The sequence below is a fragment of the Pristiophorus japonicus genome, chromosome 14 (assembly GCF_044704955.1).
Source record: "Pristiophorus japonicus isolate sPriJap1 chromosome 14, sPriJap1.hap1, whole genome shotgun sequence".
Taxonomy (NCBI): Eukaryota; Metazoa; Chordata; class Chondrichthyes; family Pristiophoridae; genus Pristiophorus; species Pristiophorus japonicus.
In genome coordinates this window covers 32,975,043-33,047,131 of record NC_091990.1, presented here as the reverse complement: position 1 = coordinate 33,047,131, position 72,089 = coordinate 32,975,043, and the positions used below count along the sequence as shown (strand labels likewise).

General features: G+C 44.1%; 1 long non-coding RNA gene across 3 annotated transcripts; it reads left to right on the top strand.

Moving 5' to 3' along the window:
• Nucleotides 1–18,402: 18,402 nt before the first annotated feature.
• On the top strand, nt 18,403–55,880 carry LOC139279844 (uncharacterized). Of its 3 annotated transcripts, XR_011596537.1 has the most exons (7): nt 18,621–18,707; nt 20,071–20,224; nt 28,862–28,946; nt 38,442–38,524; nt 41,893–41,931; nt 44,517–44,639; nt 54,443–55,880. It is a non-coding gene; the product is annotated as an uncharacterized lncRNA (long non-coding RNA). The 3 variants fall into 3 exon arrangements; XR_011596536.1 differs by lacking the exons at nt 18,621–18,707; nt 54,443–55,880 and adding an exon at nt 18,403–18,440 and having other exon boundaries at nt 44,517–44,701; XR_011596535.1 differs by lacking the exon at nt 54,443–55,880 and having other exon boundaries at nt 44,517–44,701.
• The last annotated feature ends 16,209 nt before the right edge of the window (nt 55,881–72,089 follow it).

Genomic DNA, 72,089 nt, shown 5'->3' with positions numbered 1-72,089 from the left:
AGTGCCTCCCCACCCCCTTTTAGCCAGGGGGCACTTGTATAATTTGTATTTTTAGTGCCTCCCCCCAAAAGAAAACAAGGGGGCACGAAAATTTTTGGAGTGTGCCCCCCGCCTTTAATCAGGGGGGCACTTGATTACTGATACAACTCAAAATAGTTGTAGAGCTGTTGAGTTGTGAGTGGCTTAGCCAGTCATGTGATGTTCACAAGACTCAAGAACCCATGAAGCCAATACATTACATATAGCATTTGGAATGACCTCATGACCCTCCAAAGTACTTCACAGCTGATAAAAATATTTTTGAAGTGTAGCCATTGCTGTAATGGTGGAAAACACTCTGCTCAACAACCAGTTCATTCATAATTTTTTTTTAACTGGGATTGAAGAAAGCTGAAGCAACCTGAAATATTAAAGAGGTTCTCACTATATGACATTTACAACAAATAAAACCAGACTATTGAGTGTGAATGTTTGAGCACAGCAAGTTGTTTTCTAATGTTGGCTAAGGGTTAAATGTTGGTCAGGACACCAGAAGAAATCTTCTCTACTTCGAATCATGTCGTGGGATCTTTTATGCTCACCTTAGAGCATAGACCAGTTGGGCCGAATGGCCTGTTTCCATGCTGTAGACTCTACAAGTAACTATGTAGCAGACAGGGCTTCGGTTTAATGTCTCATCTGAAAGATGGCACCTCTGACAGTGTAGCACTCCCTCAGAAATGCCAACCTAGATTTATGTGCTCTAAAGCAGGGCTTGAGCCCACAATCGTCTGACTCAGAGGCGAGAGTGCTACCAACTGAGCCAAGACGAGATCATGCTATGGTGGAAATTATAGAAAATTGGACGTATGGTATAACCGTATTATTACTGTCACATTTGCATGCACCTGCCCAAAAGTGGACACCAGAAAACGGGGCAGGTGCCAAAGTCAGCAGAATTCCAATAGAATGGACGCCCTGCCTATTTTCTGTTCCAAGTTGCCCAATCTATGCCAGTCAAATGGGCAACCGAGAATGTAAAGTTCAGGCTTATAGCTTGAAATAATATTGGACTACTATATGACTAAAGTTGTTGAGGAATTTACGATGGGTGATGCCACATCAGATACCGTAAAACAACGAGGTGATGACAGAGAAAATTATAGTAAGAGGCAACTGGGAAATAATGACTACAATCTGATTACGTTTAAAATGAGGCCAACAATGTAGACAGGAGAAGCACAGTAGAGACTCGGGAAGGTAAGTTGTTGAGAAATGAGGAAGTAACTACAGTGGTCTGTATTGGATCTAGTTGTTATAGGAGAGAGGAATGGAAGAAAATGGAGTACCTTCAAGAATACATTACAGAAAATCAAAAGGAGCAATATACTCGGGATAGAAGTGCAGCAGAGAAAGGGGTGTGATGTGGACAACTGGGGAAGAGATATGAGGGTAAAGGGCAACAAAGGAGCACTTTGCTTTAACATTTTTTTGGGGTGGGGTTGAAGACAAAGGAGCAAAGGATAAGAATGTTAAATTAGATTAAGAAACTGGTCAGGAGAGTGAAGATAGGAAACAAGATTATGAGGAATATAAAATACAATGGGAAAGCCCTTTAGAAACATATTAATTGCAATCAGACACCCAAAGGGTGATGGACTATTGAGTAACCGAACAATGGTATATATACTAACTAGCTTTTTGTGTCCGTATTCACAGTGGAACTAATCAAAGCCTCCTTTCATAACATAGTGGTAGAATTTTTTTGGGTAAGATGAGGAAATGATGGGACTTACAAACAAGGAGGTGGTGAGTAGGCTGAGGACACTAAGAGAGAGCAAGACTCCTGCCCCACATGGTCTGCATGGTAAAGAGAGCAAACAAGATCTTTGGATTGGGGGGGGAGAAATTGTACAAAATGTTCCTCCAGAAGATTAAGTAAATGGTTCAGAGCTCATACCAGGGTAGATTATGCACAGTGTGGGGCAGGGGTGGCTTTGATGGATTGACTGGCCGTTTCTCATTCTATACTCAGTGGCACTAGTCAGTAGGCTTTGTTGATAGTTTTTGGGTGTGATTGTATTTTGCAGCATGTCACTTATTCCTGATGAGTTTGCAGTTCCTCATCTTACATAGAATGACATAGCATTTCCGACACAGAAACTATTAATTTCGTCCAACAACAACAACAACTTGTATTTATATAGCGCCTTTAACGTAGTGAAACATCCCAAGACACTTCACAGGAATATTATAAAATAAAAAATTTGACACCAAGCCGCATAAGTAGAAATTAAAGCGGGTGACCAAAAGTTTGGTCAAAGAGGAAGATTTTAAGGGGCAATTTGAAGGAGGAAATAGTCGGAGAGGTTTAGGCAGGGAGTTCCAGAGCTTGGGGCCTAGGCAACAGAAGGCATGGTCACCAATGGTTAAGTGAATATAATCAGGGATGCTCAAGAGGGAAGAATTTGAGGAGCGCAGACATCGCGGGGGGTTGTAGGGCTGGAGGAGATTACAGAGATAGGGAGGGGCGAGGCCATGGAGAGATTTGAAAACAAGGATGAGAATTTTGAAATTGAGGTGTTGCTTAACCGGGAGCCAATGTAGGTCAGCGAGTACAGTGGTAATGGGTGAGCGGGACCTGGTGCGAGTTAGGACATGGGCAGCTGAGTTTTGGATCACCTCTAGTTTACAATGTGGGAGGCCAGCCAGGAGTGTGTTGGAATAGTCAAGTCAAAGGCATGGATGAGGGCTTCAGCAGCGGATGAGCTGAGGCAAGGGCAGAGATGGATGATGTTATGGAGGTGGAAATAGGCGGTCTTAATTGTGCTGCAGATATGTGGTCGAAAGCACATTTCAGGGTCAAATATGACACCAATGTTGAAAACAGTCTGGTTCAGCCCTAGACAGATGTTGGGGAGAGGGATGGAGTCAGTGGCTAGGGAACAGAGTTTGTGGCAGGGACTGAAAACAATGCCTTCGGTCTTCCCAATAATCAATTGGTGAAAATTTCTGCTCATCTAAAACTAGATGACAGACAAGGAGTCTGACAATGTAGAGACCGTGGAGGGGTTGAGAGATGTGGTTGTGAGGTAGAGCTGGGTGTCATCAGTGTATATATGGAAACTGACGCTGTGTGTTTGGATGATGTCGCCAAGGGGCAACATGTAGATGAGAAATAGGAGGGGGCCAAGGCTAGATCCTTGGGGGACACCAGAGGTAATGATTCGGGGGCGGGAAGAGAAGCCTTTGCAAGTGATTCTCTGGCTACAATTAGATAGATAAGAATGGAACTAGGCGAGTGCAGTCCCACCCAGCTGGACGACGGTGGAGAAGGATAGAGTGGTCAACCGTGTCTATGTTGGTGTTTATGCTCCACACGAGCCTCCTCCCACTCTACTTCATCTCACCCTATCAACATATCCATCTATTCTTTTCTCCCTCATGTGTTTATCTAGCTTCCCCTTAAATGCTTCTATATTATTCGTCTCAATTACTCCATGCGACAGCAAATTCCACATTGTAATCACTCTCTGGATAAAGAAGTTTCTCCTGAATTCATTATAGGATTTATTACTGACTCCCTTATTTTTAATGGACCCTAGTTGTGGGCTCCCCTTCTCTATGTCTATCCTGTAAACCCTCTTCTTGATTTTAAAGACCTCTATTAGGTCACCACTCAGTCTTCTCTCTTCTGAGATTGTTATGTCTATAGTGTACTTATGAATGACTCCACAAGGCAATATGTTGTACTTGAACTGTAGTGACCTTGGTCCTTTATTCCAAACTTCAGAGTGCTCTGCAAGCATGGTGTGCAGCCTTTTATACAGGACCCTGCCACCAGGGCAGGAAACCCCCGGTCTCCAACAGTTGCACCCTCTAGTGGTGCCAGCATGTATGAACCTTATTGATAGTACATCAGGTAAACAAGTCTCCATCTTATACAATCTCATAGTGACTCACATAGAGTACATCCATAGTCAGTATATATAACAGTGGTGTCCAGTTGAGCCTGAATGAACTAGATGTGGTAGATCCATCTGTAAAAATATGAAGGCAAGAATAATCTGAATTCAAGTAAGATTATAAACAAACTGAAGGTGACGTCACAAGACTTGGTTAAAAAAATGATAATTAATCATGGGCGTGTCGAATTTATGAAAGAGAAAATGAGTTTGGTCTGGCAACATTTACACGTGTTTTAACTGAACTACAAATCTGTGTTTATTAATAAAATCTTCCATAGCGCACACACTTCCTGTCCACCGACCTTACTTCCTGTGGTCAACATTACCTATTTTATATCGTTACGTGAACATTTCCAATTCAGGATATGGTAGTGGAGTGATTATGATACTAGACCAGCAACCAGAGGTTGGAGTTCAATGTGACCAGTGGAGAAATTAAATTCAATAAACCTGGTCGTTTGAGGGATGATGCCAGAAAAAACTGACCAAGAAGGCTGACCAAGATTGTTGTAAAAACCCATTTGATTTACGAAGGTCCAGCAGGGTACAGGAAACTGGCACCTCTGACTCCAGTCCCACAGCATGTGGTTAACTGTTGGTGCTCTCTCAAGAGCCTGACAAACCAGCCAGTGGGTTGGGAAATAAATGTGCATTGCCCGCATCTTGGGAATAAATATGTTTTTTGTTGCTATGTCAGTGCTCACGATGTAGGCGCAAGTCAGTCCCTGTGAAGTGAGTTTCTGCAGTTTCTCCCAAATGTCACCATCTTGTATGTAAAAAAAAACTTTATATTCATCAACTGACCATAGGGTAGTATTTTGCAAGAAGTGATGATAGGGGTAGAAATTTAACTCCACCCGAAACGGGGCGCATCTTCAGTTCTTTTGTAGTTTTTCTCCGCCACATGGGTTGGGGTGGAGTGCCATCGATATTCGGCTCTTGGATGCTTTTTTTTTGCTCGGGGCGGCTGCAGCCGCGGCTGAAGGATGGAAGAGCCGTTGCAATGGGACGGCGGCTCCGATCACTCACCAGCGCCGTGCTAATGATGTCAGCAGGTCGCTGATGCATCACAACGTCTCTCCCCTTCAGCTAAAGGGGAGGGCTGCTGTGAGCTCTGCATGTCTTTCAGATAGAGCCACTGGACCACCAGGGAGGGTTTCGGCCGGGCCAGTGGCCTGGCTCCCAAGAGAGGGTGCCAAGCTGCCTGTTGGCGGCCTGGCCGAACCCGGGGGACATTATTATCGGGCCAACCTGGCAGTCGGCCAACAATAAAAAAATAAAATGGTGTCGCCGGTGTTGTGTATCTGTGAAGCATGTACTCCCATGTTCCGCCACCAGGGAGCGCATCCCCTGAAGTCCCAAGGGATCCCAGCATCCCTTGGGGGCACTGTATATAAGCCGGCCCCTAAGGCCTGTTCCTCACTCTGGAGTGTCTTATTAAAGACTGAGGTCACTGTTACTTCAACCTCCCTGTGTGCAGTCTCACCTGTGTTAGGAACACAATAGCCGGCAGTGTCACCTCCCCTTTAAGGGCAGCCGCACCGCCAACCAACAAGGACCAACAAGGAGTGCACCGACACAAAAAGCTGTTGGGGGCATCGGCCGGCGATGCCACCACTCCCACGGGGCAATTTCGGGAAGAGGCCCCTGCCAATCGGTAAGGGGTTGGCGCGTGCACGGCGCAGCAAGAAAACGGGCAGAACGGTCCACTACACCATTCCGCCCCTGATGAAGAGCAATTTGCAAAATGGCGGCCCCTCCGCAGAGAGTCGGCCGCCATTCCGTGCGGCCCTGTGGCTGCCGCTTTCAGGCGGCCAGAAGCCTTATCGGGAGGGGCAATTTCAGCCCCTAGATGTTTGATGTAATGTAATAGACCATGATTTCATAAAATGATAGGAAACATAATAACAGGATCATTGGAATCAGAGGTTCCTGCTACAACAAGTAGCCAGTAATATCCACCCTTTTTTCCACATTAATTGGTTAAACCACTGGTGTCTGACATCATCGATGTTTGTAGTGCTGGTCAATTTTTTTTCTTCTTGCAACACATCAAGGCTCAATCCCTAGATACCTCATCCAATTGGTCTTTCTTCAGTGTGTGTTGGCAGGTTATTCGGCCAAATGAGCTGAACTCTGTGCTTATCTGATGCCCATAAGTGCACTTCCCAGCAGCGGTCATTGAAGAGTGACCAGGCACGTAAACCCTGGCAGATTTCTCTGCCCCTCGCGCAGACCTGATTGTAACACACTCTTGCCGCCACTTTGCCGGAGATCAGCAAACACCAGATCGTGTCTGAGGCTTCACTGCTCACACCAATCAGCGCGCTAACTAGGCCATCAGGGGAGCTTTCAGCATGTTTCATTTTTCAGAAAATTAGGTAGAAAATCCTGAGCAGATTGAGTGGATTTGGAGGAAAAACAAAATGCTTTTCTGCCGAACACTTGACCTTTGTAATTTGCACTGTCTGATTTACTTTATCAACACACTGTTAGCTGCTTTTGCTGCATAGTCTGTTTCACATACCCAGTACTCTAGGGGAAACATTCTAATCTCCAGTCTTGCTTGAGACTTGTTAATTCTGTACTCCTAATAAATTATATATTAGTTTGCACGCAGATTAAATAGGATCAATGGTGTTTTTACTTCTAACTTAATTCTCTTAAATTAACGACGTGTCTGAATTTGGTGATTTTACCAAATTGGGGAGTATTGGTATTTAAAACACGGGGAGCACTGGTGACTGAAATATGTGCTCACAAATGACAGAGCTGCTAAAATAAAAAGAACTTATAGAAGGGGTGTGAGTGATGAGCTGACAGCCTCAGGTAATTCCCTTCCCAGACAATTCCAATCCATTTGCTTCTCATTCACGAGATTTCTTTCTACAGATTTGCCAGGATAAAAAAAACACGCTTGTGTTTCAAATTATTAACTCACTGCTAAAAATTGTGGCATCCTCAGCAGTTTCCAAGGAGAGATGAGGGTATCGATCAGCACAAGCAGTAGCATAGAAGCAGGGAAAATGCAAATTGACAAACGATTACTCACAGGATTTGTCAAACAAACCTCCAGCTAAAATGCGGATTCAACTCTATTGGTGGCTTTTTAAAGGGGAAGTATGTCTGTCAGTCAGTGCTCCTTTTCAAAATATCAAATGGTTAGAATTATGAGTGCGTCTAATGTCCTTGTGTTTTACTGTTCTGTCTATTCTATTGATTTATGAATACTTTTGTTTAAACACAGAGAGCTGATGACATCATTGGAGAACTGGCTTGCAGAGGTTACTGAGACTGACAGTGAGGGGAGGGGGAGGGGCAGCTGAGTTAACACGGACGGTTGAAATGACAGGATTGCTGAAGCACCTCTGGGTTAATTACTGTATCTCGACAGATGTTAACTCATCATCACGCTGTTGGGCTCAGTAGTCAGTTGATTCATAACTCACCAATTCAACGATAATATATTTTTTTAAATCAGGAAACAAAAATGTCAAGGGGGAGAAATTGGTCTGGCTTGCGCCACCCATTAGCGCTTGCAGGGGGCGGTAACGGGGCGCTGGGGGTTACCGACCGGGAGCGGCAAAATCACAGACGCCCGCGAACTTCCCTGGCGGTTTGCGCTGGCGCTGACAATTTACGCCTCGCTCTCTTGCGCCACAGAGATCGCGACATCATCCGGTGCACAGCACCCGTTACCACCCTGGATGTAATATTCATTCCCGCCCCCTGCAGCATCACCGGGCATCAACAATGCCAGCTACAGGAGGTGTTGTCACCGCGGCTGGTCGCTTGGCAGCGGTGGTCCGTTAGGGCAACATTTATTTATCTCTCCATTCTGGTGCCTCCTGCTTTCTTTTGCCCCCACGATGCTCAGCCCTGCACTCTCTTAGAGCGTTTGGGGCTGCTATACGCGTAACTCAGCTGCCGTTGCTCAGCACAGACAGCATGAATATTCATTCAAAGCAGCATTGGCCCTTCCCTTTAAGTGAGGGAAGGAGCCTATACAGACGGCAGCGCTGCACTGAACATTGCTCAGCGCTCTGCCCATACCGCCCCCCTCACACTCCCTTCAGCGCTCTAAGGGAAGTGGCAGTGCTTGATTTAGTGCTCCACTTCCCTCTTGGAGCGCTAAAGCGGAAGTTCTCAGCAGCAGCAAATCTTTTCTGCCCGGCGATACTTTTGCGCTCCCTTATCCAAATGGGGCACTGTGCAATTTCTAGCCCCAAGCTAGAATGATAATTAATGATAATTCTTTGTAACTGTTGTTTTTTTGTAAGGGTTCTGAATGGATAGACTCCCTCTTTAAATACACATCCAGTTTGATATGGTCACAGTGGTTTCTATCGGAATGGGTTTATATGTCGAAGAACTCCTGCATTATTGATGAATTTGGTTCAGTGGTAGACAGAGATGGAAATAAAGCTGCTAAGGCCACATCTTGCTTTGGATCAAACGTTTCCCATTCACTATGAAAAGATGCTTCTCTGGGAGCATCCCTTCCTGTTTTGTTGAGTTTTGACATGTTTACGATTGACCTAGGAATGACTTATAATGTGGCCATACCAGTCTTTACACCCTCCCCATCTGATTGTTGATTGTTAGCGATGTTTTTTTCTGCTGATGTATTCCAACCTTCCCAATGATGGTAGAGCTCTCTCTATTAGCTGCACTCTCTGGCTTATAGCCACAGATAGGACAAACATGGAATTACATCCCTATCCTCAGATTGGCCAGCGCCCATTGAATCCAGGACTTGGAAGCAGTGAGTGACAGGACTGAGTACACTGGATGAATTGAAATGCAAACATAGGAATTCCTTTCCTGATTATTTTCAAGGACTACAAAGTCACAGCAAAAATACTTGCAAATTTAGAAAGAAATTCCCAAAACGCCATCAGGGCCTGACTGGAACTTTAATCACAGGCCTGTGCAGTGAAGCCATAGTGGCCAACCGAGCGGGAAGAGAAGCCGGGGCCAGAAGTGCCCCCAAAAAGTAACTGATTTTCCTTTTATTTTTACTCTCTGGGCCCACAAGGGGAGATTAGGCCTCCCCTGCCCCAGCATTCCCCCTCCTCCAACCAGCGAGGCCTTCCCAGAACCCCCTCCCAACCATGTAACTGAGTGCCGGGAGTCGGCCTCCTGCTGCCGGACTTTCTGCTCTCATCCGCCTGCCAGCAGCCCCCTCCTTCCAATTTTGGGGCAGGGGAGACTGACTGGGCCCATGCTGATGGGGCGGGGAGTTAAAATCTCACCAGCCTCACGCTGCAGAGATCCGAACGGTTTGCCGTCCACCTTGACCACCGCCCACATAGTTCCCGGCATGCGTTAAAATCAGAGCACTGTTCAAAGAAGAGCGAAGGAGTTCTTCAAGTGTCCCTGCCAATGTTTATCCCTTAAAACAATACCAGCAAAACAGATTAGTTGGTTATTTATCTCACTGCTGTTTGTGGGGCTTTGATGTATGCAAAATGGCTGCAGCGATTACATGGCTGTGAGCAGGGCAGGGATTATGGCCCCCCGCCCTGCGAGAGAACAGATCCACAGGTCGGAAGATAAAAGAGCTGGAGCGGCATACCACTTCAACCTCCGGTGCGAGCTGCTCCAAGTGTGCACCGATTTTGAGATAGGCGACTGGATGACGTCATCAAAACCCTGGTCGCGGTTTTGGAGCGTGAGCAGGAATATCAGTAGGGCCCAGGTACAGAGGAGTGGGAAGGCCGGGGCAGATGAGCGGCGAGAGATCGTGGCAGAGGTGCAACAGATGAGGGCACAGGGCCTAGAAGAGCCGAGGGCCCAGGGGCAGCACAGGCCAGCCCACACTGCGATATGTGTGTGCGCTGGGTCCATGCAGCAGAGCAGGTCTCCAGTCGTCTTGGTTAATCCTTGCCACTGGACCAAGACCGAGCTCTGCCAAGCCCGTGTGGTGGCTGGTGTGCAACGGTCACCACACGTTAAAAAAATCCACGCACAGGCATCTTCCACCCCCTCGGTTGGAGTTCAGGACTGGAACATCGGGTCCTTCATCGAAACACCTGTGAACTCGTGGAAACAAGTCATCCTCGCTCGAGGGACTGCCTATGATGATGATGAGTCTGCATGTCAAAATAATCTATTGCCTGTGAAGTGCATTAGCATATTAAGACATAAATGTATGTTCTTTTTTCTTTACTGCAATTATATCAAAGGTTATTTGGGACACTACATATAAGCACAGGATAAAGAAATTCTGTCCTACTGGGGACAAAAGGTTATGAATAAGAGCAATAAAAAACAAAAAAAAGGGACACCGATTGGAGTTAGGAATTATCGTCTAATATTTATTTTCAAAAGAAACTTCTTTACCCAGAGAGTGGTGAGAATGTGGAACTCGCTACCATAGGGAGCAGTTGAAGCGAATAGTATAAATGCATTTAAGGACAGGGAGTAGGGAATAGAGGGTAATGCTGATAGATTTAGATGAGGAAAGACGGGAGGAGGCTCGAGTGGAGCATAAACACCGGCATGGACTGGTTGGGCCGAATGGCCTGTTTCTGCACTGTATATCCTGTATAATCCTATGTAATCCTATGTACTTTAAAAAGTGCAAATCTACAGGCTCTGGGAAACCTCCTGTCGTGGCTTTGCAATCTCTACAGTGCTGATTCTATATTATTCTTGATCTCATTTGGTAAGTAGGTACTTGAGAGTGACAGCTCTGATTCTGGTTCGTGTCACCTTTGACTCTGTGCTTGCATTGTTCAGCAGTCACTTTGCCAGTGTACACGTTTCATTCCTGGATTGATGGGTATATTTAGCTTTGAATAGCATCTTCATTACCTTATATAGCAGGGTCCAATTGAATTTCACACTCTCATTATTAATAGCCAGGGAGAACTTCATTCAACGCTGCCAAAAATAGCAGGCAAATACTGAAGCAGAGAGAGTGAGTTTAACCCACTCACAGACTCAAGCCAATCTTTGTTTTGAACAGCCTCCTCCTTCATGAAAATACCTCTCTTGCTCCTTTGTAGAATAAATGACATTTCCTTTCTGAAGCTAACATTACATTGTGTAAACTACCCTGGAAACTGCTCCGATTTGTCACGATTTTATTAGAATTTTAGGGAATATGAGCACAAACTTGGAACTGAAATCGGACTGTGTCCGAAATTGATCAGTTCAATCAGGTTGCGTCAAAATCCAGTTTGAGGTCTCAAGAGGAACGCAGTATTCAGTGTTTTGTGAGGAAACAGGTGCGAGGTCAGTGCACCACAAACCAATATGAGATTGATTAACGAAATTATAAAGATCTAATGTGAATATCCAATGGCAGTTCACCCAACATCTTACACAGGATTACATAGGATATACAGCACAGAAACAGACCATTCGGTCCAACCAGTCCATGCTCCACTCGAGATCAGCATAACCCTCTAATCCCTTCTCCCTCATATGCTTATCTAGCCTCCCATTAAATGCATCTATACTATTCACTACAACCACTCCCTGTGATAGCAAGTTCCACATTCTCACCACTCTCTGGGTAAAGATGTTTCTTCTGAATTCCCTCTAGTACTATCAAGGAGCTGTTCTGTCTTGTGTTGGGACTTTTTTGTCGATTTAAAAATATAGAAGAACACAGAAGCCACAAAACATATCCATGACTCAGGTCCTGGCTGCTGTAATGGTGGCAGCAGCCAATTACTGCCTGCGTTATTCTATAAGAGAGATAGGGACAGAAAGTAACCCCCGACCAGTTTCAGGGTGCAAAGTCCCATGCTCGGTCTACGTCTCCATTAGCAGCATCGCCGTTTTGGTAAGAGTGGCTTTGGAGGCGTTCCTGGCAGCCACCTAAAGCAGCCGTTGGGCCCTTTACATATGTAAATGAAGGGCTAAATGCCTGCTTTAGGTCTCCTGGCAGAAATTGGTTGGTGACCAGCCGGGCAGGTGGTGGACCTGGTCTGCTTTTGATTCTTCAGCAACCCCTGCAGCTACCAACAAAATGAAAATCATTTTTCAGAAAGGAAATCTATCAGTCATCATTGCGATGGAATGAGGAGGAGCAGGAGTGTTCCACTGACTTCACAACACTCGCGATCGGATCCCGTCCATTGCCATTCCACCCCTCCCTCCCCAGAATGTGCCTACGAGCCTCTGCCCGCAGGGCAAGTGGCTTGATGTTCCTGTCGTCACAGGGGTGAGCTGCCTGTTGAGGCACGACAAGCGTCAGCATCTCGCCTAAATTAGTGAACTGAGGCCTGAGGCCCAATTTTGGGCTGGTCTTGGGCCTTCTGCTTGGGGTATGTGGGTGTGCACCAATTCTGGGCCTGCAGATGGGCACAGATGAATTTCTACCCTATAATCTCTTCCCATTTAAAAATCAGTCTTATTATTTCCCACGCTCATTCCGTGTCCATGATGGCACAAGACAACCTGCTCAGTCACTGCTCTTCCTGAGAGTGAGTTTTTCTTTGATATTTCTCTTTTTCCTCAGGAGCACACTTGTCATTTATGCCTCACTGTGACAGCATGGTGGAAAACTGACCAACAGTCCATCCTACATCCCAGCATTCAGTGCCGCAGCATGTTTAAAAAACTGTGTTTAACTGGTGACGTAGGAGGATTTTGCCAGAAGTAAAATTATTTTAATTATAAAATCACTGCTCTCATTTCTATAACAATATGCATTGTTGTGTCATCGGATAGGACCTAACACATGACTGTGTGAATGTGTAGAAAGAAAGACTTACATTTATGTAGCGCCTTTCATGACCTCAGGACTTCCCAAAGCATTTTATAGCCATTGACGTACTGTATAAGTGTCGTTACTGATGCAACGTAGGAAATGCAGCAAGGCCCCAAAAACAGCAGTGTGATAGTGACCAGATGCTTTAGTGATGTTGGTTGAGGGATAAATATTGGCCAGGACGTTGGGGAGAATTCCCCCGCTCTTCTTCAAAATAGTGTGGTGGGATCTTTTATGTCCACCTGAGAGAGCAGACTGGGCTTCAGTTTAACGTCTCATCCGAAAGACGGCACCTCCGACCGTGCAGCACTCCCACAGCACTGCACTACTGTGTCTGCCTAGATTTTGTGCTCAAGTCTCTGGAGTGGGACAAACACACAACATTCTTGTAATGTATTCAACTGTCATTGTAACCCATGTATAAACTGACCTAAGTTGTACACCGTGAGAACGTATACAATTAGGTGGTGAACTTGTGGGAGACACTCCTAACCTGGACTTTCAGGTATAAAAGGGGAAGCTCCACCCACCTTCATCACTTCAGTGCTGGCTAATAAATGTTACTGGTCACAGAGTGACCTTCTCTCAAGTATGGGCCTCGTGTGCATCTGTACTGTATAGTAAGGACATATTATTGGCGACGAGAAACTGGGATTTAAACCACACGAGCATGGCCACTAGCAGCACAGACGAGAGGTACTGTGTTGGTAATGATTGGGATGATTTTATTGAGAGACTACAGCAAAGTTTCATCACTAAGGAATGGTTGGGACAGGATGCGGCCGACAAACGCAGGGCTCATCTCCTGACGGTTTGTGGATCCAGGACCTACTCCCTGATGAAGGACCTTCTAGTGCCAGAGAAGCCGACGGACAAGACTTTTGAAGAGCTCAGTAAGTTGATCGGGGAACACTTTAAACCGGCGAGCAGCATGCGCCTGGCGAGACACCGGTTTTACACGCACTGGTGGCGAGAAGGTCAAAGCGTTCCAGACTTCGTGGCAGACCTCCGGCGACTGGCGAGCCTATGTAAGTTCCCAGATGCATGCAGAGCGGAGATGCTGTGAGACTTTTTTATTGAGGGCATCGGGCACGCTGGGGTTTTCAGGAAAGTGATTAAGACCAAAGACTTGACCTTGGAAATGGCGGCTTTGATGGCCCAGACATTTACCTCAGGGAAGGAAGAGACCAGAATGATGTTTGACAAAAATCGTGGTTTAAATGCAGCAAATGGACAGGGAGTCAACATTGTTAACGCGGCACACAGTTCTCCAGGCAGACAGGGGCAATCAGACATGCCCGAGCATGTAGTCGAACCCAAAGGGGGAATTCAACAGAGACGATGGCTAGCTGAACGGCGATTCATGCCATCGCAAGGGACAATGAGGCCAGTAATGGGGCCATCAACACCTGTCAATGGTGCGCTTAAGGACAGTTACAGAGACAGTCAGAGACGATCGACTGGTAATGGAACTTTTGTTTCCAACAACGGCTCATGTTGGAGGTGTGGAGACAAACGCCCAGCTAGAGCTTGCAGGTATCAGCAATATACCTGCAGAAACTGCAACGTCAGCGGTCACTTGGCACGTATGTGCAGGAAACCTGCAGCCAGGTTGATGTACGAGGAGGACGGGCCCGATGTAAGCCCTACGAGGCCAAATGGACACTGGGGGAAATCGCTGGAAGCTGAAGTTCAGCGAGATCATGTGGAGCACACATACAGTTCATACACCAGGACGCCACCGATAATGATGAAAGTGCTCCTCAATGGCATCCCAGTATCAATGGAGCTAGACACGGGAGGCCAGCCAGTCCCTGATGAGTATCAAACAGTTCGAAAAGTTGTGGGTGTCCAAGGCCAGGAGGTCAAAATGATTGGCAATTGACGCACAGCTACAGACATATATAAAGGAGACCATTCTGGTGCTAGGCAGCGCCACGGTAGTCGTGATCCACAAAGATTCGGAGAACAGGATGCCACTCTGGATTGTCCAGGGGGACGGTCCCGCACTGCTGGGGAGGAGTTGGCTTGCTGTCATGAACTGGAAATGGGGCGATGTCAATGCAATTTCTTCTGTGGAACGAATATCATGCTCACAGGTCCTGGACAAATTTGACTCACTATTTCAACGCGGCAATGGCACTTTCATGGGGACCAAGGTAGTGATTCACATAAACCCGGACGCCAGGCCAGTACACCACAAGACCAGAGCGGTGCCGTACGTGATGCGGCAAAAGATAGAAGGCGAATTGGACTGCCTGCTGAGGGAAGGCATCATCTCGCCAGTCGAATTCAGTGACTGGGCGAGCCCGATTGTGCCGGTGCTCAAGGCGGATGGGTCGGTCAGGATATGTAGTGATTACAAGGCCACCATCAATCGGGTGTCACTCCAAGACCAGTACCCGCTACTGAGAGCGGAGGACCTCTTTGTGACGCTATCCAGTGGCAAACTTTTTTCAAAATTGGACCTGTCCTCGGCTTACATGACCCAGGAGCTGGCGAGTGAGTCAAAGAAGCTGACCACCATCATGACACACAAGGGGTTGTTTGAGTACAACAGATGTCCGTTTGGGATTCGCTCGGCCGCCGCGATCTTTGAATGAAATATGGAAAGTCTCCTCAATTCGATTCCAAGGACAGTGGTTTTTCAAGACGACATCCTCATCACGGGTTGTGATACTGAAGAACACCTCCGCAACCTGGAGGAGGTGCTACACAGACTGGACCGGGTAGGTCTGTGACTGAAAAAGGCGAAGTGCGTCTTCCTAGCTGCAGAGGTAGAATTCCTGGGGATGAGGGTAGCAGCAGACGGAATCAGACCTACTGCGTCCAAAACAGAAGCAATCCAGAGAGTACCCAGAACCCGTAACACGATGGAGCTGCGTTCGTTCCTGGGGCTCCTGAACTATTTTGGTAACTTTCTTCCCAAATTGAGCACTCTGTTAGAGCCGCTACACATGCTCCTACGCAAAGGTTGCGAATGGGTCTGGGGGGACAGCCAGGAAAGGGCTTTTGATGGAGCACGAAATTTGTTATGCTCCAACAATCTGGTAACGCTATATGACCCATGTAAGAAACTTGTTTTAACGTGCGATGCGTCGTCCTATGTGGTCGGGTGTGTGTTGCAACATGTTAATGCCAAGGGTCAGTTACAGCCGGTAGCTTATGCCTCCAGAAGTCTGTCCCAGGCAGAACGGGGCTACTGAATGGTAGAAAAGGAAGCACTTGCATGTGTATATGCTGGAAAAAAAATGCACCAGTACCTGTTTAGTGGGAAATTTGAGCTGGAGACAGATCACAAACCCCTAACGTCCCTTTTGGCCGACAACAAGGCCATAAATGCTAATGCATCAGCCCGCATACAGAGGTGGGCACTCATGTTAGCCGCCTATGACTATACAATTCGGCACATGCCGGGCACTGAAAACTGCGCCAATGCACTCAGCAGGCTCCCACTAGCCACCACCGAGGGGGCAACCGAGCATGCTGCTGAGATGGTCATGGATGTTGAAGCTTTCGAAAGCGTAGGCTCACCCGTGACAGTCCGTCAGATTAAAGTCTGGACAAATAGAAACCCGCTATTGTCTCTAGTCAAGAAATGTGTCCTGAATGGGAACTGGACAGCCACGTACAGGGCATGCCCTGAGGAATTCAAACCATTTCACAGGCGCAAGGATGAACTCTCGATTCAGGCCGATTGCTTACTATGGGGAAACCGAATAGTCATGCCCCAGATGGGCAGAGAGGTGTTCATCAGAGAACTCCACAAGGAGCACCTGGGCATTGTCATGATGAAGGCACTTGCCAGGTCACACGTTTGGTAGCCAGGGATAGATGCAAACCTGGAACTTTGTGCTCGCAGGTGCAACACGTGTGCCCAGCTGGGCAATGCGCCCAGGGAAGCCCCCCTTAGCCCCTGGTCCTGGCCCGCCAAGCCATGGTCACGCATCCATGTGGACTACGCAGATCCTTTCATGGGAAAAATGTTTTTGGTTGTAGTGGACGCCTACTCCAAATGGATCGAGTGTGACATTCTCAATTCAAGCACATCCTCTGCCACGGTAGAAAGTCTACGGGCAATGTTCACCGCCCATGGTCTACCGGACGTCTTGGTCAGCGACAATGGCCCGTGCTTTACAAGCATTGAATTCCAGGACTTCATGGTATCAACCAAGTCAGAACGGCACCGTTCAAGCCGGCCTCAAATGGTCAGGTGGAACAAGCAGTGCAGATAATCAAACAGGGGATGCTCAGAATCCAAGGGGGTTCCCTACAAAGTCGCTTATCATGCCTCCAGTTGGCCAATAGGTCCCGACCACACTCACTCACAGGGGTCCCATCCATAGAGCTGCTAATGAAAAGGACGTTCAAAATCAGGTTATCCCTTATACACCCCACCATGAAAGAAATTGTTGAGAGCAGGCGCCAGTCACAATGTGGCTACATGATGGGAATGCAAAGGTGCGATATATTGATGTCAATGACCCTGTCTTTGTCCTGAACTATGCTGCAGGGCCTAAATGGCTCGCAGGCACTGTGATTGCCAAAGAGGGGAATAGGATTCTGGTAATTAAACTTACCAATGGACAAATCTGCTGCAAACACGTGGATCAAACAAAAAGGAGGTTCAGCAACCCGATAGAAGAAGCAGAGGAAGAAAACAATGTAGAGTTCACTCCACCACAGGTGACCGAACACCGGAACCAAGTGGAGGAGAGCCCAGTCAACTGTGGGCAGTCCGGACAGACCTGAGGCACCGCAAACAGCAGACACTCAGGCCAGCGCCCAACAACCGGAGCCCCAACTCAGGCGCTCTACAAGGGAACGTAAACCACCAGAGAGACTTAACCTGTGATCCCAATAAGACTTTGGGGGGGCGGGGGGGAAGTGATGTCATGTATTCAACTATCATTGTAACCCATGTACAAACTGACTTAAGTGGTACACCGTGAGAACATTAACCACTAGGTGGCGAACTTGTGGGAGACACTCCTAACCTGGACTTTCAGGTATAAAAGGGGAAGCTCCACCCACCATCATCACTTCAGTGCTGGTTAATAAAGGTTACAGGTCACAGAGTGACCTTCTCTTAAGTATGGGCCTCGTATGCATTTATACTGTATAGTAAGGACATATTACTTCTGACTCAGAGGTGAGAATTCTAACACTGAACCACAGCTGACTATACATGTGTGTGTATGTCTACACACGTGTTTGTATATATGCACGTGAGTCTGTATACGTGGATATATACATGTATGTGTGCTGGTTCTCATAAGAGCACATATTAACGCTTTAATAAACTGATTTTAACATTCTACTTTGAATTCATTCCATGAAATCCCCAAATTGCCAGGTTATTTGTGTAATACTACAAGTCCATTGATACACTGTGGACCCAGGTTATCAGTGCAGTACACAAATTACAGTATTACACAAATAAATGGATCTTATGCCTTCTTTTCCCCCTCTATAATAACGAGTAGAAGTTCATCACAGAGGAATTTGTAATGCCGTTCACGTCGACAAAGTTCGCGAACTGTAGAGAATTCAGCAGTGCTGGGGTTAATGGAGCGAGGGCCTGGAGAAGAGGATAAACAGGTTGCTGCTGGCAGCTAGAGGAGATGCTCGTGTCCTTACTGGTGCATTGAATCCGAGTTAGTAAAATTGCTTTTTGTCATTGGTTAAAAGTGAATGAAGATCTGTTGTTTTTTTTCCAATTATGCAACAGCCCCAGAAACATTCTCCGGACAAAACTGAATAAGGTAATATCAGCTTCGTGGAGGAGTTCAACTTTCCTTCTTCTGTTCTGTGTTTAACACTGTGACTGTACACTGCACAGTTTAGTCAGTTGCAGTTAAAGTTGCTTTTATAAATTCTGGCACTTGCATGTAGACGGTAGCAGTGGTAGATGATTGCTTAACTTGGGATTGCTTTAAAAAAAAAAGGATCGTGTCGTTGAACTGTGCAGCTGCAGGTTCCAGCCCGAGCATCGCTGCTGTATCTGTTCCACCAGCCACACGACAACCAAAGTAAGTTAAAAAGAGCTGACGGTCTTCATAAATGATTTGACACATATTGAAAAGAGAGCGCAGTTGAGTTGGAGGGTGCTGTGGGAAGAAAGCCAATGAAGGGTTTAGATGTTCTAAAATAGCAGAGTGAGCGGCTTACGAGTGTTGACTGAACTCCAAGATTGTGGACCAGCCTGTAACTCTCACCAAAACAACTGCTACCCCTCCTTAGAGTACAACGGTAAGGCTTTGACACTAATCATGGATAGTGAAAGTGCTGTAACAGTTACCTCAGCTGAATTGCCTGCCACCATCTTACACGAGAACTTTTTTGGAGATGGCGGTGGTTGTGTCACGTGACAAGATGACAATAGTTAAGTTAAAGATTATCATGGCAAGTTAGAGTGCATGGCAAGCAAAGGCCAGTAGTCATCATCATCATAAGCTGCCCCTTGGAATCGAGGAAGACTTGCTTCCACTTCTGAAGTGAGTTCTTTGGTGGCTGAATAGTCCAATACGAGAGTCACAGACTCTGTCACAGGTGGGACAGATAGTCATTGAGGGGAGGGGTGGGTGGCACTGGTTTGCCGCACGCTCTTTCCGCTGCCTGCGCTTGATTTCTGCATGCTCTCAGCGGTGAGACTCGAGGTGCTCAGCTCCCTCTCAGATGCACTTCCTCCACTTAGGGCGGTCTTGAGCCAGGGACTCCCAGGTGTCAGTGGGGATGTTGCACTTTATCAGGGAGGCTTTGGGGGTGTCCTTGTAGCATTTCCGCTGCCCACCTTTGGCTCGTTTGCCGTGAAGGAGCTCCGAGTAGAGCACTTGCTTTGGGAGTCTTGTGTCTGGAATGCGGACTATGTGCCTGCCCAGCGGAGCTGATCGAGTGTGGTCAGTGCTTCAATGCTGGGGATGTTAGTCTGAATGAGGACGCTGATGTTGGTGCGCCTATCTTCCCAGGGGATTTGTAGGATCTTGCAGAGACATCGTTGGTGATATTTCTCCAGCAGCTTGAGGTGTCTACTGTATATGGTCCATGTCTCTGAACCATACAGGAGGGCATATCACTACAGCCCTGTAGACCATGAGCTTGGTAGTAGAGGGACATTAGCTGCTGTTGAGATACTGGGGAATTCGACAGTCACTATCCATTACATAAATGAGCCCCCCAATTATAGACTATTTGACCATTCATCGCACTACTCTTTGTGGGATCATGCTGTGCACAAACAGCTGCTGTGTTTGCCCCAGTGTTGCATTTCAAAATAATTAGTATGTGAGGTGATTTGAGGTATTTCTGAGAGGAGCGATAAGGTGCTATATTTGTGCAAGTCTCTTTTAATATAGAATTTCCAATAAGTCACTATCCATTACTTTGCAATTTCAGACACTATTCGGAAATGATACAGTCTTTGGAGTTGTTGGAAGTCAAGGAGCTGAACCACGTGAATGAGCTGATTTGGAGAAGAATTTCGCTTCTCGCGAACAAGTAATTGTGAAATTGGGCCTCCAAGTTCTTTCAAGTGCGAGCTACTATGCAGGTACGTTTGGGAAGATATCATTACTGGGGAAAAGTAAGAATTGCACTATTTGCAAAGTTTAATCCAGGTAAAAAGAACAGTATCAACCGCCTGGCGCACTGTTCCTGTTTAGCACCCATTTAAGCACCAGGTAGACTTTACTATAAAAACCTGCATAACTTGAGAAAAGGATTTGCATATAACCCCAAAATGGAAAAATTGGAGACATACCTGGAAAGTTAGTACACAGTGTGACTTCAATACCAGATTAACTCTGATATCATGAAAGAAACTTTAATTTTCTCAAATCTTCTTGCAAATGCATGGGGCACCCAGGTAGGAGGTTCACTACATTAAAGTAGAGCACACAGAGATTTTGTGTGGCCTGTAAGGCTAGGGACTTCCCATATTCCATCAGAGTTCATCAATGGAAAACTTACTGCAAGGCACAAGCTAGGCTGTAAAGCCCTGAATACAGATATCAAGGAAGAATAGATGAGAGGAGTGTAAGCAAATCTACCGTGAGAGGCAATGGAAGAGGGTGGTTGCTAATAGAAGATGTGATTTAATTTTAGTTATTAGAAGATAGACATGGCTCTGCAGCATTTAGGGCAACTTAGTTTGAGGGATGTAACATGGGAAAGGAGTGCATGTCAACATTTTCATTAGGGTGTATTTTCTTCTGTTTGACATAGAGAGACACTACCTCACTACTTGTTCTAGGAGAGGAGGGAAGGACGTTGTTGAGTTTAATAAAGCTTTATATTAGCATTGTGTTGCAATCATATTTACCTTTATGTGTATTGCAAACTGTTTATTTTCTCTGGAAACCAATAAAGAATCAAATAGTGAGTTCAGTGAAGTTATATAACTATAAAATATAGAGAAGTGTATTTCCTCCATATATGTTACAGAAATTACATAGCGACTATATACTGTGTATGTTATAGGCATTGCTCAGACACTATAGGACAGATTTTCTTGGATCTCTTATGTCCAGGTGTTGAACAGGAACAGTGCGCTGTATCTGTTGAGCTATGGGATCACCAGTTTTTACGGTCCTGTAATGTATGCACCTGTGAGCAAGCGCAAAGGTTTATAGAGCTGTTGCATTGTGAGTGGCTTAGCCAGTCACGTGATGTTCACAAGACTCAATAAAACCCCAGTCAGTTGGGTCTAGGTCATCCACGATTAGATATGCAGTTGTGAGTATAATGGATGAACTGGTAATGTGTAGTGTGATTGTTAAACCCTTGCTAATAAACCAACTAGTTTTTGATAGCTATGAATTCTTAAGCAAAGAGCCGTGAAGCAAATACATTACAGGTCCCATGCCACTAAATGGCCCTGGAGCAGCCCCATTGCATGCCTGTCTCCTTGGAAGTGCTTAGTGCCAGCAGTCGGGCTTGGAAATTCAGAGGCAGCCCTAGGCCTCTCAGGTCTATACGACTGGGACCTTCCAGTCCAGACTGAAATAAAACTTCTGAAGGAGGGCGAATTTGAATTAAGTCCAACCTTGATATCTTCGGCCTGCCCCCGAGGACCCTCTCGTCATCAGGGGTTTGAAGGCAGACCCAGTGCCAATTTTTTCTGGGTGCATTGCAATTTGAAACAGGAGCAGGAGGCAGGGAATGTACTTTCCTGTCTCATTTACATCGCACTATCTGGTTTGTGCCTTCTGCAAGTACAGACCAAGCTCTGTTCCTGCAAGAAAACTCAGGGCAGCATTAAAGGGGCAGAGACCCAATGATCCGGCTTTCTGGACATTCTATATCCACATATTCATATTTAGGGCTAGAAATTCGCCGGGATACCACCCCTCGCGATGGTCGGACCAGGGGCGCCAACAGGTTTGCGGCTGTGAGCGGCGGCATTCGCGCTGCTCGGCAATTTTAGTGCGCCATTACCGGCGGCGCACAGGAGTATCGCCCGGGAGCGCTGCGCCAGTGTGCAATGCCCCCGGTATCGACCCGCTTTCAAAATTTGTTTTGCGCTGAAGCCATAGCGCCCCATAGTGACACCGCCAGAGAAAGCTGGTGATCCGAGCTGTCCTGGTGTCGGCGAGGGAAGGAATGACTGCATGAGGTAAGTGTGATTGTGTTTTTTTTTCTTTTTGCGATTTAACTTCATTTGAGATGATTAATCTATAGGGAATGGTTTTTTGGGCTTTTTGTTCCAATTTTTTTTTCGCAGGGAGGCATCTCATAGGGCGCTACAAAGCTGGCTCTTCATCTCGGGATATTCAGCTGCTCACCCGGCTTAGTGCCCTAAGATAAGAGAGGAACACTTCCTTTAGCGTTCCACTCCACTGGCAGGGCGCGGTTGCTGAATTTTTTGACTGCCGATGCAAACCATTTCCCGTCGCTAAATTTATCCACCGCCTGACATTTACACCTCAAAAAACCGTCAACCTAATTTCCAGCCCTTAGCGTTTAGAAACATAGAAACATAGAAAATAGGTGCAGGAGTAGGCCATTCGGCCCTTCTAGCCTGCACCGCCATTCAATGAGTTCATGGCTGAACATGCAACTTCAGTACCCCATTCCTGCTTTCTCACCATACCCCTTGATCCCCCTAGTAGTAAGGACTTCATCTAACTCCTTTTTGAATATATTTAGTGAATTGGCCTCAACAACTTTCTGTGGTAGAGAATTCCACAGGTTCACCACTCTCTGGGTTAAGAAAGTCCTCCTCATCTCGGTCCTAAATGGCTTACCCCTTATCCTTAGACTGGGTCCCCTGGTTCTGGACTTCCCCAACATTGGGAACATTCTTCCTGCATCTAACCTGTCTAACCCCGTCAGAATTTTAAACGTTTCTATGAGGTCCCCTCTCATTCTTCTGAACTCCAGTGAATTCAAGCCCACTTGATCCAATCTTTCTTGATAGGTCAGTCTCGCCATCCCGGGAATCAGTCTGGTGAACCTTCGCTGCACTCCCTCAATAGCAAGAATGTCCTTCCTCAGGTTAGGAGACCAAAACTGTACACAATACTCCAGGTGTGGCCTCACCAAGGCCCTGTACAACTGTAGCAACACCTCCCGGCCCCTGTACTCAAATCGCCTCGCTATGAAGACCAACATGCCATTTGCTTTCTTAACCGCCTGCTGTACCTGCATGCCAACCTTCAATGACTGATGTACCATGACACCCAGGTCTCTTTGCACCTCCCCTTTTCCTAATCTGTCACCATTCAGATAATAGTCTGTCTCTCTGTTTTTACCACCAAAGTGGATAACCTCACATTTATCCACATTATACTTCATCTGCCATGCATTTGCCCACTCAGCTAACCTATTCAAGTCGCTCTGCAGCCTCATAGCATCCTCCTCGCAGCTCACATTGCCACCCAACTTAGTGTCATCCGCAAATTTGGAGATACTACATTTAATCCCCTCGTCTAAATCATTAATGTACAGTGTAAACAGCTGGGGCCCCAGCACAGAACCTTGCGGCACCCCACTAGTCACTGCCTGCCATTCTGAAAAGTCCCCATTTACTCCTACTCTTTGCTTCCTGTCTGACAACCAGTTCTCTATCCATGTCAGCACACTACCCCCAATCCCATGTGCTTTAACTTTGCACATTAATCTCTTGTGTGGGACCTTATCGAAAGCCTTCTGAAAGTCCAAATATACCACATCAACTGGTTCTCCCTTGTCCACTCTACTGGAAACATCCTCAAAAAATTCCAGAAGTTTTGTCAAGCATGATTTCCCTTTCACAAATCCATGCTGACTTGGACCTATCATATCACCTCTTTCCAAATGCACTGCTATGACATCCTTAATAATTGATTCCATCATTTTACCCACTACCGATGTCAGACTGACCGGTCTATAATTCCCTGTTATCTCTCTCCCTCCTTTTTTAAAAAGTGGGGTTACATTGGCTACCCTCCACTCCATAGGAACTGATCCAGAGTCAATGGAATGTTGGAAAATGACTGTCAATGCATCCACTATTTCCAAGGCCACCTCCTTAAGTACTCTGGGATACAGTCCATCAGGCCCTGGGGATTTATCGGCCTTCAATCCCATCAATTTCCCCAACACAATTTCCCGACTAATATGGATTTCCCTCAGTTCCTCCTCCTTACTAGACCCTCCGACCCCTTTTATATCCGGAAGGTTGTTTGTGTCCTCCTCAGTGAATACCGAACCAAAATACTTGTTCAATTGGTCCGCCATTTCTTTGTTCCCCGTTATGACTTCCCCTGATTCTGACTGCAGGGAACCTACGTTTGTCTTTACTAACCTTTTTCTCTTTACATATCTATAGAAACTTTTGCAATCCGTCTTAATGTTCCCTGCAAGCTTCTTCTCGTACTCCATTTTCCCTGCCCTAATCAAACCCTTTGTCCTCCTCTGCTGAGTTCTAAATTTCTCCCAGTCCCCGGGTTCGCTGCTATTTCTGGCCAATTTGTATGCCACTTCCTTGGCTTTAATACTAACCCTGATTTCCCTTGATAGCCACGGTTGAGCCATCATCCCTTTTTTATTTTTACGCCAGACAGGGATGTACAATTGTTGTAGTTCATCCATGCAGTCTCTAAATGTCTGTCATTGCCCATCCATAGTCAACCCCTTAAGTATCATTCACCAATCTATCCTAGCCAATTCACGCCTCATACCTTCAAAGTTACCCTTCTTTAAGTTCTGGACCATGGTCTCTGAATTAACTGTTTCATGCTCCATCCTAATGCAGAATTCCACCATATTATGGTCACTCTTCCCCAAGGGGCCTCGCACAACGAGATTGCTAATTAATCCTCTCTCATTACACAACACCCAGTCTAAGATGGCCTCCCCCCTAGTCGGTTCCTCGACATATTGGTCTAAAAAACCATCCCTTATGCACTCCAGGAAATCCTCCTCCACTGTATTGCTTCCAGTTTGGTTAACCCAATCTATGTGCATATTAAAGTCACCCATTATAACTGCTGCACCTTTATTGCACGCACCCCTAATTTCATGTTTGATGCCCTCCCCAACATCACTACTACTGTTTGGAGGTCTGTACACAACTCCCACTAACGTTTTTTGTCCTTTGGTGTTCTGCAGCTCTACCCATATAGATTCCACATGGCCAAGCTAATGTCCTTCCGAACTATTGTTTCTGAGAGAAGTGATAAGGTACTACTCAGGGAAGCCAAACAGAACCCGAGTGCATAACTGATCACTAATGTACATTTGAAGATTTTTATCATTAACAGTCTCATTTTGCTGCTGCTCTTGAGATTCAGAACCAGGTTACTGCCAATTACACAACAGAAATGTGTTCAGGGGAAAGCTCCACATCGCAGTTGAGCTGGGAAATATTTCAAACCATCTTTATTTTCTTCTCCAATTGATAAATTCACTGCCCAGTGCGATGGCGAGCCACATGGACCAGGCTGATCTCAGGGTCAGTCCCTGGTCTTTACTGAATTAGCTGTTGTGAGCCAGGGTATTCTTACAGTTGCTACATTTTGGCCACCAGAACGAATCGAGCCAACCGACTCCAATTGTGAAGCAGTGATTTCTGCTGCAAAGTGTGTGCATATGTATACATTGGGTGAAGACATCCCCCAAACCCACATAGTTTGCACTTCCTGAATCTGCGACCTCTACCACCTAGAAGGACAAGGGCAGCAGACGCATGGGAGCTCCGCCATTTGCAAGATACTCTCCAAGTCACACACCATCCTGACTTGGAAATATACCATCATTCCTTCATTGTCGCTGGGTCAAAATTCTGGAACTCCCTCCCTGATAGCACTGTGGGAGTCACCGACTGCAGCAGTTCATGAAGGTGACTGGCCACCACCTTCACAAGGGCAATTAGGGATGGGCAATAAATGCTGGCCTCGCCAACGATGCCCACATCCCATGAATAAAAAACATGATTGAGCTTGAGATGTTCCCCCATGTTGAATATCCTTCTATAACCCATTGACAAGGCTCACAGATGAAAAATGGTTTCTCAGATGGGCTACCAGCACAACTGGAACCCATGGAGCCATATTCCAGTGTTAGTCAGTGCCTTCACGTGAGGACAGGAGATAATTGTAGAGACATAAACATCTCTCACTAGTAGAAAACTGAAGTCGGACAGAATTGGTCTCTTTTTGTGACCATGAATTTCTCGTTGCTAGGTTAGTGGCAGATATCCAGGAAATTATATGCAAGGTCATGTTGTACAATAAACATATGCTCCTATTTGGTCATGAATGACACAATTATTTATTAAACCATACATTAGGATCAGAGAAATTAGATCAGGTGGGGCCCACCAGGTGCCAAACTGCTAATTAGTTCAGGGATAAATACTTGCAGTGTAAAGCACTGAATGTGCTTTGCCAGTTTGATAAACTCTCTACTTGATTTATAGAAAGATAAAAAAAAGGTGTAAATACCGCATCCTGCCAAGTGTTACCTCTTTAAAACTGCAGTGTGTTACATCATCAAGACAATGTTCCAGTCCTAATTAGGAATTGCTTTTAATCAGCAACCGATGAAAAAAATATTTATTAAGAAGGAAAATAAAGAATCAAGACACATGCGGTCTTGCCAAGGTTGCCCTTTGCATACTGAAAAAGCACAAAAGCTGCATGTTTTGTGGAATGCTCTCCTTTCTGTCCACATCACCAGCTGTGCAGTGCCCCTGATTCTCACAAACAGTGCAGCGGAGGCTCTGAAGGCTTTTACTTCTGGCACGACAGACAGCAGTATCAAAGGTCTCTCATTCCTCCAGGTAAAGGATACGGTGGACGGCCGGTTTAAGGTTATGCATTATTTCAGATCCTTATCTTTTTGTTTGTCGCAGCCATTCACAACACGGTTAACCCTGTCAGCATTCCAATGATCTGTGCAGCATCTGAGGGAATTCTATTCCTTACAATGCCCCTGGCTAGATAATGCATTCAGATGAAGGATTTCATCAACTTATAGAACAACAAAACCTTTCTTAATCCAAGTCAACTTAATAAATGTAAATACAATTGTTTCTAATTGTTTTATCGTGGGTAGGCCTTTGCTTCAACAGAGTTAATTTGTGAAGCACTCCAGAAATAGTTTTGCACCACAGCAGAAAAAAAAGAGATGAATATTGTTTTCATGAGTCAGAGATGAGACTCTCTACCTCTGTGTGGTATACTAAGTGTGTGAGAATTTCATTGGACTCTTTAAGATCGAAGCAAAATTCCTGCAGCCTTCATAATTTGCCCTGGAGGGTTCAACAGAACAGCATTGTGCAGAACTTGCACTTCATAATCTTCTGCTGTCATTCTATAAAAGTTTATATGATTTCTGAATAGAATACCCTATAAATGCTTTCAACCATCATAAAACTCTGCACAAAATATATTCACTGTCGTATATAGGATGGCTACGTGTGTAATGTGCGATTGAGACAACAAATGCAACCAACTGTCTGTCATACAACTGACAACCTCATATTATGTCAGGCTCACACGCTACATAAAATATTGTATCACATTGTTTACAGAACAAAAGCTGAGCAATACAAGCACTTTCATTGTCGTGAAGCAGCTTTTTTGTAACTTCTAAAGTAAATTGTAGTGTGGATATTCACTGCAGAGGACACCATGCAATGCCTGAGACAGTGATGTGGTCAGATTCATGCTTTTGTTAACATTATTTGAGGCTTCTTAACATCTGTTACCTTGTCTGTCACAGTATAAACCGGAATGTGAATCTACACCGCCGTCTTCATCATGCACCCATTGACCCATCACTTACGCAAGGTGTCCTTTAAATATCGGTCACAAAGAACAGATACAATTCGATAGGTACATAGCTTCTCTCATGATATCACAGTTCCAAATGAGACCTGCAGCTGTTGTCATATTGCCATTCATTACAATAAGGGAAGTATGGGGTCAGGTTTCTTTAGTGGAAATCTATATGTATTACACTGATTGGTGTAATACTCAGCTTCCTCCAATCAGTTCTTCCCCTATTTCACTGGTGAGTGATTCATGGTATATATAGGAGTGGTTCGGCACTGTTGTGTGAAGTTGAAGGACATCACATAGTGAAAGTATCCATCTATATAACAAGTGGAAGGGCATGGTCGTGGAGGTTGTTGCATGGGGTGCATTCATTTGTCTGATCTCCAACAGTCTACTTTAAGGTATGTCTTAGTGTTTCCTTGTGCCTTGTTGCTATGTTTGTGTGTTTGATTCCTGTGTTAGCATTCCCTGGTGTATTAGTGCTGTGCTTGCATCTGATCTGCAACAATCTAGCACAGGACATGCCTGAGTGCTGTCTGATTCTTACTGCTGTACTTACTTCTGATTGCTGAGTGCTTCATGGACATTTATGCAAGCTCTTGTGTGACTTCAAAGGATAATTTGCTTCAATTTCATAAATCCCGAAGCAGCATCGGGGAAGAGAGACAGTTTGAGGAAACACTTACGATATGAAGTCTTTCACCAGAGTTAAATTAATGATGATTTAGTTTCTGCACAACTCATTTTATCTGTGTTGTAGTTGATGTCTCATCTTGCAACGCAGTGGCTCAATTACCACCTCTTGATCTCCTTGACGCCCTCTGATGGGCAATAACAATGTCCACTAGTAATTATCGTTAGGGTTCTGCTAATCTCCTGCTGTAACTTGGGCATAAACGGCTGTTTACACCATTTCTTCGCAGTTTCCACCGATGCCCCACAGAAGATACGGCAGAAGATTGGGGAGCCCCGCTGAAATTCCACCCCTGTTTTCCTTCAAAAACACAGGTACATTTTCATCTGTAATGCCATGTGTGCTAGGAGCACCGAATGGGAATTCAGGCCATTCATCTTCCAGGACCTGTGGGGGCCACATAAGGACCATGACCATAGCTTGGACACGCCCACATAAACGGATTTCACAGCAAGGTGTCTACCGTACCACCATTTTATTGCTTCCCTTCATTTTGATCTGTTGCATATGTGGAAAGAATGGGATTTTCACTGAAAATTAATGATTTTAGAATGAGGGAAGGGAAGGGATGGCAATAAGTAGAATGTGTTATCCATTAATCTACTGGTTTTAGACTCAGTGGGTAGCACTCTCGCTTCTGAGTCAAAAGGTCATGGGTTCAAGTCCCACTCCAGAGACTTGAGCCTAAAATCTAGGCTGGCACTCCAGGGCAGTATTGAGGAAGTGCTGCACTGTCAGAGATGTCGTCTTTCGGATGAGATGTTAAACCAAGACCCTGACTGCTTTCTCAGGTGGATGTAAAAGATCCCACTGTACTATTTCGAAGAAGAGCAGTGGAGTTATTCACGGTGTCCTGGTCAATATTTATCCCTCAATCAACATCACTAAAACCGATTATTTGGTCATTATCACATTGCTGTTTGTGGGAGCTTGTTGTGCGCAAATAGGCTGCCGTGTTTCCTACATTGCAACAGTGACTACACTTCCAAAGTACTCATTAGCTGTGAAGTGTTTTGGGACGTCCTGAGGTTGTAAATAGCACTGTAGAAAGTATTTCTTTATGGCCATAAAAAGGAGCGGCGAGTGGCGGCCCCTGGTCAGCGTGGCAGCATACCACGTCAAGGTACAGCGCGAGCTGGTGCAGGACAGCGACGGCAGCGAAGAGGGACATCATCAAGGTCCAGGTCGATGATTGGAGCGTGGACAGGTACAGCAGGAGCGGCGAGGTTGGGGCGAAGGAGCGGTGAGAGATTGTAGAGGGATATGATCAGGACCCGGGAGAGGTGAGAGTTCAGGGCCAGAAGAGGCGAGAGCCCAGGGGCAGCATGGGCCAGCCTATATTGTGATATGTGTGCGCACTAGGCCCATGCAGCAGAGCAGGTCTCCAGTCGTCTTGGGTAATCCTTGCCACTGGACTAAGACCTAGCTCTGTCAAGCTCATGTGGTGGCTGGTGTGCAACGGCCAGCACATGTTAAAAAAATCCACGTACAGGCCTCTTCCACCCGTCAAGATGTAGTTCGGGATCTGGAATATTAGGTGCTTCATTGAAACACCTGTGAACTCATCCCTTTTTGGCATGGAAGCAAGTCATCCTCATTTTGCGGGACTGCCTATGATGATGACGATGATGATGGTTTTAGAAACAGAGGATATTATAACGTGCATTATGGGAGTTAAGAAGCCAGATATAAAAACTGGATCCACTTATCTTCAAAGGAGATTAGACCCCCACAGCTTTTCCTTATGGCTTTAATAAATATCACAATATTTTGGAAAACTTTAACGACATTGTTTCAAAACTGACCTCCTTGTTCTGCAGAACTCTAATGGACCTAAAGGGTCATCAAATAAACATGGAATCATCACCGACATATATGTTCAATGGCACATAGGTGTAATCATTGGGAGTTTAAAGATTAATAGAATTTTAAATATTGACACCGTACAAAATCCTCACCAGTTCTGACTCCCATAATGATTGTTTTAATGGTATGAATGAAGCACAATTGCATCTTTCCATCACTAGCCATTCATTAACAGTTTTTTTAATAATGCAGAGCATAAACATTTAAAAAAATAAATAACTGGTTCTTACAATAGGTCACCAACTTTATCCAGTGACTAGCTCACTGGATGCGGATACGGAAGATCTCAAGTTTGATCTCCAATCTGTGCTGAATTAAATGATCTCAGCTGCTGTAGTTGCAGCGATGCTTCAATTTGCCTCCACAACTCTCGATTAGGAATATAAGAACATAAGAAATAGGAGCAGGAGTAGGCCATTTAGCCCCTTGAGCCTGCTCCGCCATTCAATAAGAACATGGCTGATCGGATCTTGGCCTCAACTCCACTTCCCTGCCCACTCCCCATAAAGGGAGGGGAATATTGGCCAGGACTCCTGGTCCTGACCACCAATTGGTGATTCCCGCAGGATGTGCACATGTGGACCTGAGGCGAAGATTCCACTGTGCCACTCCTGGTTGAATAGCCTTCCACGATCACTGTTGATGCTGACGCATGAAAAGTGGCTCTTTGGGTGGGATACTGGTGGAGAAAAAGTGACTGAGTAAATTGGTGAGAAAAAGGGGAAAAAGGTAGCTGAGGTGAATATGTCATAGGAGTGTGCTTGTAAAATGATGCTTCCGATTTGATGAGGTTTTTCTAATGGAGAAAAATTGCAATACTTTGTTGCCTCGCTGTTCAGCAGAACTTGACTGGAGAACTGCTGAAAGTCAGAAATTCCTAGCACTATGGGACCATTTTGAGAGTATATATACTAGCTCCCAGTGTGTATTATACATATCCATGTGTATACCACTCCCTGTGACCTCCAGTACCAGTGCTGGTCAGTTGGTTGGAGCTCACCTTGCTTAGGGCTGTAAGGAGTTGAAGAAACTTCCTCAGACACCATGTTTCCAAATGTTTTATTAGTGAGGCTGTAAGGACAAGGCCCGTATCCTAAGGTCTGTGTGTAGACTGGCCATCCATTGCTGGAGCTCCTTGGACCATCCCAAATTTGATGTCTTGTTCTAACCTACAGGCTGGCCAAATATGTTTGTTGCAGAGATTCGGCAGGAGGACGTTCAGACCCTACTCTTGCTCCTGCCTGGATTCCTGACGCCAAAATAAACGTAATTCCACCTGCAACCTGTCTGGTTTCTGTATCAATCCTCAACGTGGATGAAACAAGATGAAGTATTTGCTGCATCTCTTTAGATTCGTTTCAAAAACACAGCCGTAATTTTGGCAGTGGGTCCAGTAAAATTAAATTGTCACATCTTTGCCCATTGACCCATGTTGGTTTTCAGCCGTCTTGTGACCTCACTGGCGACACGCGTAAAGAAGAGTGCTTTCTGTCAGCTGCCAATGGGCAGCTTGTCCCAGCAGTCGGCTGGTTACAGACAGGCAGCTTGTTTTAAGAGTGGAGAGTGACAGGTGTGGTCTAAATAGATTGAAGGTGGAACGTGTGCAGGAATTTCCTGTGCTAAAATGTTGCACTTGAAGTAACCAATCAAAAGATAAAGCCCCCCCCCCTCTCCACAAGCTGCCTGACTGAAACCCTACAAAAGTAACACGTGTTGGTCGGAACGTTTAATTATCCAGCTATGCTGACACTCAGCTTATTATCATAGTGCTGTGAAGCACAGACTGTCGAGAGAACTGTACGGGGATCAGGGTAGAAAATTGAAATTTCGCTTCCCGGCACCCTTCGACATAAAGATTCTCAGTTTATTATTGGGTTTGTCAGCATTCTCTAACCTAGAATTTTGTATTATCCACCACCACCACCACACACATTACCCGGCATTCCTTGCTGCTTGCTGCAGCCTAGGCCTCTGAGCTGACCATTAGCAGTAATTGATACAGTCCTCGTAGCTAATACAGTCATCTGTGTCATTGCTGTTTCCTGCTGATCAGCACTTTTCTTCCAAGAGTCCCTTTTCTATTCAATAGAGCTCCATTTATTTTCTAGCTGATGATAACCTTTATTGCCTGTTCCTTTACATTGACTACATAAAAAAAAATACATATCTACGTGTATATGTACTTCATTATCATTTTCTTCTGACTCGGATGCAAATGGTCAGAGTTCTCCCTGCATGTAAATCTCCACCAAACTGCTGCAGCAAAGACTGACTGAGTTATTTATAGGGAATTTATTGCAAATGGGACAGTCGTGAATGTTTCTCTGAGGAGAGCTGCACCAGACTGGTGTAAAACCCTGTCACTGTCACTTTTCTTGCGAGAACGAGAGTAGCAATATCTAGAATCCAATGTGCGCAGTTTACTGAATATCATCGTCACACACACAATCAGCTAGGATAAACTGGTAGATTTTGTATATAAATTATGACTTTATAAATGAGTCGGAAGATAATTTGAAAAGGGGTCGCTTTCTCCTAGTTTATTCAAATTCAGGTTAAAAACCACATTGTTACTGTTGCAGAACTCCAGCTTTTGATTTCTAGTCTATCGCTGAAAACCACGAGATACTAAAGAGTTATTACCTGCAGCACTTTCAGTAATGGCTGAAACGTAGGAGCCGCAGCCTCAGCACGTAATCCATTACTTATTCAGGGTCCTGGGACCATTAACTGTCATCCCAATATAACTGGCCCTTGCTTAAAGATTAAGCAGTTGAGGGGGGGGGGGGGTGCGGGCGGGGAGGGGGGTGTTGGGGGCGGGTGGGAGATAAACAGGCTAGGTGCCATATGCAGGAGGCAGAACTTGCCTGGACTTTGCGTCTGCTTGTGAAGGTTAGATTGTCATAATTTTCACCAATGTGGCAGTATTATTTTGCTAATTGAGAGAAGTGAAAATTCATTATCATATAGCTGTTCAGGTCAGGGCTTTTTTCTTGCTGCTAGTGAGTTGGTATTGATCTAGGGAAGGGGGTGGGGGTAGGGAAAGGCTGATACAGCTTTTGCATTCTATGAATGAGCAGCAGTAGAATGTAATGATAAAGAAAAGGAGAGCTGCCTTGAGTGTATCCTGAGATACTGCCTCGCACTATCCCGTGTCTCCGTGGCCTATAACATCAGCATATTCATCACTGCTGTCAGTATTAGTGGACTGTTTGCAGCCTTCAGCCTTAATTGGGGGATACAGCACTTTGCAAGGAGAGAGAAAAAAATGAGAGGATATTTCCAAATCAGTGAAAGGACGATGAAGGCGCTCCATAAGGACAATTGGGAAGGGGAGAGGTAACGTTCATGCAAACAGGATTGACACAGTGTCCGAGCAGGCTGTGGTTGGTCAGCTGCCTCCAGCTAACGACAGGTGCTGAATCAGGTTCATTGGGAACCTTTCCATGAATGGGGAGAGGGGGAGTTGCAGCATGGCCCCTCCCAAGCCAACAGAATGCAGAAAATCAAAGGAGCATTCTGCCCCTCTGCCTCTCTTTTCCTCTCTCTCTCTCTCTCTCTCTCTCTCGACCCCTGCTCACCGATGACGCAGCAGAAATCGACGGACAGCGCACAACAGGACCGGGTGACTTTAAAAATGGCTTCAAGAAGTCACTATCTGAAACTTGTGCTGCAAGCCTCCAGCTGAGGACGTGGATGGGCTGTCCTGGTTCTCACGAGCAGGGCAATGAAATGCCATTGCAATGTTGGAGATGTATTTAATAAGGGAGCAGTGAGGAACTGCACAGGTAACATTTGCCATATTGTAGCGATGTTTTTTTCAACTTGATTTTATCTCTGTCATTTGAATTAGTTGTGCCTGTAACATCTGTTATGGGGGCGGGGGGGGGGGCGGTCATTAACTGTTTAAATCATTTTTGCTAAGTGTAGGGAATGCTGCACTAAGATCAGTTGAGAGTCATGTATGCTATCATGCTTCCTAATGAAAGAAATGTTTTGATGTCGATTCAAATCTTGCTGGGGATTTTTTTCCAAGTCAAAACATTTTGAGGGTGGGGCTGATTCAGGATAAAAAGGGGCCATTTTTTTTCATTTTTATAAAAATGTGAAATCTCCACAAACGGTTTGCTTCTGAGCTTCTTGTTTTGTCGAGGAATGTGGTGTGTGTGCAGTTTTCACCAAACAGCTGCATTGAGCCGCAGTTTAAGGTCGCTTTGAACAGGGAGTCGGTTTAGTCCCTTTAACAACGTGACTCCTTCTTTAGGTTAGGTCTACATGCTCAGCTGCCTTGAATTAAAACAGACGGCCTGAACGGTACAAATTATTTTCCCTGAAGTGAAAACTTTCACCTCCAGATGTTAGTTTAAAAGCAGCTTTTGAGTCTTGCCACATGTGTTAAACAGACGAGAGTCTGGGATAAATGACTATTACTGTATTAGGAAATGAAAACAGCTCCAACTTGTTATGTCCTTTTAAGAGGCACTTGCAGTCAGCAGTAGCTTGTAACATATCCTGCCATTTCCACGTACTTTGTCATATGCACGATTTTTCAATTTTTACAAGACGCTAACTATCCACAGGACTGGGTTATAGACTGAGTTAGAACATTGTTCCTGCTCCTCTGGGACCTGGGTTTGAATCCAGGCCAGACAGAGCAGATGAAGGACTTTTCTCCAACAGAGGAGGGGGTGAGGGCGAGCGAGGCTGGGTATCACTGTGTGATAAGACTCTATCCTTTCACCTCGATAATCTACAAATGCAAGCCAGACACCGGGGCTGGCACCATTGAGTGAATCTTCATTGCCTGATAGCTGTTAAGGGTTTTAAGTTACAATTAAAGTTTCAGAGCAGTCTCAGACCAGATATCAATGAATTGAGACATTAATGACACTAACAGCGAACTCAGTAACTGTCACCATCTTAGGCTCTCCAGTTTGGCTCAGTAGAATTTTTGTCTTCCAAGACATTTTTGCATGATGATCTATCTCTTTAATAGAGACATGCCAAATCCCAGCCTCGTAATCATCCTTAACTGTTATAGCACAATCTTGGTTAGAATCATAGAATTAATCTGGGAAAGGTTACAGCACAGAAGGAGGCCATTCGGCCCGTCGAATCCGCGCCGGCTCTCTCAACAGCACTTTAGCTAGTCCCACTCCCCCACCCTTTCCCTGTAGCCCTGCAAATTTTTTTCCTTTGGGTATTTATCCAACTCCCTTTTGAAAGCCACAATTGAATCTGCCTCCACCACCCTTTCAGGCAGTGCATTCCAGATCCTAATCACTCAATGCGTAAAAACGTTTTTCCTCATGTCGCCTTTGATTCTTCTGCCATTCATCTTAAATCTGTGCCCTCTGGTTCTCGACCCTTCCACCAATGGGAACAGTTTCTCTCTATGTACTCTGTCTAGACCCCTCATGATTTTGAACATCTCTATCAAATCTCCTCTCAACCTTCTCTGCTCTAAGGAGAACAACCCCGGCTTCTCCAGTCTATCCAAGTTTAAGTAATTTTATGTAAAAGAATGTAAACATTGTTAGACAGTTATTACATATATATTCATTGCATTATGCAAATCTAGGGTGCAGATTTTTTCCATGTTTTCCTCCTCTAAGGTTCCTTCCATTTGTGTTGCTCGCCCATCATCCATTTTGGTTGGTGATCCCTTAGCCTCTTCAATGGTCATCACTCACAGTGCTCTGTGATTGGTCAGTAGGAGATGCTGTTGTGCGGCACAGAACTGTGGAATATTCGACTGTCCCAAGTGCAGGCCCAAGAACTACCAAAACATGCTGAATCAGATTACATGTTTGCAATATTTATATGGCTGGGACTCTATCATGCGAGCTCTCTTAACCTAGAGCTGTCAGGCATGTACGGCGCAATATAATTATGCAGATGTGCAGAATGGTTATATTTGAAAATGTGATGGTTGCCATATCCAGTTGTACTTGTTCCTTACATATGGGTTAGGATGTTCCAACATTGTGTTTTCTGTGTGTATTTGTAGTGTAGGCTTCTCTGCTGGTTTATCTGCAGATAAGACATAAAAGAATCAAATTAAAGGGTCAATTTGTTTTTAATTGTGCACTGACGCAAGTTGACCTCGTGCCAGTTTTTCCCTGTAGTTTTCTTTACATAAAGTTAATTTGCATATTTGGAAGGCATGTAGACAGTACTCTGTGCTTTATTGCCAGCTTCCTGGCTTGCTTACAACAGGTTAAAATGTGGCACATGACAGAACTGCTTTCAAATGTTCTAAGAGATGATGTTTTGGGAGATTTATATCTTGCAACCAACTTTTCTTCCCCTCACCTCAAAGAATTCCACCTGCTATTCTGATGCTCGTGTACCAGTGTGCAGCGCCCAAACTAATTTGAAATTAATTTTTGTTTGATAGCGCACCTTTCACCTTTCCACAGCGCCATCGTCCTCCTGACGTGGTGGTTAGTGGTAATGCAGGGAATGTTGCCCTTCCGCCATCTTGCCAAGGAAATAATATTCACCAGCTATATTTTTGTACTAAAGCCTTGAGGGTTTTAAAAATAGCACATCTGCAGCTTATCAGAAAATAACATTGATTAGAAGAATTATTTATCCTTGAATATAACTGTTTGACCAGCTTTAAGACGAGTCTTTACAATTAGCTAACCTTGCCATAGGACTGTTAAAAGGCAACCCAACAAAATACACTTTACTTATAGACCAGCTTTTGGGTATGTGTCTCTGCCAAACCACTGTTCTTTTAAACCTTATTTATATGTGTATTTGTTGCCTGTTGACTTGCTGTTCTGTAGTTTTAGTGCTGGGGTTGCCTACAGAGTGCAGAGTCCTTTCTACAGGCCTTTACAATAAAAAAAACAATTGATTGAAGTCTTGATACAGTTTCATATAGTTATGAGATGGTTCCAGGATATCTTATGTCCAAATCACAAAGCAAGAAACCTCCAGGCCTTGGTGTCTGACTCCGCCCAGAGCTACGTACTTCTTCATATGCCCATATGAAATGCCTGGCTATGGAATGTAAAGAAGTATGTATTTGTGGCGTGGAACGTCTTCAACCATAAAGAAACCACGCTCAGTGAAAAGACAGGACCCACGCTTCTCTCATTCCAACAAAAAGCCCAGTTGCTTTCTTGTGAGGTAGGAGTAGTCGGATTGACTATGGCAGCTCCGCATCCTGCAGTTGCAGCTCCCATTCATTGTGAGGTAGTAGTAGGATTTTCCAACAAAGTGCTTACTCATGCTTTAAAATGCGCTAATGAGAATTTTACCTCTAAACCACAGCTGGTTGAGGTAAAAAGCTGCCATGTACTGCAAATGGGCACATGATTCCAATGTGGTAGAAATCACAGCACCTAAAATAGTGAGTCATAACCTTAAAAATATATATGGTCTACATAATCAGCAGGGGTTGAGGATCCTGTGGTTTGTCTCCATTTCTTGGACAACAGAAGGGTAAGTATTATTATTTATTATTGATAGATTTTATTCACCTCATCCCATTTTCTAGTCGTTTTCTCTCCTGGTTGACTCTGTGGGACTTATCATTCCCTGGCGAAACAGGTTGAGTAGACAACTTCCTCTCGGTCCTCCACTGGCGCACTGGGAGTGGCCACCAATTATTGTACAAGCGGTTCCTTTTCTGCGCCAAAGGCACAGTCTCTTCTGGAAGGTTAATGGTTAAACTTATTTGCTACATTTGCCATTGAACTTGATTCTAGGCTGATCATCCCACCTGATTGTCAAAGATGTTTTAAGACTGGGTGCGGGGAAGGTTGGTTGATTAATTGGCCGTATACTGTCTCTCAATTGTTTTAAATTTTCATCCGAGCTGCACAGAGTTCTAACCTCGCTTTCCTGACTCCACTAGCTTTCGGGTGCTGGAACACTAAGTTTGTATCTGAGGAACTGAAATGAAACCAGTTTCTTTTGTCCTGCAGGTGCAGGAACAAGGCTCCCTGTTCATGACTGCGGCTGGTGCAGAAAGCAGCCATGCTAAATAAAGGTGTGGCACTTGAAGCATGTAAGTTCTTTCGCTTGTTCAAATGTGCATCAAAAACATTGGGGGAAGACTAGAAGGGGAAAACAAATCAGTGTGGTATGTAGAAACATTCCAGCATGCAGAACGGTGAAGGGGTCACACGGCTGGAGATTCCAGAAACATCCTTGAGGATACTTGGCAGGTATAGATTTTCCCATCTGACGGTTTTGAACAACAGGCGTAGGTAGGGCAGAGCAGAAGCAGTAAAGCTATCCTGTGTCTCACAAATCCACAGTGATTTAGGTCGAGCAACATTTGCTCGTTACCACAGTGGGACCCAGTGATTTTAGGCAGCAACAGCTGTAAGTTTTTATTATCCCATGTTGTCGTGTGATTACTCAAAGCAGGTGCCAGATGCTAAACTGCGGATCCTGTTTCTTGGAGAGTTTGGCTATAAGCTGTCAGCCGCACACTGCTGTCAGAAATAGTGCAGCTACTGTTGTGCTCAAGCATTTCCTTTCAAATCTCCAAAGGTTTAAATAATGTCCAAAGGACTTTTCAAACTCTGGTGACATCGTATGTTTCCGTTCCACTGGTGTAAAGAAAGTTTACTTACCATTGCTGCATAAGCACTGCCATAGTCACACTCTTCCCATTTTCTACCAGCAAATTATATGTTGCATTTTGAATAGGTTGGGCACAAACTTCTGAAAAACACTAAATGTACATTTGCCGCAATGCAAACAGATCACTTTTGTTAACACTGAACGGGAGTTTGTGACTACATTTTTAAATTCTGAATGTTCATTTTGTCATTCTCAGTTTTGAACTCAAAATGCTCAATTCTCAGCCCGTCTTCCAGCAGAAAATGAGTGTTAAATTTAACGATAATTATAGAAACATAGAAAATAGGTGCAGGAGTAGGCCATTCGGCCCTTCGAGCCTGCACCATCATTCAATATGATCATGGCTGATCATGCAACTTCAGTACCCCATTCCTGCTTTCTCTCCATACCCCTTGATCACTTTAGCCGTAAGGGCTACATCTAACTCTCTTTTGAATATATCTAACGAACTGGCCTCAACAACTTTCTGTGGTAGAGAATTCCACAGGTTCACAATTCTCTAAGTGAAGAAGTTTCTCCTCATCTCAGTGGACTGTGGCCCCTAATTCTGGACTTCCCCAACATCGGTAACATTCTTCCTGCATCTAACCTGTCCAACCCCGTCAGAATTTTATATGTTTCTATGAGATCCCCTCTCATTCTTCTAAATTCCAGTGAATATAAGCCTAGTCGATCCAGTCTTTCTTCATGTGGTGCTGTGGTAAATATGAAAGAAGGTGGAGAACCGGGCCAGTTAAAATCGCCCAGATTACTTGCCCACCCTGGAGACGTTGGGAGTTGGCCATTCCCGATTTTAAGCTGCTCTATTGAGCAGGCAGCAATGGACATAATAACATAGGAACATGAATAGGCCATTCAGCCCCTCCAGCTTGTTTTGATTAGATCATGGCTGATCTGTACCCAATCCCCATTTACCTGCCTTTGCTCCATTCTCCTTGATACCCTTACCTAACAAAAATCTATCGATCACAGTCTTGAACATTTCAATTGATCCCCAGCATCCACAGCCTTTTGGGAAAGAGAGTTCTTGATTTCCACTACCCTTCATGTGAAAAAGTACGTAATAATTTCACTCTTTAATGGCCTATCTCTAATCTTAAAATGGGCCCCCCTTGCTCTGGATTCACCACTAGAGGAATAGTTTCTCTGTATCTATCTAGCGAATCGCTTTATCATTCTAATCACCTCAATTACATCACCCCTCAACTGTTGAAACTCAAGGAAATGCAAGCCAATTTTATGCAACCTCTCCTCATAATTTAAACTTGTAAGCCCTAGATATCATTCTGGTAAATTTGTGCTGTCGCCCCTCCTAGGCCAATATATCCTTCCTGAGGTGCAGTGCCCAACCCTGAACCTAATATTCCAGATGGTGTCCGACTAAGGATCAGTACAACAGAAGCGTAACTCCATCCCCTTTCTATTCCAGCTCCCATGAGATGAGATAAAGACCATTAGCCTTTTTGATTACTTTTTGTACCTATGCACTTTTAGTGATTTGTGCATCTGGATACCTAAATCCCTTTGCTCCTCCACATTTCCTAATCTCGCGCTATGAAAAAAATATAACGATTTGTCTTTGTTGGATCCAAAGTGGATGACCTCGTACTTTCCCACATTGGAACAGCCCCATGAGAACACCCCAAGGCCGGGGTGAAACCTTTTGTACATGTGCATGTTGGGTTCCGATGATGTCACTGGGACCTGATTGCAATTCTACTTGGAGCAGTCTGAGCAAGAAGCCGTATTGGCTTCCCCGCCAGCTGAAGACAGAGCGGAAGAGGAATGGAGCCAGAAGGAGCCAAATGGTTATGTTCCCTTACTTTTTGTGAGGCAGGAGTGCTCTGCCGAGCCTCACTACCAAAGCTTAGGCCTCCCCTGTCACAGATTCACCCTCCTTCCTGATGGCGAGACCCCCGCGAGATGACCCCATACTTGGGGTACGCCACCTACACGGGGTCGACGGTCAGCTGCGCGATTTTCCACCTGTAACAAGAGGAAAGTTGGCCAGCAGGGATTTAAATGAGGCCCATGAGTTAAAATAGCATGGGCCTCATTTCTAGAGCAGTGGGTGATTTTCTAACCCTCACTGCTATCCACCCACCCAAAACCCAACAGGTATAGAGTGTTCGAGACAGAATTTTCACACTATAAACTGGTAATGTTTTAACGTGTTAAAAATCATTAATTAGAGATTTGTGCCAAAGCACAATATATATCACCCCCCATCCCCCCCCCCCCCCCCCCCAGCATTTATCAGGTATCAGGTTTAGAGAAGAGATTAGTTCCATCTTTAAAATAAGTTTTTTGGAGCAGAATAGTTCTACTGATAACGCATCATACTCCCAACTCAAGCCTCATTAGTTCCATTCCCAGTGAATGATCTTCAAACTCTTCGTCCCTCACAGTGCTACGATCACCTGTTCTTGTCTAAACTGCTTGATGGACCATTGCATGTGTCTCAAATATGACAAGACAAAAACTTCCAGAATCAGTCTGGCTCAGCAGAGTGCACCTCCTGTTCACTGCTCACTGGCAGCTGAGGAGGAGCCAGTGGTCAATCCAGCTAAAAGTAAAACCAGGGGCCATGAGCTAGAAGTTTAGGGAACCTATAAAAATGGAAACTAAACCTTCATGACATTATAGAAAAAAACAGCTGAATTTCTGGGTTTCGGAACCAAAGTCTCAGAGACAGTGTGACAACACATGCTTACAGCAAACTCTTAAGCTATTAAGTTTTCTGAAAGTTTACTTTAAACTTTAAAAATTATTATTTGTTCACAGATTGCCTTTGCTATCAGGATAGAACTAGATGAACACAACGTAAGTAACAAAAACAACAACAATGTTTATATAGCACCTTTAATGTAGTAAAATGTCCCAAGTTGCATCACAGGAGTGTTGTCAAAAGCCACTTAGGAGGTATTAGATCAGAGAGGTAGGTTTTAAGAAGTGTTTCAAAGGAGGAAAGAGGTAGAGAGGCGGAGAGGTTTAGGGAGGGAATTCCAGAACTTCGGGCCCAGACAGCTGGAGGAATGGCCACCAATGGTGGAGCGATTAAAATCAGGGACACTCAAGAGATCAGAATTGGAGGAGCGCAGATAACTCGGAGGGTTGTAGCATTGGAGGAGCTGACAGAGATAGGGAGGGGCAAGGCCATGGAGGGATTTGAAAACAAGATGAAAATTTTAAAACCGAGGCGTTGCTTAACTGGAAGCCAATGTAGGTCAACGAGCACAGGGGTGATGGGTGAACGGGACTTGGTCCGAGTTGGGACATGGGCTGCCGAGTTTTGGATGACCTCAAATTTACAGAGGGTAGAACATGGGAGGTCAGCCAGGAGTGCATTGGAATAGTCAACTCCAGAGTTAACTAAGGCATGGATGATGGTTTCAGGAGCAGATGCGCTGAGGCAGAGGTGGAGTTGGCCGCTGTTACGGAGGTGGAAATAGGCAGTCTTAGGGATGGCACGGATATGTGGTCAGAAGCTCATCTCGGGGTCAAATATGACACCCAATGTTCCTTTTAAGCTGCGTGTTTGCGCAGTGACACGGCCACTCGGCGCTCTGCAGCTCCCGCGCAGCCGACTCACCGGCTTCTGAATAGGTAAAAGTGCGTATGCGAGATATTTGGAATGGACCGTGCAGCCCATTAAAGGGGAAGCTCACCCCAAAAAAGTATTAAAGTGAACATTGGTTGCGAACAATCTGGTTCAGCCTCGGACAGATGGAATTGGTGGCTAGGGAACAGGGATAGTGGAGGGGACTGAAAACAACGATTTCAGTCTTCCCAATATTATGTTGATTACAAAATGTGTAACGAGTTAACAGTTTCATCTGTAACTATTGGTTAACTAGCTGCTGCATGAACCAAATCTAATGCACATTCCCCTCGCAGTGATACTCACGTGTATACTGTCTGGCCAAACTCAGGATATAGACAGGACAGCTGAAGGACCAGCTCAAAGGTCAGATCTGTCAATCTCCTATTCAGTAATGTGTACAGGGTGTCTTTTTTTAAACATGTGTTGTGCCTTCCTTCTACATTACTGTGAATGAATGCTCAGAGAGGTAGAAATGCATTTGCAGCATAAGTTGTCTCACTTAAAATACCACCAACGAGAAAGAAAAATATGACACAAATTCCTGGTCTAAGAATAAAATATTTTGAAGTATTGAGAACTGAGAGTGTGAAGTAAGATTTATGTTCTCCTTACAAATCAATATTTTCAAAGCGGTGTTTTCCACTGTTTTTTCTGGATGCCCAGTCAACCTAGCATCAGGAAAATGGTGCAAGACAAAGAGGCTCTGAGTCCATGCCAGTTTTGAGAGTAGCTTTAATAAAGCTCATGTTTCAAAGTGCCATGACAGCCTTGTGAGTCCTCAGTGAAGAGCTCTGAACATACCCTGTACAGGTCAAGCACCTCCCTGCAGGCAAAACACAAAAAGTGCAAGAGATATTTGCACCCCTGCAGGATTTTGAGTGTAAACCCAATGGACTACACTATTTAATCACACCTCTAAGATTTTTATATTTCAGTTCCCAGATTTTTTTTTTTCCCCCAACTGGCCTGGGTTTTTTAAAATCTGGTTTTTGCCTCTCCCAGGAGATCACATGGCTCCGGTTGGGGTGGAATATAGAATGTTTTAGTATAAGGGGTGTCGCAGTTGTGTGGGGCGGACTGGTTGGGCTGGGTGTTCTTTACCTTTCCGCCGTTGTTCATAGGTTTATATGTAACCTTCAGGGCTACTGAACGAGGGCCGTGTGGCTCTTTGTCGGCCGGCACGGACACGATGGGCAGAAATGGCCTCCTTCCGTGCTGTAAATTTCTATGTTTCTATGTTTTTCCCCCCTTTTCCCATACAAAATAATGGCCTGGACTTTGTGGTGGGTATGGTGGCGTACTCTCAGAGAATGCTGCCATACCTCCTTTGAAATCCACTGCAAGTTCGAGATTTCCACATCTGTATGTGCGAAATCCGGAACTTGGGGTCTATCCAGGTATGCGTTGATAGGCTAGCCGCACGGCCCATGAAAAAGCAATTGCTGGTGCAGAGTTGGGCTATTTGCTCACCGACTGGCCAGCAGCTGCACACGGAAATGTTACGGTTGATGCAAGCAGGCTCAGGGCCAGTTTGCATCAGCGTAAGGGATACTTCAGGCATGTTTAATCATTTTCATCTCAGAAATCCTACTGTTCATCTGTATCAAATGAGGTTTTAAATATTGCTGCAAATATAAGAGTTTTAGTGATGTCAAAATTTGTTATCAAAAACTTACATTTTCAGTGAAGTTGGTGGAATGAAACTAATTAGGAATTAAACTCCAATCCTGTAAATTGTAATTAAATCTGATTATGGGATGCCCATCGGAAATGATTAAAATCTAATTCTGTTTTGTGATTGGAGGACCAGGCTCATGTGACCACAGGTACGTTCTGCACCACCGCCGTCATTGGGATCCGTGGGCCAATAAGCTGCCCCCACCTCGCAGCATCAGACCGCAATCTCTGGCAGGAAGGCCACCATCAGGTAGGTGTGTATTCCTTTCGCAGGTTGGAGGCGTGCTCCGGAGTCACGCCTTCCATCCCAAATCTTGGCCCATTGTGTTGTTTACACATTAAAAGCCAAAAACGTGCTCTGCACAGCTGTCATTGCTCACCTGATTCTTGCCTTTTATTCTCCTAATGAATGCACTTTCTCTAACATTTCTCCATTGATGGGTAGTGCCCATCAGATCACACTAGGGAATGGGCAATAAATGCTGGCCATGCTTGCAACGCCCATATCCTTAGTATGAATTAAAAAAAAGATGCTTTTATTGCTAATTTCCTGCTTTTCCCTCCCCTTCCTTTCTTGAAGGCCTTGATTCCTTGTTATAGTCCATTTCCATAGGCACTAGTCAACTTCCAGTACTTCACCCAAGTGGTCATTACCTCTGTGTGTACATTGACAGCGATCAGTTTTGACTGTGGGAGGCATTATAGTCGAGAATCAGATTCTGTCCTTATCTGACACCTACACACGTGTATCCCCATGTGGGTTGCTTGATAGCAATTACAAGCAGACAGCCTGGTTGACTTTCCTCCCCTGAGCCCAGGGCGCTGAAGGCAATTGTGGCACCTATTGCTGCCATAGTTGGGATCAGTTAACTCAACACAGGTTTGGTATCAAACCTGAGACTTCTGAAATAAACTTGCTGAGCCATTGGGGGAATCCCTACGCACCAGTTTGAAACATTGATAAGACTGACGAAATTAATTTACCCTCCATTTTAATTGGTAGTTTACTATTAATTGGTATTTTTTTCAAACAGGTTTAATTTTTTCTGTTTCATATTAACGTGAAACAGAAATATAATTCAAAAAGGGCACACAGCCATTTGCTTTTCCCTGAAACAATTACTATATATTATTACAACTCCAATATGCAGTGGGGATTTCTACTTGACTTTTTGATCTCACAGTTTGAGTTGTGCTGCATCGTCACCGTTGGGCAAATGCATTTTCGGCCTCTAATAAGTAGACATGGCAGTGTATATATGAACTTCCAGCGCTGTTCTCCCTTTTCAATTGATGCAAATTTCTTCTACAATTTATATCACTTTCTACCTAATATTAACAGTAATAATGCAGATCTCATCCATGGCTATTATTGACCTTTATTAATGAACCTGGTTAACAACTAAAAACAAAGACAGCATATACTTTTTATTTAGTGGTGAACTTTAATTAATATTCCCATCTAGAGCTCTAATGCCTGTGTTTTAGGTATAGCTTATGCATTAATGCTACATCTAATTATTCCCCAGCTCAGGTTGCCAGCTGAATGACTTCCATCAGTAATGGACACCACATAGATTGTTTGTTCTAATTTTGCTTGATGATACCATTTTAAGTTAATTTATTACTTTTGGTAAATTTTGTTGAAATATCAGTTTGGGTGGGCCAGATTTTTAGCAGTCATTTTAAAGGGAGACACTTTGAGATGCAGTTGAGTAGCTGCAACTGTTAATTGGCAGGCACAGTCTAAAATTCTTCCCCCAACCACTGAAGGTCAAAGATTATCATCCAAATAGACCTGAGAGACTACAGTATTATTGCTAAACCAGGGTTATTGCTAAGTCTCGTACATTGAAAAATGAATCAACATTCAGTCATTCAATAGGCTGCTCAGCATAGATCTGGTCCAACCTGAATGACTCCCTGCGTCCACTCCAAGAACTCTGTGGATAGACTGCATTCAGCCACTCAGATAACATCAACTTACATTTATATAGCATCTTTAATGCACTAAAATATCCCAAGGTGCTTCACGGGAGTGTAATCAGACAAAAATTGACAATTCTGTATTGTTTCATAATCTGTCGGAATTATAAGTACTTTTCAAAGAGACAGGTTATTGTGGGCTTGCTTTTACAAAGTGGACTATATGCTTGATAATGCCGTGATTGTACTCCAGCACACAATAGACGTCTGAATGTGCCTTGGTGTTGTCCTGCACAAGAACCCATTTCTTTTTCCTTGACAATGAACGACAACATTGGGTCTTACGTGCATCACCTGAACAATGGAGTCTAGCTGAAAATAACCTCAAATAACCCCCCCCCCCAAATAAATATCAGGAGGATATATACTGTGGACTCAGTTGGTTCTGTTCTAGTTAACAGAAACTGCAGTTTGTTAATTCAGACAATTGTCAGGGTGCCCTGTAAATTGCTTTACTGTTTTAAAAAACGTGTTTATATAGCTAATTAATTAAGTCCACTGGGAGACATTTGATTATTGCAGTTTAACATATTGTCAGTGCAAGAATAATAGGCCCAACCATTCATGATTTGTAACATGGAGATATGATTTAATGATCTATCGATAACATGGACTTATGAAAGGGAAATCATGCTTGTCAAATCTTCTAGAGTTTTTTGAGGATGTAACTAGTAGAGTGGCTAAGGGAGAACCAGTGGATGTGGTGTATTTGGACTTTCAAAAGGCTTTTGACAAGGACCCACACAAGAGATTAGTATGCAAAATTAAGGCACATGGTATTGGGGATAATGTATTGACGTGGACAGAGAACTGGTTGGCAGACAGGAAGCAAAGAGTGGGAATAAACGGGTCCTTTTCAGAATGGCAGGCAGTGAATAGTGGAGTGCCGCAAGGTTCAGTGCTGAGACCCCAGAACTGTATATTTACAATATACATTAATGATTTAGATCAAGGAATTGAATGTAATATCTCCAAATTTGCAGATGACACTAAGCTGGGTGGCAGTGTGAGCTGTGAGAAGGATGCTAAGAGGCTGCAGGGTGACTTGGACAGGTTAGGTGAATGGGCAAATGCATGGCAGATGGAGTATAATGTGGATAAATGTGATGTTATCCACTTTGGTGGCAAAAACAGGAAGGCAGATTATTATCTGAATGGTGACAGATTAATAAAAGGGGAGGTGCAACCAGACCTGGGTGTCATGGTACATCAGTCATTGAAGGTAGGCATGCAGGTACAGCAGGCAGTAAAGAAAGCAAATGGCATGCTGGCCTTCATTGCGAGAGGATTTGAGTTTAAGAACAGGGAGGTCTTACTGCAGTTGTACAGGGCCTTGTTGAGATCACACCTTGAGTATTGTGCGCAGTTTTGGTGTCCTAATCTGAGGAAAGACGTGCTTGGTATTGAGGGAGTGCAGCAAAGGGTCACCAGACTAATTCCTGGGATGGCAGGACTTAGATATGGCCCTTACGGCCAAAGGGATCAAGGGGTATGGAGAGAAAGCAGGAAAGGGGTACTGAGGTTGAATGATCAGCCATGATCTTATTGAATGGCGGTGCAGGCTCGAGGGGCCGAATGGCCTGCTCCTGCACCTAATTTCTATGTTTCTATGTCTATGTTTCTATGCAGAAAGACTGGATTGGCTAGGCTTATACTCACTGGATCTCATAGAAACATATAAAATTTTGATGGGACTGGACAGGTTAAATGCAGGAAGAATGTTCCCGATGTTGGGGAAGTCCAGAACCAAGGGTGTCTAAGGATAAGGGGTAAGCCATATAGGACCGAGATGAGGAGAAACTTTTTAACCCAGAGTGGTGAACCTGTGGAATTCTCTACCACAGAAAGTTGTGGAGTCCAGTTCGTTGGATATATTCAAGAGGGAGTTAAATGTGGCCCTTACGGCTAAGGGGATCAGGGAGTATAGAGAGAAGGCGGGAGTGGGATACTGAAGTTGCATGATCAGCCATGATCATATTGAATGGCGGTACAGGCTTGAAGGGCCAAATGGCCTGCTCCTGCACCTATTTTCTATGTTTCTATGATTAAAATATAAAGTACTTATGGCACATCTACACTGTGTTTCTGGTGCACATGATCATATTGAATGGCGGTACAGGCTTGAAGGGCCAAATGGCCTGCTCCTGCACCTATTTTCTATGTTTCTATGATTAAAATATAAAGTACTTATGGCACATCTACACTGTGTTTCTGGTGCACATGAGTATATTAACGAATTGATGATTCTGAGATCTTACTAAATCAATTTCCATATGTTCTACACCGTCATTACCTTCCTGAAAACACATCAGGTTCCACATGTACGCTGATGATAACCAGCTCAACGCCACCACCACCTCCCTCGCTCTCGACACTGTCCCTGATTTGTCACGCTGCTTGTCCGACATCCAGTATTGGATGAGCAGAAATTTCCTCCAACTAAATATTGGGAAGACCAAAGCCATTGTCTTTGGGCCCCGCCACAAACTCCATTCCCTAGCCATCGATTCCAACCCTCTCCCTGGTCACTGTCTGAGACTGAATCAGACCTTGCCGTCTATTTGACTCCGAGATGATTTTCTGACCATATATCCGTGCCATCACAAAGACTGCCTACTTCGAGCTTTGTAACATTGCTTGTCTCAGCTCCTGCCTTAGCTCATCTGCTGCTGAAGCCCTCGTGCATGCCTTTGGTACTTCTAGACTTGACTATTCTAACGCTGTCCTGGCCAGAATCCCATCTTCCACCCTCCATAAACTTGAACTAATCCAAAAGTCTGCTGTCCATATCCTGACTCACACCAAGTTCAATTCACTCATTACCCTACATTAGCTCCTGGTCCGGCAATGCTTTGATTTTAAAATTTTTATCCGTGTTTTCAAATTCATCCATGGCCTTGCCCGTCCCTATCTCTGCAAGTTCCTCCAGCCCTACAACCCTCTGTGATCTCGGCGCTCATCTAATTCTGGTCTCTTGTGCATCCCTGATTTTAATCGCTCCACCAATGGCGGCCACGCCTTCAGCTGCCTAGGCCCCAAGCTCTGGAATTCCCTCCCTAAGCTTCTTCACCTCTCTCCCCTCTTTTAAGATGCTCATTAAAACCTACCTCTTTGATCAAGATTCTTGTCACCTGTCCAAATATCTCCTTATGTGGCTCGATGTCAAATTTTGTTTGATAATGCTCCTGTGAAGTGCCTTGGGATGTTTTACTACGTTAAAGGCGCTTTAAAAATGCAAGTTACTGTTGTTGTAAGTGAACAGTTCTGTTAATTTGTTCTATGTTTAGCTAACTTGAGTTGCTCACTAATTTTGCTTTCGGTTGTTATTCAGCTTTTCTTTGGCACGTGTTTAGCAATGGACATCATTATATTTCCTCTGACTCTCACCAATGGCTTCTTGATCTGGGAAACTATTGCTTTAGTTATCTGTGAAAAATAAGATATTTTTGCATGTTTTAACCACATCAATAAGGTGGCTCAATTTTGTGTTTTCTACGCTCTCTCAGCAATTGGTTGTGTTCTCTCTGTCACTTTGACTTGATTCAAGCAGAAAAAAATGCTTGGTGTGCAATAGAACTCAGCATGTGCCTCATTACGGTGTAATTATTATCCATTCACCTGAAACTTACAAGAAGAAACGGCCTGAAACACACAATTTGCTTTGAAGCAAATAGCATCTGTTCGGAGGGAAAATGACAACTTGCTGATTTAGATCCAATGTCAGGTGAAAATATTATCAGTGTTTTTAATACTTTCCGCATTCTCTCCCCTTTAGTTTCTCAGAAGTGAGACTGCCATTTCACGTTTCAAATTAGGCATGTTTTTTGTTCCAGATTTGGGGGCCGAATTGCCTCTTGGTGCAGTGCCGCTGGCCGGCGGCCACATCACCCTGAGCGGAATTGTCCCCGGGGGTCCGCCAACAAAATGTGGTTTGTGCGCCGCTCCGCGATTAGTGCACCGCTTCGGTGATGTAATCGCCGTGAGCGCCAACCTCTTTGCGCACTTCGCGGAACGCGAGGTCAGCGTGGTGCTGGGGCACCCCAATCACCCTCACAGGGGAAGTGTTAGTGCAGCGGCCACCATCTTTATCTGTCGGCCGACTTTTCAGCCAGCCCGACAATGGCGGCCGCTCGTGTGGCCGGGCCACCACATGTAGCCCGGAACCCACTCTAGAGTGCCAGGCTGCTGGCCCGGCCGACACCCTCCCTGATAGTCCAGTGGGCTGCAGAGCTGGCAGCGACCCTCCCCTTTAAAAGCAGGGGAAGTTGTGCGTTGGCGTGACGGGGCATGTCCGCGTTGCGCTGGCATCATCAGTGCCACGCTGCCGTGCTGAGCGGCGCACCCCACGAGCACTCGGTTAGCACAAGTACCATTTCTTTTCTTCACAGATCCCAAAACCGCGCCGGTGGCAGCACTTCCCGTGTTGCCGATTTAAAAAAAAAACATAATTCGAATTATGCAAACGCAGCGTGAGGCAAATGCGGCCCCTTGGCCTCTACACTGAGCGAAACTGCTGAAATGATTTTACTCAGGATTTGTGACAAGGGACTGGGGTGAATTCCACAGGGATTGAAAATTGTCTAAACTCATCTTACATGGTGTCGATAATGGTCATCATACAGTGGTCCTCTGTCCACTGGGATTGAGGCTATTCAAATTCATTTTGCTAGGGATATGTGTTAATCATCACGGAATGAACCCGTTGGAATTGTGGCTATTCAAACTCATTTCAATTTTGACCAATCACAGCTGTCGGCCAAATGGGAACTTCATTTACTTTCTCTGTTGGCCCACGTGTTAGAACTGACACTGGTGTGCTAAGGCCATGTTAACCCTTTGAGAGATAAAAACAAGAAAAGTTATGAATGCTGAAAATCTGAACTAAAACAGAAAATGCTGCCAATGCACAGTAGCTCAGTCAGTACCTGAAAGAGAGAACGGCAGGCAAATATTTCAGTTGTGATGTTTTATTAGACTTCGGGAACCTTGCACTCTTTATAGAAATCATTTTGATTTCCAGGCTTTTTTTGAACGCTGCGAATAACATAAATAAAAAGTACAGATGGTGCAAACATTGAGAATATATTATTAACTATTAAAACCCACTTCAAGCCATTTGAATGTTTTCCCAACTGCTGATTTTCTCGTATCTTGCTGACCATAGATATGGGAGATATAGCAATGTCATTTTTGTTTTCAGAATTGTCCCAAAAAATTGAACAAACATAGAAACATAGAAAATTGGTGCAGGAGTAGGCCATTTGGCCCTTCGAGCCTGCACCGCCATTCAATGAGTTCATGGCTGAACATGCAACTTCTGTACCCCATTCCTGCTTTCTCGCCATACCCCTTGATTCCCCCGAGTAGTAAGGACTACATCTAACTCCTGAATTCTTTACTCGCGTTTTAATGTTTTACTGATCCTGAAAACACTTTTGGTGCAAGTTCTTGCCTGCCTGTGTAAGCTAGTGTCAGCTGTGGCTCAGTGGGTAGCACATTTGCCTCTGAATCAGAAGATTGTGGATTCAAGTCCCACTCCAGAGACTTGAGCATGTAAATCTAGGCTGACGCTTCAGTGCAGTGTTGAGGGAGCACTGCACTGTCGGAAGTGCCATCTTTCAGATGAGACATTAAACCAAGGCCCCGTCTGCTCTCTCAGGTGGTCGTAAAAGATTCCATGGCACTATTTTGAAGAAGAGCAAGGGAGTTATTGCCGGTGTCTTGGTCAATATTTATCCCTCAATCAACATCTCTAAAACAGATTATGTGGTCATTATCACACTGCTGTTTGTGGGAGCTTGCTGTGCACAAGTTGGCTGCCGTGTTTCCCACATTACAACAGTGACTACACTCCAAAAGTACTTCATTGACTGTAAAATGCTCTGAGACGTCCGGTGGTCAATAAAGGCGCTATATAAATGCAAGTCTTTCTTTTTTTCTTTCTTTTGCATAGTTTTGCATGGATACGCAGGAGTGGAAGGGGGTAGGGTTTACAAGCAGTCGGTATTAGCTTGCTCTGGGACTGACCAGTCAATCTTTGATAGAAATATTACAGGACCTGTATGCACAAATGCTGAGAGTGTAGCATTGAATCTCTTCAGCTGCGAGTGATAGTTCTGCGAAGCCCTGGGAGGCACAAATCTCCAAGGAAAAACATAGGAACAGCATTTTGAACACATAGCATTATATAAATTTAAAAGCTACAACAGTCCTGTTTTCAAGCCCTGTGACTTCACTTCTTCTTCCTTATGCTTCCTTAGTTAGAATGAAGATTGTTCGCCTGCTTCTATCTACTGTAGCGGTTTTGTCCGTAGCTGCTGGCCAGTAGTTGGGCAAATAGCCCAAATCCGCACCAGCAGCACAACTTTTCTTGTGCATGCGTGCGATCTGTCAAGAGGATTCTTGACAGATCAAAGTTCCGGGTTTCAGCGCATGCTAGGTGCACGCCTAAACCCACAACTTGCGGGGTCCCTATGCGCGCATGTGTGCGCCTTATATTTACATCGGTTGCCTTTTTTCTTGGCAACTTTTGTTCACTGCTCATTCTGGATTGGTTGTTTTTATATGTTCTTTTTTCATTCGAAGCTAATCTGCCTGATTTTCCCATGTGCAGTGTATTTATTGCCACCTCTTCAGTTGTGATTTGTCATTGTTTCAGGGATATGGAATTTCAGGTTATTAGATTGATGTGCAATACAAGATTTACAGATAGGAAAGTGTAACAAGCTTCTGACCCCCTGAAGTGTGAGGGACAAAATGCGCACTACACGCAAGATTATTTAAATCTCGATCAATGGATGGATGTATAATTGGTCTCCTCTCATTTTGGAAAGTACGACAGGACAGGGAAGTGCACCCTTAATCTCAGTTCTCTCCTTACGCTGCATTTAGCACCTGTATATCAGTATCTCTCCATTTTTTTGCCTTTCTCAAAGTCCCAAGACAACGGGTAACTTTTTTCCAATATTTTTACACTTCGCTTTCAACAGCAGTCTATGACACAACAATTGCATAGCCTGGAGTTTCCGCTCAGTTCGAATAGTTTTTTTGGTCCAATTCGCCCAAAATTGGATTAACCGCTGCAAAGGAAGGTAGAATTTTAAGCGTAAATTATGTTCAGCGCAACTCGAGTTTCCACCATCTTTTGCACTCATTTAAAAACCATTGTGCTAGAAGCAGGCCCCGCCCCCAGGATGAATTAATCACCATTCGGAGTTTCCACTAATCGCACTCAGTTGCCGGCCTTTGAAGAGGCTCTAAAAATTGAGCTGGTTCTTCTGGGCGCAAGGATACTATTAGGAACATTTTAAAAGCATTTGAATATAATGTTTTTTGTAAATTTACTGAGAAACTGACTACTGCACTCCAATCTAACTAGAAAATAGTTTTGTATATTTTTTTTAAGTCATTGTCAGTCTTCAAAACCAGATTACTCACAGATGGCGATTGCCAGTGTGATTAAAAATGCTTATTTTTGGGTAATAAATCCATTTTCAGCTACAGTAATCAAACTGTACCTAGTTACCACACTTAAATACATCAAAGAATATTTTTTAAAGCAAATTAAAAATAAATGAAGTTTTAAAACGCTGCTCGATTGTACTGGTTCATGGCAGATTTTGTGTTCGGTGATATGCAAATGAGTTTGAGCTGAAACTTGAGAAAAAAAAAACACTCCTCGAAACTAGCGCAATTCGGGGTGCAATTGGCACCCGTTTTACTGGTTGTGCCCAAAGCGGAAACTCTGAAGGCAAAGCTGTACAATGGATTTATTATGGAGTTTCATGTATCTTGTGACGGGGTTCTGCTCATCAGAATCCTTTTCTATAATTACTCATATTCTAATTGTGATGGTGTGTGCTCGTTATGATTTTTATTTTGCTTCAAGCATTACAAACTCCAGTCTATTTCTTCACTTGAGCATTTGTTCTTTTTTGCTGGCAGCTTAATTAATCTCACTGCTGGAGGAAGGCTCTGAACACTTACTGCACAGCGGAATCAATAATTGCTCTCAGTAATAGAAAAGGGTGTCATAGGGTAAATATTTATATGCTTAAATCTCTTTAGATCAATAGAAAAGGAATTGGTGGAAAAAAACGGCATGATTGAGTCTTAATTGGAGATTGCTTGATGGGTACAAAGGTCGAATGCCAGAGTGACTAGTGAATGACAGCCTCTAAAACAAAAATGGAACATGCACCCAAAGAGGAGTTTGTCGTTCAGATTATCTCTACAAAATAGCGCTTGCATCGTCCGTATGCCCGGCATGTGACTCCCAAAGCAAGCGTTCTACTCGGAACTCCCACACAGCAAGCGAGCCCCAGGTGGGCAGAGGAAACGTTTCAAGGACACCCTCAAAGCCTCCTTGATAAAGTGCGACAACCCCACCGGCACCTGGGAGTCCCTGGCCAAAGACCGCCCAAAGTGGAGGAAGAGCATCCGGGAGGGCGCTGAGCACCTTGAGTCTCATCACCGAGGGCATGCAGAAATCAAGCGCAGGCAGCGGAAGGAGCGTGCAGCAAACCAGACTCCCCACCTACCCTTTCCTTCAACCACTGTCTGCCCCACCTGTGATAGAGACTGTAATTCCCGTATTGGACTGTGCAGTCACCTGAGAACTCATTTTTAGATTGGAAGCAAGTCTTCCTCGATTTCGAGGGATTGCCTATGATGATGATGATGATGATGACAAAATAGCACTTCAGGAGAATGCGTTAAATTTGTCAGGATTGTGACCTGTTCAGAGTTAAAATGGCTCTGCTGAGCGACCCAAGTAACAGAGTGCATTGGAAACGGTTATTCTACCTGTGGGATCAAGATTTGAATCCAGACAAATCACTGGGAATGAAAGGCTTCTGTCTGATAGCTGCAAATGATCCTGAATGAAACAAGTTTGGCCATGCTCCACCTAGTTCATAAAAAGGTCCTCATAGGCTTCAATGGCGAGTAAAATTGGGTGAGGTGTAAAACCGATGTTTAACCCGATTCCGTCAGTTCCCTGTCGAGCAGCTTAGGTTGAAATTAGATTCATCAATACAAAACAACAGTTTAGACTAACTGAAAATTTGTGTTATATAAAGGACATACTTAGAGTTGAAAAGGGATCAAGGGACAGATTAGGTGATGTATTGCATTGAAACATTGGGATTGAATTTCTGCACAGGTTCTCCTGATCATCCGTTTAAGCTATCTCTCTGGGTTTTCCACGGATTATCTGCCAAAATTAGAATGGAAGATTGGGAGAAGCACTGTGGACGTTTAACCTCAATGTCATTTTCCATCTGCAACCCGGGGTTGATCCAACCCAGTCACTTGGGATAATGGCTGAGTGTGGGGAGGGCGATAAAATAATCTTGGGGTTTAAACCTTTGCTTTCACAGTTTACGATATTCGAACCCCTTGCATATAATGTAATATACCCTTACCCATAACTTCATTCCATATAATTTGTCGCTCGGTGTTACATTATTGTAGGAAGAGCAAACTCTTTTGGATGAACATGTCTCTTTAAGGTGTCTTCTCATCTATCCTTCAGGATGTTCCAGGCCTGAAAGTAACTGTTGTATGTCCGCAGTGCTTTCATCAGATAGTCCAATCCTTTATCTGAGAAGTAGTGTCCAACAAAATACTTGGGAGTGAAAATGATTACAGGGAGATATCAGAAAAGTAACGTAACGTAAGATGAAACTATCCAAAAGGAATCTTATGTGATGCAAGTCAAGCTTCATTTCATCTTCTGTTTTCATCGTAACGTCGGACTGTTCATTTGCAGATGTAGTGTAATATGTGAAACACTTTCATATTCTGATCAGCAAAACGTTTCCGTATCCTCGCCAGAAGCAGATGCTTTGCTGAAGCTGGTAAAAGAGAACCAGATCGACTCTGGCAAGGATTTGGTCCCCTTCAACCAGCTGCAGCTGTGCATTCATCACCCCACCCACCAAACGTCACATCCAACACGTACTGGAATAAGCAGCATGCCTGGATATTGGAAGGTGAGCGGAGAAGCTGGGTAGAGTAAAACCCATTATCTTCTGGACTGAACTGATTCTTTATGACAAGACGGTATAAGTCCAGATGTAGTATGCCCAATCACCATGCAGATTTTAAAGCCATTGCACCAAGGTAGAGTCTCCACTTGTATTGCTTGCAGTGTTGTACCTGTACTTACATGCAGCTGTGGCAACAGTAATATGCAGTTGCTGACCTTTGAAACACGGACTTCCCTTTATTAATTTAAACAATGGCGTCCATTTGGAATGAACACCAAATTTACTTTGAAAGAAATAACATTTTGACTCATTTCAGAAAATTAAAATATCCCCTTTTGGTGGCAGCCACGTGGGTCAGTTTGCCCATTCTGCACATGTGCAACCCCGTGCTGATAGTTACATGCCTGCCTTGTGTGTCTGTTGTTGCAGCACGACAAGGAATGATTGATGAATCTTTAGTGCCTCGATTCCATGGTGGTCTAGGAATTATTCATCCACGACGTCCACGTCTTTCCCGTGACAAGTGGAATTTAATCTTATTGTTCTACATTGAAAATAGATTTCTTTCAGATTTTAAATAATCTGTACTTTTCACTTCAGAGTGTTCTTCGAATCCAAAGTCCGAGACCCCAATATTTACCGATGCGTGAGTTTGGAGCAGTGTGGGGAACGTGGCGGGGAGGGGGCAAGGTGTTATGTTCGGGCCAGGTTTCCCTGACAGGTGTGGAGTTTGAACTCCAGGGCTTTTTCTCTACAGAGGGGTCGGGTGGTGGGGGGAGATCCGGGTCAGACAGATTGTCACCATGGTGGGGGAGGGTGGTGGTTTTACAAGTTAACTTGTTGGGGCTGAAGGAAACACTCCTGCTCCTCCTGGCTCACACGCAGTGCTGTAAAAACACTTACCTGATGGATCCAGCCATTCTCATCTCCTTTTATTGCTGCTTTTCTCAATTCCCGGGAAACCCAGCTGACATTAGTCAAAAATAGACATCTTGTTAAAATGGAGGCACGCAGCCTCTTTGAAAGGTTTACTGACCGCCCCGCCTCCTGACAGTGGATTGGTCGACCACCCGTCGCCCCGCCTCTGGTAAAAGCCAAAGTGGGCAGGATCAAGGCGGGTTGGGTTTGGATTTGAAATTTTTAACATTTTAACTTCCAACCTGCTGGGGTTAAAATTGCCCCCCCTGAATGTCATTTTTATTTGGATATTGTATCTGTGTATATATATGTTTCTGAACATTAATGCGTATCATCTATTTGGATTTTAATTTCATATTTATGTTTGTTTGCACTTCTGACTATATGTAAATATATATTTGGATATTTATTTCTAGTTTGTATATGAAAATGTATGTAAAGGGATATATACGCATGTATTTGTGTACAGGTGTGCATATTGTTTATGTGCACAGCTATTTTATATATGTGTGTATATGAGTAATTTCCCCACACTTCTGCCAGGAACCTTATCTGCTGAGAGCCTATATTACACAGTCCACACACGAATTTCCAATATACACAAAGTGGGCAAGGCAGCACTGTGAATGTAGAATATTACCTGTATAGTATTTGGGCATGCGTTTATTTGTGTATACATTGAATGTACTAGAATGTTTGCTTATTCCATTTTAAAACTATTAGTTTAAGCAGGAACATGATTTAATTTTTCTCCACGTACTCTGCAAGTTTGTTCCAAATGCACAAGTACAAGGCCCCTTCTGAGCCGACAGCTCAGCAGCTGAAATCACTGATGTTGTATAGTAGAGTAAGTAGTCATCAATGAGGATCTTTTGAACTCTCGACAGGTAAGGTGCAACTGTGAGTGTTAGCTTGGTCCACTGGTGCTGGGACTTCAGTACTGAAAACTGAACCCACAGTCTCTATTTTTTTAAATGTGGTGAATATGCGGAACATTTGCCAACTAGGGCGCCCTGATAAGCTGGTATATTAAAAAAAGATTCTGTCATAGCTTCAACTTTGTTTTTAATGTAAGAAATTGCTATTTTCTTATAGTGTGCTTTTAAGTATAAGAATTATTTGGAACATATTTGGTGTTAGCATGGCACATGAATTAATACAATAAGCTGCTGTTAAAAGTTACATTCACATATCAAGAATGCAATGCTCGATTTACAATGAAACATTGATGAACTCTCCTGCCTATTGGAATGGATGATTTCCTGCCATCTGAACTGTTTCATTCTGGTGTTATTTTTAATTGTAGTTTAATTGAGGAGAGCAGTCACTTATCACCCAACACAGAAGGCTCGCTGTCATAGGTCCTATAAGTTGGTAAAAATTAGTAATCCGAATTAAGATATGGCACTTATATCAGCAAATTAAACTAAAATTGATTAGTTTTCAATAGTGAATGTAAAGTGTATGCACAGAAAACAGAGTTCCGACTTTAGTTTATAGTCACTCCACATAATTATTCACTTAGCAGGTAGTTACGTAAATAAGATCAGATATGGAATAATATGGTCTTCTATAATTTGCCTTTTGAAAGGCAAATTAAAATGTTTGGTGAAAAGAGATTTGGAAATCAGTGTTTTAAGTCTCAATATGCAGACTGGATCAGGCGTGAGTTGTTTTGCCTGCGAATGCTATCAGTGTGATAAAGAAGAAAGTCACATTTCCCTGGAGACACCAGCTTCCGAGCAAAGCAAAAAATACACCATCAGCATTGTCACAAATCACATCATTAGAGTTATGATTAATGGTTCCTTAAGCCTCATCGGAGTAGACAGTGGAAATGACTTTGCTTTGGCTGCTCATTAAAGAGGCTGTATGATCAGCGGTTTGTCGTTTCAAAGCTGAAACTCTTGTTTACACAACATTCCAAGGTCATGACGTTGATGATGTGACCTCACCACCAGCACTGCCATTCAAGCTATAGGTTGTAAATGAAAAATACTATAGTGAGTAAATCTACTGAATATGTTTTAAGAATTTCAAAAGTGAAATCTTCAAGCAATTTTAAAAAAAATTACTACATTAAGCGTTTTAAATCAAGTGTTGTGAGACACGTCACAGAGTTGCATCACTATGGAGGTTATTACCCACTTCACCTTTTCTGCTAAAAAAGTGCAGCCCCATCAAAATGGGAGTTACCTGTTCTTCCAACATATGCCCTAGATCAGGAAAGACATAAAATGTGTCTTCAAAGAGCAATATATTAGGACTTATTTCTTACATTTATAGAATCCTTACTTTCAAAAACTAGTGGGCATAGATTTAAAGCACTTGGTAGAAGGATTAGAGGGGAGCTGAGAATTCTTTTCACCCAGAGGGTGGCGGGGGTCTGGAACTCACTGCCTGAAAGGGTGGTAGAGGCAAAAACCCTCACTATATTTAAAAATTATTTGAATATGCACTTGAAATGCCGTAACCTACAAGGCTACGGACCAAGACTGGAAAGTGAGATTAGGCGGATAGCTCTTTTTCGGCCAGCACAGAGATGATGTCTCTTTCTGTACTGTAAACTTCTATGATTCTATGAAATTTTATATGTATAAGGGAGCAGTTAAGTTCACTTCTCTGTGCCACTGTGAGTGTCAATCCAATTTCAGGTAGACACAAATTCACTGTGTATAACTGCCCTTGAATTCATCACTGGCATAATATTTCTCAAAGAGATTGTAAGGAACCGCAGTACAAAATGATATTAACTCTCCCAATAGTAAAAAGGGTGCTCTTTGAAAATGGTGTTAAAGCATAGTGTTAGAACTAAGCAGTAAGAGATTAGCACTGTCTTTGACTTGTGCTCTACCCGACTTAATTAGGTAATGTCTCTGGGTGCAATGTGGAAGCAATTTATGCTGCAGTCATACTGCAGTTACTGGTTTTGACACTGCTCTATTCTTAGAGTAGTGCAGGCTAGCAACACAAAATTATAATGTCCCACTCTCATTTTTCTCTGCACAAGCAAAACAGAGCTTTGAAATCTGTTATTTACAACATGTTTTTAAAAGAGGGGAAAATGTTTCTATTTGGGATTGTTTTAGCATGTTGATCAGTACATCCTGTGTCATTAATATGTGATGATGTTCATTCAAGCGGATTATGGATTGTGAAATCAACACTAAACACTATATGCTTATAAGGAAATAATATGCAATGATTCACTGGGGAACTCTAAGACCTGTATCCATTATAACACAGGAACATCTCACTGCAACACTTTACGGCATTCTTATGTAACACATACTATTCATGGCACTATGATTAATAAAGATCAAAAATACCCTCTCAAGAACACACTCTGCATTATGATGTGGTGTTGTATAGTTTCAAAAGGCAGCATTAAAGTCAGAGAAGAAGTATGCAAATTCTCTGAACCACAAAAAGAAGATAATTTTTAATACAATTAATTCTTAAAGATAATCAACTTGAGATAAATCTGCAACTTAGCCACACAGTTGAGATTAAAGCATAACATTTTAGTGAAGCAAGTATCTTCCCAGTCACTCCAATAATACCACATTTCTAATCCAAGCTTTACACATCATCGAAATCCAGATGTGAGCATCGCATGCTCTGCACACTATTCTCAACTCTCTGTCATATTTCCTCCAGAAAGAGTAGCACACATTAGGAGTCTAATCACCTTTGTGTAAAATCCATTATTGTTAAGGATATGTTTTGGAAGAATTGTGACATGATGATTAAGTAGCCTGTGGTACAAAGATTTGCAAATTGTCTATTTTTATCTGCACTTTGCACTTTACCGAAATCCTGATTGATGCTCAGAATATCCTGGGGAAATAGTTCCACATTTATCAGGACTCCACTCTACTATTAACTGGATGTGGAGAAATTAATGGAATTAAATGGCAGAACTAAATACATTTTCCAATTAATATTCGTAACTTTGCTCTATTTATATTTTTGACGGTGAGAAAGTCTACTCATTCTCAAAGTTTGAAATTAAAATGACCGTTTTAGACTGTTCGCAACCTTGGTGTCATACTTGACCCTGAAATGAGCTTTCGACCACATATCCACAGTATAACTACGACCGCCTATTTCCACCTCCGTTACATCACCCGTCTCTGCCCTTGCTCCAGCTCATCCGCTGCTGAAGTCCTCATCCATGCCTTTGTTACCTCTAGACTTGACTATTCCAATGTACTCCTGGCTGGCCTCTCACATTATACCCTACATAAACTAGAGGCGATCCAAAACTTAGCTGCCCGTGTCCTAACTCGTACCAAGTCCCGCTCACCCATCACCCCTGTGCTCGCTGACCTACATTGGCTTTCGGTTAAGCAGCACCTTGATTTCAAAATTCTCATCCTTATTTTCAAATCCCTCCATGGTCTCGCCCCTCCCTATCTCTGTAATCTGCTCCAGCCCCACAATCCCCTGAGATGTCTGCACTCCTCTAATTCTGCCTTCTTGAGCATCACTGATTATAATCGCTCAACCATTGGTGGCTGTGCCTTCTGTTGCTGAGGCCCCACGCTCTGGAACTCCCTGTCTAAACCTCTCCGCCTCTCTAACTCTCTTTCCTCCTTCAAGGCGCTCCTTAAAACATACCTCTTTACCAAGCTTTTGGTCACCTGCGCCGATTTATACTTATGTGGCTCGGTGTCAATTTTTTAATCTCATAATACTCCTGTGAAGCACCTTGGAACGTTTCACCACGTTAAAGGCGCTATATAAATACAAGTTATTTTTGTTGTTGTTGAATTTTTATTTGTGGGAAAAGGTCACACAACAATCTAGATGACAAGAAACAACACACGGTCCTTCAGTGTGACTCATCTTTTATTTCACTCACAAGAAAGAAACGGATAACTCAGATTTGGAACTAAAGGAACGGACATCATACTGATCAGCTGCATGTTAACCCTTTCAATCTCAATTGCTGCTTTCTGAAGACATGATGCTTTCCTACACTATGATAATTTGATGCAAAGTTCCATTGCTGAAGATCTCATTCTCCAAATAATGATTAAAAATCTTTAATACAATAGCGGAAATCTGAAATAAAACAGAAAAAGCTAGAAATATTCAGGGAGCATGTGTGGAGAGAGAAACAGAGTTATTGGGACTGGAATTGTGCTCCCCACGGTGCGTACGAAGTGCACACATGCCCATGGGATCCTCTCAAGTTCCGGGTTTAGGTATGCGACACGCATGCACATGCAATCTGTCAAACATTCGTTTGACTTGACAGATCGCACACATGTGAAGGAAAAGGGCCTCTGCAGGCGGAGAGTTGGGCCCAATTCCTGCCCAGCGAATATCCTTCAAATTATCATGCTGGTAAAAAGCAGGCGTAAGACCTGCTTTTACCAGTGTAAGAGTTTAAAAAAATAGAAAAATAAAATGTTATCACTCATTTATATCTTAAAAACCCTGTCCATTAGTTTTAGATTAGTTTTAGCCCTGTTAAAACATTATAATTTAAAAAATTTTAAAACATTTTTGTATAAAATATTTAATAGAATTGCATTTTAACTTTAAATATGTAATGTGTTTGTTAAATTTATATTCAGTGTTTCTGTGTTTTTGGGGGTATTCCCATACATACTTATGGCAGCTCCGTACATACAGAACTCACATAAGTATGAAAGGGAGTCCCCGACTCTGTTGGGTTGGGCTGTCCCACATGATCCCAGAGATCCGTACGAAACCCGACCGCAATTTCTGGCCAATGTTTCAGGTCGATGACGTTTCGACCTGAAATGTTTACATAAGAACATAAGAATTAGGAACAGGAGTAGGCCATCTAGCCCCTCGAGCCTGCTCCACCATTCAACAAGATCATGGCTTATCTGGCTGTGGACTCAGCTCCACTTACCCGCCCACTCCCTGTAACCCTTAATTCCCTTATTGGTTAAAAATCTATCTATCTGTGATTTGAATACATTCAATGAGCTAGCCTCAACTGCTTCCTTGGGCAGAGAATTCCACAGATTCACAACCCTCTGGGAGAAGAAATTCCTTCTCAACTCGGTTTTAAATTGGCTCCCCCGTATTTTGAGGCTGTGCCCCTAAGTTCTAGTCTCCCCGACCAATGGAAACAACCTCTCTGCCTCTATCTTGTCTATCCCTTTCATTATTTTAAATGTTTCTATAAGATCACCCCTCATCCTTCTGAACTCCAGCGAGTAAAGACCCAGTCTACTCAATCTATCATCATAAGGTAACCCCCTCATCTCCGGAATCAGCCTAGTGAATCGTCTATGTACCCCCTCCAAAGCTAGTATATCCTTCCTTAAGTAAGGTGACCAAAACTGCACGCAGTACTCCAGGTGCGGCCTCACCAATACCCGATACAGTTGCAGCAGGACCTCCCTGCTTTTGTACTCCACCCCTCTCGCAATGAAGGCCAACATTCCATTCGCCATCCTGATTACCTGCTGCACCTGCAAACTAACTTTTTGGGATTCATGCACAAGGACCCCCAGGTCCCTCTGCACCGCAGCATGTTGTAATTTCTCCCCATTCAAATAATATTACCTTTTACTGTTTTTTTTTCCAAGGTGGATGACCTCACATTTTCCGACATTGTATTCCATCTGTCAAACCATAGCCCATTCGTTTAATCTATCTAAACCTCTTTGCAGCCTCTCTGTGTCCTCTACACAACCCGCTTTTCCACTAATCTTTGTGTCATCTGCAAATTTTGTTACACTACACTCTGTCCCCTCTTCCAGGTCATCTATGTCTATTGTAAACAGTTGTGGTCCCAGCACCGATCCCTGTGGCACACCACTAACCACCGATTTCCAACCTGAAAAGGACCCATTTATCCCGACTCTCTGCTTTCTGTTAGCTAGCCAATTTTCTATCTATGCTAATACATTTCCTCTGACTCCGCGTATCTTTATCTTCTGCAGTAACCTTTTGTGTGGCACCTTATCGAATGCCTTTTGGAAATCTAAATACACCACATCCATCGGTACACCTCTATCCACTATGCTTGTTATATCCTCAAAGAATTCCAGTAAATTAGTTAAACATGATTTCCCCTTCATGAATCCATGTTGCGTCTGATTGATTGCACTATTCCTATCTAGATGTCCCGCTATTTCTTCCTTAATGATAGTTTCAAGCATTTTCCCCACTATAGATGTTAAACTAACCGGCCTATAGTTACCTGCCTTTTGTCTGCCCCCTTTTTTAAACAGAGGCGTTACATTAGCTGTTTTCCAATCTGCTGGTACCTCCCCAGAGTCCAGAAAATTTCGGTAGATTATAACGAAATCATCTGCTATAACATCCGCCATCTCTTTTAATACCCTAGGATGCATTTCATCAGGACCAGGGGACTTGTCTACCTTGAGTCCCATTAGCCTGTCCAGCACTACCCTCCTAGTGATATTGATTATCTCAAGGTCCTCCCTTCCCACATTCCCGTGACCAGCAATTTTTGGCATGGTTTTTGTGTCCTCCACTGTGAAGACCAAAGCAAAATAATTGTTTAAGGTCTCAGCCATTTCCACATTTCCCATTATTAAATCCCCCTTCTCATCTTCGAAGGGACCAACATTTACTTTAGTCACTCTTTTCCGTTTTATATATCGGTAAAAGCTTTTACTATCTGTTTTTATGTTTTGCTATCTGTTTTATGTTTTGCTAATAATGGATAATCAAGGGGCTATAGGGAGGGACAAACTTAAAACAATCACTGTCACTAAAGAAGAAGTACTCAGAAAATAATGGGATGAAAGGTGGACAAGTTCCCTGGACCTGATGGCTTGCATCCTAGGGTCTTAAAAGAAGTGGCTGCAGAGATAGTGGATGCATTGGTTGTAATCTACCAAAATTTCCTGGATTCTGGGCAGATCCCAGCGGATTGGAAAACCGCAAATGTAACACCCCTATTTAAAAAAGGGGGCAGACAGAAAGCAGGAAGCTATAAACCGGTTAGCCTAACATCTGTCGTTGGGAAAATGTCGGAGTCCATTATTAAGGGAGCAGTAGCAGGACATTTGGAAAAGAATAATTCAATCACGCAGAGTCAGCATGGTTTTATGAAAGGGAAATCACGTTTGACAAATTTGCTGGAGTTCTTTGAGAATGTAACAAGCAGGGTGGATAAGGGGGATCCAGTGGATGTGGTGTATTTGGATTTCCAGAAGACATTCGATAAGGTGCCATGGGGATAGGGGAGAGGGTACCAGTAAATGGGGGGGTGGGGAAATAGTGGTGGGGCACCAGTAAATGGGGGGTAGGGGAGGGGAACCAGTAAAGGGGGATAGGGGAGGGGCACCAGTAAAGGGCGGATAGAGGAGCGGTACCAGTAAATAGGGGATATGGGAACCAGCCCACACTGCGACATGTGTGCGCACTCGGTCTGTGCAGCAGAGCTGGTCTCCAGTCGTCTTGGGTAATCCTTGCCACTGGATAAAGGCCGAGCTGTGTCAAGCTGATGTGCAACGGTCACCACACGTTAAAAAAATCCACGCACAGGCATTACTGATTTGGATGAAGGGAGCGAGTGTAATGTAGCCAAGTTTGCTGAAGATAGAAAGATGGGTGGGAAAGCAAGTTGTGAGGAGGACACAAAAAATCTGCAAAGTGATATAAACTGGCTAAGTGAGTGGGCAAAAAATTGACAGATGGAGTATAATGTGGCAAAGTGTGAGGTTATCCACTTTGGCAAAAAAATAAAAAAGCAAATTATTATTTAAATGGAGAAAAATTATAAATGTGCATGACACACAAAAAGTTAATATGCAGGTACAGCAAATAATCAGGAAGGCAAATGGAATGTTCGACTTTATTGCAAGGGGGATTGAGAATAAAAGCAGAGAAGTCCTGCTACAACTGTACAGGGTATTGGTGAGGCCACACCTGGAATACTGCATACAGTTTTCATCTCCTTATTTAAGGAGGGATATATTTGCATTGGAGGCAGTTCAGAGAAGTATCACTCGGTTGATTCTGGAGATGAGGGGGTTAATTTATGAAGACAGGTTGGGCATGTACTCATTGGAGTTCAGAAGAATGAGAGGTGATCTTCTGAAAGCTATGTTAATGAGGGGGCTCGACAAGGTAGATGCAGAGAGGATATTTCCACTTATGGGAGAATCTAGATCTATGGGACATAGTTTCAGAATAAGGGATCGCCCATTTAAAATTGAGATGAGGAGGGATTTCTTCTCTCAGAGGGTTGTAAATCTATGGAATTCTCTGCCCCAGGGTCATTGAGTATATTTAAGGTGGAGATAGACAGACTTTTGAGCGATCAAAAAGTAAAGGGTTATGGGGAGCGGGCAGGGAAGTGGAGCTGAGCCCATGATCAGATCAGCCATAATTTTATTGAATGGTGAAGCAGGCTCAAGGGGTCAAATGACCTACTCCTGCTCCTATTTCTTATGTTCTTATGTTCTTATGACCTGAAATGTTTCGACCTGAAATGTTTAATCTGTTTCTCTCTTCACAAGTGCTGAGTATTTCCAGGATATTGACTTTTTATATTAATAATCTTTAACTTATTATACATTTAATTACTGGCAACTAGATAACATTTTTCTAAATAAATATTACTTCCGACCAGGATTTTTATAAACTGAACAAAAATAACAGGCAATCAGCAAATCTTAGTTCCAAAATAATTTTAATAATTGATTCAATTCTACACTCAGAAGAAAAATGTGGAAACAGTTACACAAAATATGTTACAGAAAATGGATTAGACTCTAAAATGTGCTGCTGTTTCTGGATACAATTTGACACTGGGGTCGGTCATTTAATGGATTCGGCATTAAAACTGGAAAATGAAGCACTGGATTATTATACACATTTTTTGCTCTTGCCAATTCTTACCTCCTCCTCTCCTGAAGGTAATAACTCCCTACTCCAGTATGGTTCAGCAGATGCCCCCCAGTATTCTACCCCTATTATACAAGTGCAAGTTTTGACAGTGAGTGTTGACTTGGTAGTTGACCATGCAGGATATCAGAGGTGAGTTCCATGGTATATTCACCTGACATCCACATGTGGATAGTGATCAGGAGCAGGGACCCCTGCTAGTTTTCCCCTTCATAACCCAAGGACACTGAGAGGGTTGTAGCCAGCTTTGCAGCCACTTTGGTGTAAGATCAATTATTGCAGTACAGATCTGGAATCAAACCTCTATATATGTCAAAAGCAGGCACGTCAAAAATGGCCCTGATAATAAGATAAGCCTATGCTATATGCAAGCAATTCTTATATTACAAGTGCAGTGGCACATGAACTTACAAGTTATAAGTGCACCAATTATTGCTTCATTTATCCTGAAGGAAAAAAAAATGCACATCATAATTTTCTTTCGCCTAAAAAGGAACACATTTTTCATCTATTTTATTGAAGACTACTCTTTAATTTCCTACATTACAACAGCGTCCCGAGATCATGAAAGGCGCTATATATATGCAAATCTTTCTTTATTTGCTGTGTTAGGAATTTATTACATTTCTTTATATTTTAAAACTTCTTCCTCCCAGATAACCTATTTGTGAGAAAAATGTTTTAATTAATTCTCTTTAAAAAAAATATCGCTTAAAAATATTACCAGTGTAAGCTGTGGCTCAGTGGGCAGCACTCTCGCCTCTGAGTCAGAAGGTTGTGGGTTCAGGTCCTGCTCCAGCAACTTGAGCACATAAATCTAGGCTGACACTCCAAGGGAGTGCTGCACTGTCAGAGGTGCCATATTTTGGATGAGATGTTAAACCGAGGTCCCGCCTGCCCTCTCAGGTGGGCGTAAAAGATCCCAGGGCACTATTTCGAAGATGAGCAGGGAAGTTATCCCCGGTGTCCTGGCCAATATTTACCCCTAAATCAACATAACAAAAATTGCGGTCTCGATTTTCCAACGCTCAGAGGGCGGGTTCGGAGGCAGGTCCGTTGTCAAAATATAAAAGATTGACAACGGATCGACAGCCCGCTGTGAACCCGCCTCCGTGTCAGTTTCCTAAGGGCCAGGTCTGCCTGCGCTTTGCAGACCCGATACTAAGGGGCAGGTGAGCCAATTGTAATAGTTAAGAGCTTGTTAAAAGATATTTAAACAGCATTTTTATCATCTACTTACCTTTTTTCCAGCTTTTTCACCAGGTTCCTGGCACTTGGGGATCACGTCAGGTAAGTAGGTCAGGAATTCAATGACTCTCCATTCTTCTGAAAAGGTGACAGCTGCAAACGTGGTATAAAAGTTACCATTTCACAGCTGATCACTTTCCAATCTTAGAAGCTGGAGTATTCAGGATTTGGAAGACACTTTTGAGCTTTATGCAGTTTGGAGTAAACTCTCTATCCACTGTCACCTCCTTGTTACAATCTATCTCACGATTGACACATAGCTACTTTCATCTCAACTTCAGCTGCCATCTATTCCATCAGCATCGATGCCCTTGAAAAAATCTCACCTTGGTCCTCAGCATCCCACCACGATCAGCCCCAACACCATCACCAGACACACCAGCATCACCAGGCACACCAGCAGCACTAACAACAACACCAACCTTCTCCGTAATCAACTGATGCTGCACAGGACACAGGCCATCAGCACTTGACCACATTGCTGCCCGGGACGCCAGGGATGGCCTCAATATGGCCGCATTTACTTCACGTGACCCTGGCTGCCACATGATGCGCCAGGTTGGCACCACCCCACGCCAGCACCACAAAGCATCCTTGCAATACCCAAGCCATTCATTTCACACTTATTACCATTGTGCATGGTACCTTTATGTCTCACCCTTCACTACAAAGCCACTTCCAAAGGTGCTCACAAATCTGTCCAAGAACGCAAAGTTTTCAAAATAAAGATTTCAATGTTTGGCAATACATTAGCAGAAACTTTACAAGAACATTGGCTAAAAGACCCAAGTCCCTACCCTTGTGTGTTGTTAGGTGGTATGATTGGACAAAGATGAAGGCGAGTGTAAGGGGTGGCTAGTGAGATGGGGATGTGATAATGTAGATAGAAAGAGAGAGAGATGGGTGGAGGTGCAAGGTAATTTGATGTGAGTAAGGATGTGCAGGAGTAGGGTAGAGAAGGCAGAGTGATGAGGATGTGATGAGAGGCACAGTAGGATGAGGTTGAGTGTGGCTTTGCAGTAATGTTTCGTGATCTACTAAGATGATTGAAAGGTTTGCGCCACTGCAGCCATGTCCTTCAGACAACATTCCTGCTTGTCCTCTCCTGCGCAATGTGCAACCAGGCTGCGTTGGTATCCTGGGGAGGTCTCTTCTGCCAATTTGAAGGGAAGCGAACCTCCCTACGTGCTGTGACTCCCGCCATAAGCATCTGGAGGGAGTCATACGAGAGCCTGAGTGCAACCGTTCACCTCTGTGCAATGTTTGTCAGTGTTTACAGTACCTCAATGCTGTAGAATACTGACAGCACAACTGTCAAAATGAATGTGGACATGGTCTCTTTAAGGAAACCGGCTGATGATGCGTCATCATATGATGTAATCAGACCCGCTTCCTTTTAATTGGCCGGGAATCTCGCAGGGCAGGCCCAATCAGGGGAAAGCCGTCGGGAAGCCGGCATTGAGACAGCAGCAGGTTGCAGCGTGTCACTGACCTCGGCCTCACCGGACCTGCCTCAGTACGCAAAATTGCGGCCAAATTATCTGGTCATTATCACATTGCTGTTTGTGGGAGCATGCTGTGTGCATATTACCTGCCGTGCTTCCCACATTACAACAATGACTGCACTCCACAAAGTACTTCATTGGCTGTAAAGCGCTTTGAGATATCCAGTGGTTATGAAAGGCGCTATATAAATGCAAGTCCTTCTTTCTTTTAATAGCAAATAAGGGGGTTGAAATTCAGGGTCTGAATAAGGTTCATTTCTGCTATTTTGCGGCAGCCATGCGGCGGAATCGAGTGGCCGTCACGTTACAGTCGATGGACCGCCCCGACCCAAATTCAGCTCGGGGATTTTTCGGCCTGTCCCCACTTCCGCCCTACTGCTGCCAACCGCCGCAAGCGCGTCATCAAAATGCGCACCGCAGATCTCCCGCACCTCCAGAACACTCCGACCCAAATACACCTTGAAAAGTCACCGATCCGCCACGCGGTGCTCCTGACAGCTTTTACTGTCAGTGCACCATATCCTGTGTACGTGAGGCCCGGCAGCACGGCGGCCCTTCCAGGGTAGGGCGCACTGCCACGGCCGCCATGTTTTTATTTCTGCCGGCCGACTTCCCGATCGGATGGCCAATTGTGCCCCCGGGTTCGACCAGGCCGCCAACAGGCAGCCTGGCACCCCCTCTTGGCCCGGCCGAAACCCTTCCTGGTGGCCTAGTGGCTGAAGCTAAAAAATCCCCGATTCTCTCCCCTTTAATAGAGGGGAGAGAGCGTGGTGACGCACACACGCAGTGACATCATCGCCGCTGAGTGACGGCGGTGGAGACTCGATCCCGCCCCAACTTCTGCTCCCCAGCAGGATTTACCGCTGCACTTCCGCCCCCATTATGAAAAAATTTAGAAGTCCAGAAAATCGATCGAAACGCCGTCTCATCGCTCCCGGCGGTAAAATATCATAGGTGCATCAGATTTCTGGCATGCATGAATTTTGGCCCCCAAGAAATTTGAATCCAGGTCTTACTGATCAGAGAATAATAGGCAGTTAATTTATAATTGTAAACTGTCCCCCCAAATGAAGCCCCCTCCAACCACACCAGCCGTGGTGCAAAAACAAAGTGACATTTTGGCTTTCAAAAGATCAACGAGAACTACCGTCCTTGATATCTATCTCGGGCGTCACTTTCCCCCATCCAAACCCTACTGCCTGTTCACAGAAGCACTCAACCCCACCCCCGCCCCCCCCACCCCATCCAGTTCACAGAGACACTTTTCTTCCTCTATTTCCTCAGCCAAGCATATCTCCCCCGCCCCAAGTTTAAGTTAGCTCTCTTCTTCCTCCCCACCCTCAAGTCGATAGGTCTCTGCTAGTCCTCCAACTCCATTCCACTAATTCATGCTGACTTTCTCCTCCCTTCATTCTCTCAGTTAATACTGCCACTCTCCTACCTGCTGCCCACCAATTCATTCCAGTATTCCCCTTTCTCCTTCCACCAATTAAAGTTGGCACTTCCTTCCTTCCCTTCAACAATGAATGCTGACACTCCCCTGAGCAATGTATTGCTCCCTGCCAGCCCTCATTAAAAGTAGTGCTTCTGGCTTCTCCTTTTACTTTCCCCTCTTTCAAAGCAAAGTACTATTCTTGGCCTCTCCCTCCTCCCATTAGCAGTGGATTTCAATTACCCTAAAACAGACTGGGGCAAAAACAGAGTAATGGGCAAAGAGGGTGAAGAGTTCCTAAAATGTATACAGAGAACTTTCTTAATCAGAATGTTTCTGGCCCAATGAAAAAGGAAGCAGTGCTGGATCTAGTTCTGGGGAATGAAGTAGGGAAAGTGGAGTGTGTTGCAGTGGGAGAGCATCTGGGTAATAGTAATCTTAATATAATTAGGTTTAAAGGTTATGGAAAGGGACAAAGAAAAATCAATGGTGAAAATACCCACCTGGAAGAGAGCCAATGTCAGTGATTTGAGAAGGGATCTAGCACAGGTGAACTGGAAACAAAGATTGGCGATGAAAACAGCCAATGAGCAATGGCAGACCTTCAAGCGAGAGATAGTTCAGGTACAAACCAAACATATTCACATAAGGAGGGAAGGTGGGTCATCCAAAGCTATAGCTCTCTGAATGACAAAGGAAATAGAGGTTGAAATAAAATAGAAAAAGGAGGTTTCTGACAAATG